Genomic DNA, 60948 nt, shown 5'->3' with positions numbered 1-60948 from the left:
CTCCTTTCTATCTCATCCCTATCCCTCCTTTCTCTCATACACCCCCTCCCTCCTTTCTCTCACACATCCCCTCTCCCTCATTTCTCTCACCCCCCCATCCTTTCTCTCCCTCCTTTCTCTCACATCCCTCTCCCTCCTTTCTCTCTCCCCCTCCTTTCTCTCAACCCCCACATCCCTCTCTCAAACCCCCTTCTCCCCCCCCCACCTTCACAAACAGCACACAATCAGAGCAAAGAACACACTCTAAATAATAACATGGCTTCAAAGTACGTGAAATTCTGTTTATTTTTCATTTTTTCCAATCGTCCCTAATAACGTGTTCAAGGAAAATTCAACGATCCAAATGAACGAACTGCACACAAAAAATATAGTACGGATAAACCTGTGTCCTAGGCAGTCAGCCACACGTCTGCGCGCGGGCGTCTACCGCGGAACATACAAATTAGGTTCACGTCACATCAATAAACAGAGAGATGTGAGGTTTGTGTCACACATAGGAACAACGTGGACTAATGACAGTGATACGTTTAACAGCTTATACCGTGGAGGAAAAAGAAAGCCATGTATTTTCTATCATTCCTGGAAATGCTGATAACATACGTTTTAACATTATTTATTAATAGCCATCCCAACTAGTGCAAAAACTGGGAACTTCAGAGAAATGTTAACTTAGCTACTAATTGTATCATTCTTCCCCGAGTTTGATACTTTCACTGGGAACGTGATTTGTTGCTGTGATTCTAGCTGACCCTGTAACTATTACTGTTTTCCCTCCAGGGTTTAATATACACACGTGTTGTTACCTATTGATGGGTATTTATATATACGCTTGGTTTTGAGGTTATGTACATTTTTCCCTCTATCCAGCTGGCTGTGCAGATATCCCATTTTTCAGGAGAGGTCGTTCATTAACCTCTCCTGAACCCTAGGAATCACAGTGAGGTTTTAGTACATTCACTATTATCTGAGGTGCTCTTCTGTCACTTGGCACCCTACTATCATGACATTTTTTCGGGTGCTTTACAGCTTTTCATTTATATTACTGTTGTGACTTTTTCTTTGGGGACGGTCCACTTACATGTTTTTTTATTGATTTTATTATAGTTTGTTTTACCATCAATTGCATATTTAATACATTTGATATATCTTTTTTTACCCACCCCAGTGCCCCGTTATGGAGTTTCTGTGAACCTTGTCTTATAGCATTTGCCTCTTTTTCTCTCTTTTTTGTTACATTTTAACTTAGGGCAGATTCTCTTTTTTTTTCTTTTTTTTTACATACAGCAGATGAGAATTAGGGGGTTACTGGAGATGTTAATTTCAAAATACCTCGCCTTGTCCTTTCCAACGCTGTTTTTATTTTGAAAATCTGATGCTTCCTTCCGGAGATATAGGTGTTTGAAATATTAAGGGTCTGGGAGGTTAAAATGGAGTTTCTCCAGTCTAAACAACACTCACATAGGCTTCTGGGGAGGGGTGGTGGTGTTGCTTTAAATCCCCCGCGTCACGTGTGTTAATAGGAAGCCGCGGAGCATGATGTTGACGCTTCCTACTGGCATGCATGACGCAGGGGATTTAAACTACCTTTATTAGTGAGAATCTCAGACACAAGGGGGTGAAAATAGCACATGTCAGCTTCAGGGACCTCTGCTTCCCCTCCATGTAAAAATAAGGGGCAGGGAAATAGAATCGAGTAGTTTAAATAAACTTCATTTTTTTACCTGCTATGTAGGATTGCTCCTTTTAGAATGCAGTAAAACACCCACAATTCTATCCCCAAGACATAACCACTGAAACGTCACTGTTATTAGAACATTTTGATCTTCTGTGAGACAGTCGTCTTTACAAATGTACAATTTTTAAAGATTTTAAAAAAGGCCCCAAAATTCCAGTGTTTTTTTTTTTTTTTTTTTTTTTTTTTGAGAGAGCGCAAATCATTTATTTTTCTCGCAGGCGTTTCTTGCCGTTTAGATGCAAACGTTTAAGAACGATAAAAAAAAAAAAAAAAAAAGCGGAAAAATATTTAAACAGAACAACTACTGACACCCTTCAAAAACGTTTTATATTATAAATATAAATATATATGTATATACTTATCCCCCCCACAACTAACCCATTTGCACTGTCCTGTAATGCACTTTTTTTTTGCCACCATATATCTTCATAAACTCGTTGATGAAAAATTGAACTTTGGAAATACCAGTTCCACGTTATTGGTCAATAACTTTTTTTTTTACAATTTACCTTTAACTTATTGCACACTTAATTGGGAAGCTGCCCCCCTTAGTAACCTGTTATGGGTACACATATTTGAAGAAACTATTAAAACGTAACTCCAATTATGAATTCCCCCATAGTGTAATTCTAGATCTCTGTCTTCACCCACTGGAATTGCTTCACCGGAGCTACAAACCCTTCTAAAAAAAAGCAAAAAATAAATAAAGTTTTGATTGCATAGTCTAAATTATCTGCCACGTTTTTTGACTTTTAAGGTATAATTCTGTTCCTGCAAAGGATTCGTAACATACAGTATTTTGATAATGAAAAGATTTAGGTTTTTATTTTATTTTTTTAAATCAAGCCTTATTTTTTTAAGTAAAGACAATTTTTCACAACAAAATGAAAACCACGGCCACTGATCAATTTCCTGCGTAACGACATATAATTTCTCTTGAAAATATTCTGTGTGGTCCAAAAGTAATAGTTGGACATCTTTTTCTATCCCTGGCTGCAGGGAGCCGTACCCTAAAAAGTAATGCACTATATATAATATTCTGTACAGTTTCTATTATATATAGTATATTATATAGTATTTAACAAACTGTATATACTAAAACCACATGGTGTTATCTGGGTAACTGCTTTCTCTCTATCACATCTTCAAGCTGATTTTTTGCTATGTGGGATTGGTGTGTGGCTGTACATTTTCTACCCAATTAGGGGACATAAACATTTATTAACAAAGCCTTCTTATTAATGTGTGTTTAACTCCTTCTCTGCCAGAGGAGCCAGCAACTGGCCCTCTGGCAGCAAAGAGGTTAACTGAGAAGGTATTACTGCACACTCTATATTTTGAATAGCTTGTGACGTTTGGTTTGAAATGTTTGCACATGGTCCATTTTCAAAAAAACACCTTTTACGCGTTTTAAGGAACGAAAGGGTTTTCGAAGCTTGTCATCGTCTTTAATTCCGTGAAAGTCTTAGTGCATTCTCTAACGGGGGAATTATCAGCGTTCAAACTGTCCTCGAAAACGTATTGCCTTGATTTCCAGTGCTTCCAACTTTTCGGGACCTCCTTCAAGACGCTCCCATGTAAAGCCTCCAATGGTGAATCCACAAACCCGTTTTCGGCGAGTGGCACGGCGTCTACATTCTGCACAACGCCCGCCGTCTCTACATTCCGAGTGGCTGTTTCTCTGACACCGCTGTGAAGAGACACTACTGGAGTTTCGTTCTCGTCGAAGGGCGGAGGGAATATTTCAGGCACATTCTCCGTGCTTCTCGCTTTACTTAAATCGGCCGCTTTGGACGTTTTGTTCTTGAATGCCCGCCAGCTTTCCGTAGCTGGAAATTCTTTCCGCTCCCTTTGCCTCAGGCTCCTGAGATAATGTTTCTTTTGGTGCATTCCAAGCGCTGCCGCCGTCTTGCAGATTTTCGAACACTGGACGCAAATAAACCCTTTTACGCTCCGTTCCGCTAAATGCCGTTGCTCGTGATTCTTTTTTGTGCAAGGATAGAGGAATCGCTGTGGGCAGAACTGGCAGTCGTATATCTTCTCCCCGGTGTGGATTCTTTCGTGCTTTTTCAGCGTTTCGTTTAACATAAACGCCTTGCTGCAGTACTGGCACATGTAATTTTTCACCCCCAGATGTATGCGTTCGTGTTTGTGTAAATTGCCGGGGAATGAGAAACACTTACCACATGTATTGCATGGGTAAGGCTTTTCGCCGGTGTGACAACGCATGTGGACCTTTAAGGTCGATGGATTCCGAAATGATTTTTTACACAGTTCGCAAAAACAAGGTTTAGCAGATAGCTGCCAGTCTTCAGCATTTGTTTCTTCTCCCATGGGTGTTTCAGTGCATTCAAAGTCAGTGGTCTCTAGATTTTCCTCCATGCAGTCTTCAGTATCACGTGTTACATCTCCAGGTGCGCCCTCGGGGTCCACCTCTCTTACATTCTCCTTGACTGGTTTCTGGCTGCCGCGTTTTTTCCTTCTCTTCAGCTTTCTGAACTTCTTGAAGTGCTTAGACTTCTTCTTGGGTTTGTAGTTGTAGTATGGGCGCCAAGGCTTGTCTGACACGTCCTGATCACTGGTGTCATCGCACATCTCTTCCATCTTGACGCCCTCCGACTTCTGAAGGCGGACAGAGCTCCTCTCCCTCTTCTCCTTTTCGGGATCCGATGCCACATTCTTCCCTTTGGACTTCGAGTGTCTTGGTCTTCCAGTTTTTCTGAAAAACAGCGACGATCCAGAGATCTGTCTTTTCACTATAGCCTCACTTCCAATCTTTACTGTGATCTGACAAAGTGGAGCGATTCCGCTGTTCACGAGGGTTCCAGGCAAAGCTGGTTTAGCTATGTAAGTCTCTGTTTTATTCCCTCCCTTAATAATACTCTTGTTTTTCTTTGTTGAAGTAACGGGACTAGAGATTTCCTTTACCTCCTGCGGTACTTCTACAGCTTTGTAAATGTCAGATCGGTCCTCCTCTCTTACGGACTTTGTTTCAACAGCTTCTTGGTTTGTGTTTTGATTACTACTATCTTTTTCGGGAGAGATGATGGCCCCACCTTGATACCATCCTATCCCATTTTTCGCTGCTGCGACAGCGTTCCCGTGCGTTATTACAGATGATACCCTACTGCTGTGCATGATCACAGAGGGTCCGGAGCTGTTACAGTTAATAACGGAGGGTATATTCTGTTTTTCATTGCCAAAAGAACTAACTACAGGATCATAAACTTTGTGAGTTGAGTTCAGATCTTTTTGCAAAGGGGAATTAGGTTTTCCAGCAGGCAGAATGTCCATATTCCTGTCAGACGGTAATACCTCAAACTCCCAGGAGTCCCAGTTTACGGTGGAGGTTGGAATACTGTGTGAAGATGCATCCAAAGGACACGATAGGTTTTCCTGGCCCTCTAATGCAAAGGGCTGGGGCTGGGAGCTGAGTGGATTCGGTACAATTGCGGCTGTGGAAATAGCACTATGACTTTGGTAAGGTATTCCTGCGTCTTCTGTTGAATCGTTTCCAGAGCTTTTCAAGGGTGTCCTCTTGCACTTCATTGGCAGAAGTCTATAGAGCTTGTACGGATAGATGCTAGACTTGAGGCCTCGGTTGGCAGTTTTGGCGCCCACTCCCAGTCTCGGGTCAATTCCATGGGACGATTTCTGATGGTTTTTCAGTATGTAGTAAGTCATGAAAGTTTCTAGGCAGAATATGCACTGGTACCTCCTGTCCCCTGTGTGCCAGATTTCATGTTTAGTACGATATTCGGCCAAGGCAAACACTTTGTTACAGTAATGGCATGGGTACGTTTTCCTCCACGAGTGGACATTTGCATGTCTCCGAAGGCTTGATAGGGTTACATAGTTACGCTTGCAAACAATGCAGATGTAGAATATCTTCCCATCCACTATCTTTACAAAGTGGTCTGTTCCAGGTGAGGCGACACCTAAAATAGTATTGTGGTCAGACATCCGGTCGGAAGGAGCATAACATTTCTCAGCAGTGGCATCCCCAGACCGACTCTCTGGTAACACCACCTCTTTCTCAGTGTGCACCACCCTGAAACAGATTTGCTCGTGCCTCTGCAGACGCTTCACATGTGCAAACTCTTTGCCACAGTTTTTGCAATTTAACGTCTCTTGATGCTCTTTAGGATGCGGATACAACCCTGGGTCAGGAAAGGGTTTAGTAGCAAGTGTGTTACTTGGAGGAAGCTCTGTTAAGTGGCTTTCATCTTCCCTACAGCTGTAGAAATCTGTAGGGTTGGTTATTTGTTCACTGGACGATGGGCAGTTCACACTACTTGTGGTACTACAGTTTTGGATTATGGTCTGTTGAACCAAACATTGAGGTTCTAGAACAGGCATGTTGCTAGCGGGCTTTGCTTCATGTATTGTAGGAACAGAACGAGGTGTTGTGTTTTCCTCAATCCTCACATGATTAAGTCTACCACCGTTATCAAACACAGAGTCCCCTGAAGACACCGCATAGGAGTGTTCAGCTAGCATATTCATGGGCTCACCATTGCTGCAGGTTCCATTCCTGCAAATGCTTCCACCATGCGCCTCTTCTGCAGAGCCTGTCGCCTTTTTAAAACTCGCTCTCAAATCGAGCGGAGAAAAGACGCTAACTTCAGTTTCCAAGATTGAAAACGCGTTGGTGATCCTCGGCCCATTGGCCACAGCCAGCTCTTCCCCCTTCTTCTCCACGGCTTCCGATTTCAGACCATTCTCGCCCCGATAGTACGTACACGCAAGGCTCGCCTCCCCCGATTCAGAGTAGCAGTCGAATGTTGACGATGACGACCTCTTGCAAATTTGGTTTGCGTTTTTTATGTTTTCTAAGAAGGTTATTCCCAACTTCTTCCCAGCATCTGCAATATCAGTCAGGGCATCTTTTCTTTTCACTGCAATCTTGGAGCTGTAAATATAATTTAGTATTTCTGTGAACGTATCTGCTTTGAAATCTGTAAGCTCCAGAACATGGCCCTGGCTCAGGAATTGGTTTCTGAAATACAGACTGGAAGCTGCCAGGATATTCCTGTGGGCCTTGAATTTAGTGTCTTCCACCACTATGGTGACGTCACATAGGAATCCCTGCATGCGTTGCTCATTGAGGCTGCAGAGCAGAGCCTCTCCATGAAGACAATCCGCTAGGTCTCCTGAGCTGCACATCCTGATCTACGAGCAGAAACCTAAAGAGAAAAAATAAGGGAAGTGGTCATTCAACATCTTAAAGAGTGAGAGTGCACATGCATGTCAACATGTGATACATTCTATCATGTAGTCAGAAGTTATAACAACTGTGTTAGTCCCGAATAAGAAACCTATGAGGTTTGGAAAGTTCTGTACATGTGAAGAAGAGACCTGTGAGGGTTGTAAGCTCTGTACCCATGAAGAAGAGACCTGTCAGGTTTGGAAAGCTCTGTACATGTGAAAAAGAGACCTGTGAGGGTTGGAAAGCTGTATACACGCGAAGAAGAAACCTGTGATGTTTGGAAAGCTCTGTACATGTGAAGATGGGACCTGTGAGGTTTGGGACGCTCTGTACACATGAAGAAGAGACTTGTGAAGTTTGAAAAGTTCAGGGCACATGAAGAGCCCTGTGAGGTTTGGAAAGCTCTGTACATGCGAAGAAGAGACATTTGAGGGTTTTGGAAGCTCTGTGCACGTAAAGAAGAGACCTGTGAGGTTTGGAAAGCTCTGTATATGTGAATAAGAGACCTGTTAGATTTGATACGCTCTGTACACAATGTTACATTTATGAAGAACTCTATTGTTGTCTTATTAAAAGGTATCGCAACCAGTTACAAATCAATAAGTCTTGCTCAATTTTCTATGAATATGTATTGGGATGAGGTTGCTTGTATTGGGGAGAAATTAGATATGATATAAGGTATGATCATACCCCCAAACCTTAATCGGACCAGTTGGGCATACTCCATCCCACAATGAGCCGCCACTTTACCTGTTGTTCCAATATTGTTCCTCTAGTTTGTAAACTCACAGGAGCAGGGTCCTCATTACCTTCTGTATCTGTTTGCACTTGTTTGTCCTTATTTGTATTATGTTCTGTTTATGTAATTTATGTCACTCTGTACCCCATTGTACCGAACTGCGGAATATGTTAGCATTTTACAAATCAACTATAATAATAATAGGGTAGTTGACCCCAGAATGTTATCCCTGTTAAGAATCTTGCCTCTAATCCAGCAGTGTGCTGGTTAATTGCACACCTGCAATCAACCACCCTACCTGCCTAATCAGAACTCTAGCAGAAAAAGCCTGTTCTGAGAGACAGGAAGTGAGGATTCCTGAGCTCACAATTGGAGCTGACCCAGGAAGGACAAACCAAGGTTTCCTGAGCTCACAATTGGAGCTAACCTAGGAAAGACAGACCAGAGGATTTCCTTAGTGGACACTGGACTGTCCAGAGGACAGAAGTCTTAAGCTGCAAAGAGACTGCAGGCTGACAGCAAGACAAAAGGAAAGAAGATTTCTAAACCTAGATCCTGATATTGCTATAGCACACAAGGAGAGCAGAGAGGACTTCCCCTACAGCTAAAAGATACAGATAAGACTTTCTTATGGGACTGTTACTGTATATATCTGTATATATGTTTATATATTTGGGGGCTGGTAAATAGCTTAGCTAACCACCCAGTTAGAGAGGGCTGGACTACATGTGTAGATAGTCTCCAAAACGGAGCAGGTTTTTCTTTGGCTTACTTTGAATACTTTTGCTATGTTAAAGGGACAGGCGCAATAAAGCCTAATTTAAAGCTGCAGTTCAGTTTTTTTGTTTGTTTTTTTTTACATTTATTTTTTTACTTCAATAGTTTTATGTGTGCAATCTCTAATTAGCTAAAGAACTGTATAGCTGCAGGTCAATTCGTTTTCCATGTATTGATAGGTCGAAATTTGGTGACATATTAAAAGCTGGGATTTGTTTATAATCTGCTTGACTGGCAGTGGAAGCTCATGAATATTCATGAGCACTCCTGCACTGACATGTGCTAGAGGGAGGGCAGGGCTGACAAAGGGGTGTGCCAGGGCTTGTGACAGGACATGAAGGGGCAGTGCCTTATCAAATGCTTGTTAAAATAGAATACAAGAAAATTGGTCTTTCAAAGTTGTTTTTTTAAAAACAGAAAATGCTAAAAGTATTTTTTCTTACTACAGAACTGATTTATTAAAAAACCCACACATGCAGGATATTGCCTGAACTGCAGCTTTAAGTTTCACTTTAAACGGTCTCCATTGCGTACCTCTGAACACGTCTCTTACACATGACAACAGTGCCGGGTTAAGTGGCAGCAACCGAAAAGTGGCGCTGTGTACTCCGACCCCGGTTCCATCTTTAAATGTCCAAGTCCTGCACAGACTTGTCAATGTTGAAGGACATTTAAAGATGGCGCTGGAGTGGGGGATGTGTGCGGGACTGCGGCAGGAGTAACAGGAACGCGGGACATAGACAGAGTGGCGGCCCGGGACAGGGCGCGCAGGACCTGTCCCACGCACCCGCCGCTCCATCAATTTCCCTTGCTTCTGCTGTTGCCGCCGCTCCAGGTACCGCAACTGCCGCTCCGACGCCCCACCTTCTAAATGTGCCTCGACATTGACGCGGCTGCGCAGGATTCAGAAGTTTAAAGATGGCGTCGGGGTCGGAGTGAAAGCACGCGCACTTACCTTTTGCCGTCTCCTCTTTCAGCGTCCTGACGTCACGTGGCGATGCGTTGCCATGACAACGGGACGTCATGACGCTGCAGGGGGTGGGGGCGAGCTGCTCGGGGCGTGCTACTCCCTCGATCCGGCACAGCATGACAGTCCCAGTGCAGAGGGGGGAGAGGGTGATGTGAGGTGAAGGGGGGTGGGATGCGTGTGGCGTGGAGGGGGAGTATTATGTGTGTGGGTGAGGGGGAGAGATTTATTTATTTATAAAAATGTTTTACCAGGAAGTAATACATTGAGTTACCTCTCGTTTTCAAGTATGTCCTGGGCATAGTTAAAATGACAAATAATACATGGTTACAAATACAGTTACATAAATGAACAGGGTATACATTATATACAAGACATTGCATGCACAGTTAGAGAAGATGTATATTATGGGCGTATGTAACAGTTACAGACCAGATTAAAATGTGAGACAGCCTTAGTTTTGAAAGAACTTAAACTGGTGGTGGCTGTGAGAGTCTCCGGTAGGTTGTTCCAGTTTTGGGGTGCACGGTAAGAGAAGGAGGAGCGGCCGGAGATAGGGGTGTGAGAGATAGAGGGGGAGTCTCGCAAAGGCCGCCGACACTGAGGGGGGGGGGGGGGGGGAGAGAGGGGGCAATGGAAACTGTTGTCCTGAGCCCCAGGAAAGCAGTCTACGGCCCTGTCTGGTATGACCATCCTCATATCTCCCCCAGCACCCCTCATCATCATCATCATCCTCATATATCTGGTGTGGAGGGGGTGGGGGGAGATGATATGATGATATGGGGGGGAGAAGATATGATGATGATGATGATGAGGGGTGGTGGGGGTGATATATGAGGATGACAATGATGAGGGGTGCTGGGGGAGATATATGAGGGTGACGATGATGAAGGGTGCCTAGGGGAGATATATGAGGATGATGAGGGGTGCTGGGGGAGATAAATGAGGATGATGAGGATGATGATGATAAGGGGTGCTGGGGGAGATATGATGATGATGATGATGATGATGATGATGATGATGATGATGATGATGATGATGATGATGATGATGATGATGATGATTTTACCCGTGCGGCCCGAATCTGTTTTCCTTGGAACAGTTCAGCCCTTCTCACTTTACAAATTGTGCAGGCCTGGCATAGAGAGCAAAGTCATATGTAGAAGCACATGCACACCGCTGGTAGGTGCTGGAGGGGGGTACTTATCTGCCGGTGCGCTGTATCCAGGGAGGTCCAGACATCCCAGAAGTACTCGAGCAAAGGAATGGAAGCAGGCACACGGTCTTTCTAAAGGTGTAGTTTATTGTGCCACCAAAGGTGCCTGCTTCCATTCCTTTGATAGAGAGCAAAGTCTCCATCTTTGCTGATGACACTAAATTGTGGACGGTAGTAAAATCAGAGCAGAATGTAATTTCTCTCCAGAAGGACTTTGAGAGACTGAAAACTTGGGCAGGTGGCAAATGATGTTTAACACAGATAAATGTAAGGGTTTGCATTTGGGAAACAAAAATAAACAGGCGACTTCCAAATTAAATGGGGCAAAATTAGGTCAATCCCTGATGGAGAAGGATTTAGGAGTGCTTGCAGACAACAGGTTTAGCAATAGTGCTCAATGTCAGGCAATAGTGGCAAAGGGAAATAAGATCTTATCTTGCATTAAATGGGGGATGGATGGAAGGGAAGTAAACATAATTATGCCACTGTATAAAACATTAGTAAGACCACACCTTAAATATGGAGTACAGTTTTGGGCACCACTCTATAGAAAATACATTATGGAACTAGACAAAGTGCAGCTAAGAGCCATCAAATTAATAAACGGCTGGATAGTCTGATGTATGAGGAGAGTCTAGCTAAATTAGATTTGTTTACATAGGAAAAGAGGCAGGTCATACCTTAAGATTGGAGGAAAGGAGACTTCCCCAGCAACAAAGGAAAGGGTTCTTTACAGTAAGGGCAGTTACAATGTGGAATTCATTATCCATGGCGACTGTGATGGCAGATACAATAGATATGTTCAAAAAAGGTTGGACTTTTTATTTTTTTTAGAAAGGAAAGGCATACAGGGATATACAAAATGAGTTGGGAAGGATGTTTGCCTTCCTCTGGATCAATACTGTAAGTACGCTTATAGGATAAAGTATCTAAATTTAGCACAGGTTGAGCATCACGGACATATGTCTTTTTTCAATCTCATCTACTATGTAACTACGGTATGTAACACCAAGCTCCTGCGTCAACTTTAACAGATGTTAGTCGATATGCGCTGTTAGGCGGCGCTGATAGTGCCCGGCGATGCGACGTCGCGCCAAAACAAATACATTGGATCCGTCGCACGCGCTTATAGTAAGCGCGACGGAGACGGAGCTGCAAAAAAAATTGAAGCCATTGAAATTAGATTTTGGGAGAGACAGTCGCCCCACATGTGACTGTCTCTACACCAATCACAGAGCGCCTACTGCACTCTGCCCGCCCCCTTTGTGACCTCACTGGCATTGACATCACGTCGATCCAAACCTAAGTGCAACTTTCGCCAGTGACGGCGGGTGACGTCATCGGTCGCGGCGCCGGCACTATAAGCGCGGCCTTAGGGTAAATGCCTCTTGTGCATCTCATTATCACCAAGGTCCATAAAAACGGCGCGATTTAAATGAGTAAAACTGGGTTAACATTACTTTAGTCACTTTAATGGAAAAGGAGTTACTATTAAGATGACGTTAATTTAGGTTAAATAGCCTAATGGAGCATAGAGGATCTGGGGATCTGTGTGCAACTTACAGTATTACCCATGCGGTGGCAGGGAATATAATACTAGATAAGATTTCAGAATTGAATGATATTCTCTTTGTTTTGTATTGCCAGAAACACACAGCACAAATCTGGTGCACACAGGATGCTGATTAAAAATGTTGCAATGAGGAAATTGTAGTGGTCATGTTTCCAAGAACACATTTCAAAAGCAGTGATATGTCTGGGGCTGTTTTTGTAAGATCACTGGACTAGTTATGGACCAGAGCAAGATTAATAATAACAATATTAATATCAATAATAATATTAGTCATTTAGCAATAGGCTTCAGTTTCTCTAGCATTACTTTGAGATCAATCTTCCTTGCTGAATTTAATAAGGCTTTTGTAGTTAGTCTAAAGATCCATGAAATGTTGTCCCTGCAAAACACTTACCTCTGCAAACTCTTTGTCCTATGAAACTGCTGACCCCAAGTAACAGGATGTAAATAGAATTATTTTAGGCGTAAGCATTACTATTAATGACCACACGGTGGAGCTCAAGTGCTTATGGAGTGAGGGAGTCTGACAGCTCTTCCTAATATCAAAACAACCTAATTGTAGTGACATATATCAGGGTTATTTGTGGGTAACTCAGTCTTTATCAGACACAGATGCAAACTGTTAAATAATGAATATATATCCAAAAACATGAACCAAAGACACAAAATACGTGAATGTGCTATGTTTAGGTTTGCCAGGAGGCTTCTCCAAAAATACTGGACACAATGGTGAAAGGTGCGACGTGTTTGAGACACACACACACACACCCTTCTCACCTCTCTCTGCTCCATGCTGTTTCCTCCTCTCCTTGGCCCCACCCCCAGACATTCCCCAGCCAATCAGCATGGAGGAAGCTGCCCAGCCCCCTAGCAGCTGCCTTGCTGTCTCTCTGCTCAGGGAAATCCCGCGGCCCCCTAAGCCGTTTAGTTCACTATGTCCAGAGAGGTAATACCGGACACATGTCCAGTATTACCTCTAATTTATTACTGGACAGAGTGTCCAAATACAGGTTCAATACTTGAAACCTGGCAACCCTAGGTGCCTTTAAAAATAATATATGTTTAAGTCTGGACGCAGAAAAAGCGTTTGATAGAATAAAATGGGCATTTCTAGATAAAACAATGTTAAAATTTGGATATTCGGGCCCATACCTGGAGAGCGTTAGAGCCCTCTACAGGTCGCCCACAGCCTATGTTAAACTTCCAGGAGGAGACTCAGACCCCATCGTAATCAAAAAGGGCACCAGACAGTGATGTCCCCTGTCTCCGTTCCTCTTCGCATTGTCAATTGAGCCCCTAGCGTCTACAATTAGAGATGACATAAACATCCAGGGAATTCAGATAGGGGAGACAAATGACAAAATATCTCTTTTTGTGGATGATATAATATTGACATTAGCCAACCCTGTGATTACCCTTCCCAATCTTCAAAACCAGCTAGGCCAATTCGGCAAAATTTCAGGGTATAAAATTAATAGTGACAAATCAGAAGCCTTAAATTTAACACTACCAATCCATGAAATGAAGCTACTTCTAACTAATTTTAAGTATAAATGGAGCTCTGAACACATTAAGCATCTGGGAATTAAGTTGGCAAACTCATACCAGGCCCTCTATCAAAGCAACTACCACCCCTATTTGAAAAAATTAAAGCAGATCTACAGATATGGAATACATTTCAGATATCCTGGATAGGCAGAATTGCCTCAGTAAAGATGAATATTTTACCAAGACTCCTATACTTCTTCCAGACAATTCCGATAAAGATTCCGTTAGCAGAACTTAAAAATATACCGAATAGAATATTCCAGTTTATCTGGAAGGATAAGCGACCGAGAGTAGCAAGGTCGATAATGATGGACCCAAGAGCAAGCGGAGGCATGGGAGTCCAAGATATTGTCAAATACTACCATCCGGCCCAATTGAAACAGGTAGTAATGTGGAACAAAGACCAAGCATTTCGTGCTGGCTGGGGATAGAGTCTTTCTACGTGGGCCCTCACTCCCTAGCATCGGTCCTGTGGTCCGGGCTGGAGGGAGAGAAGTTTGTGGGAAGGTTTAAGTTGGGATCGATGAGGTATACATGGTAAATCTGGTCTAAAAACAAAATGAAATATTCACTGAATTCGTGTCCATCCTTGCCGACCCCCCTATTCGGCAATCCCGAGTTTCCCCCTGAATGCTCCAAAAATTATTCCAAGCAATTCAGGGAATTCCATATTGAAACTGTGGCCGACCTGGTGGAGAGAGGGAGACCTCTGACCTACCAGGAAGTGCAACAGAAATTAAAGGACATCCAAATCTTTAACTACCTACAGATTAGGCATTTCATGCTGACACTATCGCAAAAAGCGAGCTTCCCAGATCTAACAAAATTCGAGAGACTATGTAGAAAGGGTTTGTACCAGAAAGGATTGATCTCGGAGATATACACGGGAATAGCATCGACAACAGCCACCCAAAATCACAACTATATGTTGAAATGGGCTGAAGACCTCAATATAGAAATTGATAGGGAAATCTGGGAATCGGCAGCTAAAACCTCAATCTGTACGACGACAAAAGAAAATATATACAAAATCCTACTTCAATGGTACCTAACCCCAAGTAGGCTGAGCCAGATCTTCCAAGGCGCATCCGACCTCTGTTGGAGGGGGTGTGGCCTGAGAGGAGATATGGTACATATATGGTGGACATGTCCGCAGATTCAAAAGTTCTGGGAACGGGTTCAGAATATGTTGCAAGAAATCACTGAGCTGAGGGTTCCTCTGGACCCTCTGACCTTTTTGTTGGCCAAGCCTACTGAAGAGTTACCGACACAGATGAGAAAATTAGTTTCTATTGTTCTTACAGCAGCCCGCTGTTCCATAGCGGCAGCATGGAAGAAATTAAACGTGCCGTCCAGACATACAGTAATCAAGAGAGTGAATGAGATCAAACTCCTGGAAAAACTTACGGCCCAATTGAACCAAAAACTGGAACAACACTACAAAATCTGGGAATTATGGACCCTGACCTAGAGCCTCCCCAATCGTAGACTTAAAAAGAAAAAAGAAGAAGAACAACCATACAGAATTGCAATATCATCTGGTCCAGGTCTTGGCTCTGGTCGGAAGCAGTCCTCCCTTCCCCCAGCCGCCCCCTCCCCCACTCTCGCACCAATCCCTCCCCTCTTCCTGCTCCTCTCCCCAGCTGTAATCCTCCGCTCTCCCATTCTCCCCCCCTCTAAATCCCCCCTTTTCCATCCCTAATCTCTATCTATTCTTTGATACAAGGGAAAACCTAGTACGGGTCCAAGAAAAGCTAAACTGTAAAATGTAAATGAATCTGACTGTAAAACATAAGGCTATAAGTAAAGAGAGTCTGATGTAATGTAATTCACCAAAAGAGCAAGGCAAGGAACATACGGATGTATAAGGACGGTACCTACGATAAATATGTATATGCAACTTGTTATGTTATACAAAAAAACAATAAAAAAGATTGAAACAAAAAAAAAATGAATAAAAGTTTGTTTGAAATAAAAACGTACTTGGTGAAAATATTGAATAATAATGCAAAATGGTAAACACAATAAATATAACACATAAATATATACTCTCCCCTCCCCCACCGGCATTCTCTCTCTCCCCCCGGCATCCTCTCACCCCCCCTGCATCCTCTCACCACTCCCCCTGCCCCCCGGCATCCTCTCTCCCCTCCTCCTCCTCGGCATCCTCTCTCCCCACGCATCCTCTCTCCCCCGGCATCCTCTCTCCCCCCCCCCCCACCGACATCCTTTCTCCCCCGACATCCTCTCAAAAGGCATCCTCTCTCCCCCCTCCTCGGCATCCTCTCTCCCCATGTATCCTCTCCCCCCCGGCATACTCTCTCCCCCGGTATCCTCTCTTCCCCCCACCCCCCTGGCATCCTTTCTCCCCTGTCATCCTCTCTTCCCCCCACCCCCCTGGCATCCTTTCTCCCCTGTCATCCTCTCTTCCCCCCACCCCCCTGGCATCCTTTCTCCCCTGGCATCCTCTCTCCCCCGACTTCCTCTCTCTCTCTCTTTCCCCCCCCAGGCATCCTCTCTCTCCCCGGCACCATCTTCCCCCTGCAGTCAGCATGGCTCCGCAACTTCAAATAGCACACATTGCCATGACAACGTGATGTCACAGCATCACGCAGCGTCAAGTTGGCATCACGTGATGTTGCAGGATGCCCCGTAGCGTCCCATTGCCATGGCAACTGGGCATCACGTGATGCCACGACATCACGTAGCGTCATGTTGTCATGGCAACGCGATGCCATTTGATGTCGCGCAGCCATGTTGACGGGATTTGCAGGGGGAGATGCCGCCACCGCCGCAGAGATTACTCTGCTCAAACATCTTCTCTATGTTAATATATGTTCCTCTAAACTGACCTCCCCTGTCCTCTCCTAATCGAAAGCACTTGATTGACAGAACAGCCAAATATTTACTTAAAATCTGATTCTATTTGTTGTTAGAAACTATATATTTTTTCTTGGCTAAGTGGTATTATCCTTGTAAGACATACACATCATATTATAGTGTGTACAGAGATTTCCAAACCTCACAGGTCTCTTCTTCACATGTACAGAGCTTTCCAAATCTTAAATGTCCCCGATTGTTGCTTCTTGACTTGAAGTAAAAGGTGGAAGAAAATGATGGACAGAGATACAGAATCAGATGCATCCTGGTAGAATATGCTGTTTCATTTTTCCTTAACACCCCCCAATTTACACACAGGGCAAAATAGAAGCAAATTACCCTGACACTTTGACACTTAGAGATACAGGATGGAAATGCAACTATTTCAACTTGGTTTGATGCTTCAGTTAAAGGAAGAGCTACTAAAAAGGTGTCAATTATTAATTACCCCTTAGAAACACAGATTAGTCATAATTTCATCCCCGGAAACTGTGTGTGTATATGTATGTATATGTGTACGTATGTATGTTAGCCGAGCTTAATAATCAAAATCGAATAGACGATACCATGTAACCGCCAGAAGTAGAGATCAGTGTATCTGGAAAGCTCGCACAAATAAAAGCATTTCGTCAACCACAGAACGGTATCGTCTATTCGTTTTTCATTTTATTTCTATATACAGCTCAACCCCGTTATAACGCGATCCTTTACAACGCGAATCCGCTAATAATGCGATGCAAGCGTGGCTCCCAATTTTCGTATGTATGAATACTTTACAACACGATTATTGGTATCTTAAATACTTTATTGTACAATGCATACAATTGTACATTATTTCTACCGCGATCCGCTTATAACGTGATGTGATTCTTTGGACCCCAAGCACAGCGTTATAAGGGGGTTGAGCTGTATATATATATATATATATATATATACTATAATTCCGAAAGTTTGTTTGTTTGTCTTTCCAATACAAGTCCACAAGCTTAATCCTAGAGCCACCAAACTTGGCAAAAGGAAGGGCGTAGAGGGGGTTTGATATGTTTTGCCCATAGCTTCGTATATCAAATATATATATATATATATGGCTTAGGTATGTTTCAGTACAAAGGTTCAGCTGTGCAACATCTCTGCCACTCATTATGATGTCACCAGTATGATGTCATGTGCCGGATATATAGCGTATTCCGTACAACACACAGTGGCTGACTTGCTTAGACAAATTGTGGATTGTGGATAGGAGGTGGCGGAGGAGACAGGCGTCCCAGGACAGCGAGGAAGGAGTGGGTGTTGTTGTTATAGGGAGGGTGAGAGTGAGGGAGGCCAAGGGCGGCTCACACAGTTGTTGTGTTGCCAGAACTTCAAGAGTTACCTTGAACTTTCCTTACTTTGGACATTGATGCAGAAATCACAATTCACAGGCCCACTTCCTAAGCAGCATTTCTCAGAACACAAGGTTTAAGTTTTGCTGCAGTCGGTTCCCCAGCCCAAAGGTTCATAACCTTTTTTACACTGTCATCCAAAGTCACGCCCCACAATGCATTGCTGCTGTGGGTGCAACGCACTGTGGGAGCGAGTTTGGAAGGTCCTGGCTGTAATTGACAGTTATACCACCTACGCCAAGCCGGTGCAGTTTGGGGCTTCACTAAGTGCGCAGACCACCCCCCACTCCCCAGGCTCAGGAACCCGCTATACTGCCTGCGATCGGTCACACCGTTTTGTTAGCAATAATCTGAAGAGTCAGCAATAAGATTGATTACTTAGGAGTTTAGGATACCCCCTTACAGATTTTTTTGGGGGGGACCTCTTAGAGACATCTCACAGATCCCTGATTGAATCACTGCTCTATTTGTTTTAGTGATATTTCTGTTGCACCAAAGTAAAAGAAACGGGGCAAATAAATAGCACTAAATATATATTTTTAAAAACTGCAGTGATTTTCATGCTGTGGATTTATAAAATGTTATTTTTATCTCTGGGGACGCCCTGGCTCCCGCGAAACTTACTGGGAAAGGTACCGCCGGTACTTCCTGGTATTTAAATCCCCTGCATGACGGATGACGTGATTTCTGTTCGCTCGCATGACGCGGGAGATTTAAACCACCATTTTGCTTCCCATGGAGGGGACATGCTTTTACCGGAAAGTACCTGGGGAACAAGGGGGTCCCCGGCGCTGATAATAGCACGGTGTAGCTACGGGGACCTCCTCCTTTCCATACATGTAAAAAAATGGGGGGTGTTAAAAAAAAAAAAAAAAATACCCCAGGGGAGGGGGAGCTGCTTTAACCGCTTCAGTGCCAGACCCGAAATGGGGCTCCACCCGATGCGGATGGGCCCCAGGTGACGGTCCCCCTTAAAAGATCGTGCGGGCTGGAGGCGCCGATGCAGGCGGTTGGACGCTGTACCCCTGGCACCAATCTTAGGTAGCTGGGCTCTATCCTATGCGGGTAGGCTCAGGCGGCCATGATAGGGGGACCTAGGGTGAGCAGATGACGTGGCGGTTGAGAATATTCTCCCGGTGGCGGTCGAGTGTCTCTCCCGGTAGACGGTAGATTAGGGCGGTTGGAGAAGGGCCCCACGTCGGAAGATACCGAGACTAGGGATGACAAATGACTAAGATTATGGCCGACAGTTATTTTCAAGTATTGTTAAAACAATAAAGCTGTGAACAAATTTAATTCCACAAAACTGTGTCGTCACAGTTTGTTAGGTGGGGTGTAAGTAAACAAGTGGTAGGCACACTAATCCTTTAAACAGTTTACAAACAGTCTTATCATAAAAGCGATTAGGGGAACATTGTATAAATACCACAAAGCATTCGGTTACTACTGTATGTAGACACTGAAGCAGCAATACCACCAAAAATGTAAAACATTTTTTGTTTGTTTACACAGAACTGGGGGGTGGAGGGGGTCCTCCAGAGATGAACTCCACTACAGAGAACCCCCGGGTTGTTAAAATAGTTAACTTTTCAAGCACCGGTGCTCCGTCATGGAGAAAACAACATGGCTAATGCCATCATCCCTTAGGAAGTTGCCACCATTGCTGACATTGCAGCTTCCAGATGGACCGCAGGCCCGTGAGCTTTGTCTGCCATTTTTTTTTCACCAGGCGGAAATATTAACCCAGCACTTTCACTGGTAAGTATCTTAGGAACCAGAGGGTCTCGAGAGCTGAAAATGTTTCGGTTCACCTCCGTGGACCTCCCTCCCCCACTCCCGTGGACCTCCCTCCGTTCCATCCCCCACTCCCGGATCTAACTGTGAAAAATACAAACGGGGAAGGAGATCTATGGAGCTTCCATTTTGCATCCGACTGTCATTTTGTCCCAGGACAAACCCAGACCCACAATGCTCCGTTTTGTCACTTAACGTGGCGTTTCCTAACTTACCGTCACGGTAACAGTTTATCTTCAAAAAGGACAAAAACGTAACGGGAAGCCATGTTTTCTCCCGTAAAGAGCATAGAGTTAATTATAACAGACGTTAGTGATAATGACATGCAAATGATATGTAAATGAGGGGTTATCACAACATCGCAGCATATCCACTAAAGTCTAGGGCTTAGGGCTAACGCAGAGACAACGTTATGTTAATTAGGTTATTCGTAAACTTGCTGTTACTTACATCTAGACACTGAAATAGAGATTGATGGGGTCTGGATCAGGACCATCCCTTGGCAGGTCTCAGGGGGCGGAAAGAGGGAAAATGTAGTAGCACTGCTGCTTTCCTTTTTTTTAAACTTAATTTATTTTTGAATATATGTAGGATTCAATAAGGGGGTCTCCGGAGCTGAACTGCATTAATTTCGGCTCCAGGGACCCCCTGCTTCCTGAGATACTTATCTCCTTAGGGGGTGCTGGTATCTCCTGCTCAGGTTTAAAGCCTTTAATGACGTCACTACTTCCTATTGCCCATGTGATGGGGCAGCTAAACCTGAGCAGGAGATACCGGGGAGGGGGGGGAAGCATTTTTTTTGGGGGGTGGGGCTTTTTTTTTGGGGGGGGGGGGGTTGGGAGGGGGTTACATAACCTAGGGAGTGGCCTGGTCTGGATGGGTGTAACACCACAATTAAGTAGGATTTATATAACATAGCGTTATTTTCATATATTTTCTTTCTCAACTTAAGCTAAAGCCCTATATCAAGGTCTGAATCGGAGAACCACTAAGGCTGCGCTTATAGTGCCCGCGACGGCGACACGACGTCGCTCCGAATCAAATACATTGACTCCGTCGCAAGCGCTTATAGCAAGCGCGACAGCGACGGAGCAGCAACAAAATTTTAAGCCGGGTCTATTTGATTTTTTAGAGCCATTCTCTACATGTGACTGTCTCTAAACCAATCAGAGACCGCGGCCCGCCCCCTTTCATGACGTCACTGGCGACAGTCGCTGAAAATCTAATTATAACTTTTGCTGGTGGCGAAACGGAGACAGGTGACGTCATCGGTCGCGTCACCAGCACTCTAAGCGCGGCCTAATACATACTTAACATGCAACTACTATGTAACATGACGTTATTGGAAGATAACACAGCATTACGCTACAATAACGTGACAATAACCCTATGCTAATGAGATGCAGTTGGGAAGTTGTTTTTGCATTTAATTAGTTTTGAGGATACATGTTAACCTCAGGGAAAATAATATCCAGTCCTAATTTAGGTAACGTCCCGTTATGAGCCCTAATTTTCTGGAGCTTTGTGGATGTAGTGCAATGTGTATTAATTTGAGGTGACATTCCTGTTCTTCCCAACGTCGCCTTTCAATTAAAGGTAAAACTCAGAATTCTTCTGCGATGGCCGATAATTATTATGTTATTACCGGTATTGTTCTTTTTCACGTATAACTCCTCTATAACAGGGGCTATATATATATATATTGCGAAATCCCTGGGAATTATTTTAGGGATCCTCAAAATGGGTAATGTGAATGTTGTTTCTAAAGAAATGTGCTTACATTGATATTATTTATAACAGCCATTCTGTGAAAATAATACATTTTGGCAACTTATATAATAAAAGCTCCAGAGGCAAATAGCCGAAGGGCAACATGTGACTGGGGATGACCCCTGATTGACCTTGTTAACATGTTCTGAATGGTGATTGGTTAGTGGGTAGCTAGGGAATTTGGGCGGGAAAAGTTGCAGGAAGTCACAGAGACAGGGTTTAGGGATTGGTTGAGGTTCTGTTGCTGGGCAAAGGGGCAGGGTCAAATCATTGGCTAAGCCAAGGAGTGGGTATGCAGTGAGGAGTCAAGTTTGGGAGGGAATTTGGGGATATAAATAAAAGGGAGAGGCAAGGGTATCTCACTCACCTGAGAAGAATACTGGATCAAGATTCCCACCCTTCCCCCCTACCTACTGTTAATGTTGTTTATGTTTTATATCTAATATATTTAACATACCCAGACCCCCCAGCATTGGGCTATGAAAATCAGTACAATTTAGTTACACTTACTACAAGCCTCTCATTAAGGTTCCGTAACCCATGAGGTTTACTATATACAGTAAAAAGATCTTCTGTTTTTTAAATGAATAAAACTCTTATATTTTTGGTACTTTTTGTATATAGTGATATATACGTAAAATAGTAGTTGTGGTGACCTCCCTATAACACGCTGATCATTTATCCAATCAGTCATCGATCGTTCGGCTACTGTAATGAACTGAAGGTTTGAGCTTCGACCAATGGGAAGCAGGCAGGGGAACGCTCCACAGCACCCAGACACGGGCAGTTATAGTTGCAATACATACACTTGATTTTTATAGAAACGGGACAAAAATAGGTACAGTTACAGGGCTTGAAAATCCTAAATACAACCTTAGCAGCTTGGCAATGCGTTACTGGCCCCTCTGGCAGAAGAAGGGTTAATATGAAAAGCAAGTGACAGTGAACGGAAGCAAAAGCAGGAAGGCTTTCTACAAACCAGATTCACACGCAACATGTATTAATATTCATTTGTTTTTCTCTTCTGTATCACATAGGATTTTTGTCTCTGCACCACTGAGCTTACAATTTTATATACTGTATATATATATATATATATATATATATATATATATTATATATATATATATATATATATATATATATATATATATATATATTATATATATATATATATATATATATATACATACATATTTTTTTTTAAGCAAAGCTTGATAAAGTGACTTGCCCTAAAGTGTCTGAGCTTCCAATAATTTTCTCCAGCTCTTATACGCTACTGCGGGCATCTTTACTATATGCTTGTGTTTGCTGACAGCCATTTTAAAGCAGGTGCTAAAGAGACAAAATGGCCGCCTCAGCAGAGTACCCCATCCTCGTCCCCTTTGCATCTCACACGACACACGTACAAAGAGACTATACTGCCTCTCCAACACCGAAACCTGTTATCCTTCTCCTGCGGGTTATAAACAATTTCGCTGGCTCGCAGATAAATGGGAATATTTATTAATGGAGATTTTTTTTTTTTTAAATCTGTTTTAGCACCGACGTCATCACACTAACCAGCTTGCCCGAATACTCACATCTACCTTTCAGTATTTGTATGCATTTGTGATATATAAAGATATATGATATCCAATCACGCTCTGAATCAGGAGAATATTTTTGGAGTTTTGCCAAACTATATAACCCTTTAGTTTTGCGTTGCAGGCCGCCACGACAGTGAAAGGGTTAACACAATATCCCTTATGTGCGACATCCAGTCACGACAAAAGACAAATATATATATATATATATATATATATATATATATATATATATATATATATATATATATATATATATATATATATATACATACACATATACACAGCAAATAGCTTTATCTGCTGTAAAATAAATATTCAATCGTCCCGAACCCACTAGAGAAAATTAATTACTGTTTTTCGAACACGTTAGCTACGTGGAAAATGTTTGTGAAATACTATTTCCTTCCTGGCGTTAAAACCCATTTAGCGAAATCTTGTTGCCACAGAAACAGTGCTAGGCCCGGAGATCAGGAACGCAGAATTCAGAAGGGAGCTTTGCTACACAGACTGCAGAAATACGGGGGAGGTTAAAACACGTTCTTATAACCTTACTGCTTTAAATGGCATCAAAACCATTCTGCATCTTGCTGAATATTAACCCCTGTGGATGCTGGAGCGGCCCAGTAATCTCTCACTTGTAGGCAGTCTCACTAATATTTAGTTTTAGACATGCACTAACTAGGTCCCACTCTTACAGGTCATGAGCTTTCTTAAAAAAACTAGTATATATATATCTATATATATATATATTAAATACATTTTAGTTCAGCCCAATTCTGACGTTTTAGGGAGTAAATTGTACATACGCCAAAGCGGGCATGTGGATCATTTTCGAACGGAAATCCCCCATTGAAGTCTATGGGAGTTGTCGTCCAAAAAAGGCTGTTTCATTGCATGTAGAATAAAGCCTGTAGACCTCCGCAGCTATTGCAATCCGGCAGCGTAAGGGTTACGGTCGAAAAAGGCCTTAGAGCATATTTTTCGGCTTGAACACATTGGGGGTTAAACCGCGATTGGGGCACTATCGCACGGAAAATCCCGCTGACTTCCATGATGGTTTCTGTGCGGCGATGCCCCGATTGGCACTACAGCAATTTTGACCACAGAAATAATAAGGTTTGTGGCGGTACCACGGACGGAGGAAAAGGAAATAGGTTTTCCTTTATTAATGTTTTAAAGCACGAAAGTAGATTAAAAAACGGAAAAAAAAGTGTGACTGTATTTAATATGCCTTTTTTTTACAAAGCAATCCCAAATCCAGATTTGAGAGCAGTGAACAGTTAATGCATATTGTTATCCCGCTATCCACCCTGGTCCTGTGCATTAAAACACGTTTAACACAATGAATCCTTGCACGCAAGAAACATCGGCGTCAAAACAGATGTGCGACGCTGAGGTCGTTTAAAAAAATAAAATAAAAAAATATGTCTATTTGTATAAATATAATATTTGTTCCACTATGTAGAAAAGGCAGGGCGTTCTTCGTTAAAATCGAAACCCCATATAAGGGGGATTATGCATGCAATACAATCGCTTGTATATAGCAATATCCCACTGTTTATGTTATTGCATCGTATCAGATATCTCCTGCGTGTTCTACTAGCTGTCGTGTTTTCAGTGTAAACCGCTCCGTGCGTAGTTGGCGTTCCGTATTTATATATAAAATAAGGATATAATAACATGCACGTTCAACCTACCTGTACGAACCATTACATCGTGTGTTTACGTAGCATGTACAATCAATCTTCCTGCGTTTGGCGCAGTCTGAGGAAACATAAAAACCCTCCGACTCTTGTTCTTGCTCCGTGATGCTGGGGAGCTGTCGTTGGTCGAAACCAGCTGAAAAAAGCAGCTCAAAATGGATCGTATTAATGAGAAATGGATTTGTCATCTGGGACTGGATCGTGGTAACAAGAACAATCCATGTCCGGGATTTCTTCCTCCTGCATCTCAAAGATCGGCTGCATTGCGTGACGGATTGCAGGACTGAACTGACCCACTGCAAAGGCCAGTTCTCACCTCCCAGTTCTCACCTCCCCTGGACGTCAAACCGGTTCATTACGGCTGCTGCACACACAAGGCAGGCTACGCAAGAGTTAAAAATAGATATATCTGTCCCTCCTACCTGCACGGCAAACATATTAGTTTTCAAGCGCTTTAATTTGATATTCACATTAATTAAACAATACAGCATACATTATTTAGCCGGGTAAATCGAAAGAATTAAAAAACAAAAGATGGTTACGGTTTGCCTTCTAGATATTTTTTCAGTGCTGTGTTTTTTTTTTAGCCTACGATGACGAGCAAAATTTAGTTTATAAATGTGATGAGCGAAGAAGCATTGAACGGCCGTCACTGAAGCATCATATGGCAGGCAGAGTATTAGCAAACAGTACTCCCGGTTGAAATACTAGGCAGCGTTTAATGGATTCAAAGCACAGCAGGCAGAAGACAAGAAACCGAGAAGGCATTGATCCTCCCTGCCATGTCGGGCTTGCAGAAACCAGATGAATCCTGCAGCATTGCTCTTATAGGGAAAGGGGTATCTCACCTTTAACGCAGAATCGAATTAATGCTTTGAGTAACGCTGCAAGATACCCACTGCCTGGGAACGCCCGGGGGAAATGAAGGAACAAAGATGTAATGGAAAATAAACCCAGCATAAAAAAAAAAGAAGACACAGTCCAGCTAAAACACTCTCAGCTGCCTGTCCCCAAATATTCTAACACTGGATTCTCGAAGACACTGGTGACACTTAACGCAGGCAGGCGTAAAATCGCTCCGGCTCTGCCGCGGGAAACGCAGCGAGGTTTACGTTGGTCGAAGCAGGATGTCATTCCACGAGTTAAACGGTGTGTCTTCGGAAAGGGAATATGTCCTCTTCAATCACGGCTCCGACTTGAAGATGGCATTTTTTCTCTCTCCCCCCCCTTTCCTCCCTTTCCTCCCTTTTTGTTTTTAATTCGCTAACGGTTTATTAAATGCCATCAGGACTAGTGTTCGCGAGCCACCAGAGCAGAGATGCAGTCATATGATCGGCTAATTGTGTTTAGGAAACACCCTGCTTACCACAGGCTCTGCAAGGGCTAAATATATCAGCATTACAGCTGCTGAGGCGCACAGGAAAATACGTACTGAAGAATTGTTATTTCCTCATGAGACCTAATGTGAATTAAACTGGATTCCGTTCTGTTATTTAATAATCCAATACAGTTGTAGGTTGCACAACTTCATACTGACCTAGATAACACTAATAAAATATATCCGCACACTGCATTTAACTACTTTCGTTTTAACTGTGTGACTGCCTGTAGAAAATTCAGTTCAGTGATCTAGATTTTGTTGTACAGTATGTTGAATATATCTAACCCTATAACAGTATAAATAAGCAAAGAAATTTGCATTGCTATTACAATACATGGGAAGCAGTTATTTCCAAATAGTTAAGCAATAAAAATAGCAACTTAAAGTCTATGTTTTGCTTCGGTTTAGAACAAGGGGTCATTGATGGTCTGATCCCAAGCTGTTAGATTCTAAACTATTGTCACTGGCATTTATTTATTTAGTTATAGGGAGCGGTTATATGGAATAATAGGGGGAGTTACAGGGGGGGGGGGGTTTATATGAAGTAATAGGAGGAGTTATAAGGAGAGGTTATATGGAATAATAGGGGGAGTTACAGGGACAAGTTTTATGGGGCAATTGGAGTAGGTATAGGGAGAAGTTATATAGAGAGGTTATATGGGGCAAGAGGAGGAAAAATAGGGAGCCATTATATGGGGCAGTAGGAGGCGTTATAGGGAGCGGTTATATGGAGCAATACTGTAAAAGGGGTTATAGGGAGAGGTAATATGGAGTGGTAAGAGGAGTTTTAGGGAGTGGTTATATGGAGCAATAGAAGCAGTTATATGGAGTAATAGGAGGAGTTATAGGGAGTGGTTATATGGGGCAATAGGAGGAGAAATAGGATAAGTTATAGGGAGTAGTTTTTTATGGAGCAATAGGAAGAGTTATAAGGTGCAGTTACATGAAGCAATACGAGCAGTTATAGGTTGTAATTATATGGGGCAATAGCAGTTATATGGAGCAATATGAAGAGTTATAGGGAACGGTTATTTGAAGTAATAGAAGAAGTTATAGGGAGGGGTTATATGGAGCAATAGGAGGAGTTATAGGGAGCGGTTATATGGAGCAATAGGAGGAGTTATAGGGAGCGGTTATATGGGGCAATAGGAGGAGTTATAGGGAGCGGTTATATGGGGCAATAGGAGGAGTTATACGGAGCGGTTATATGGAGCAATAGGAGGAGTTATAGGCAGGCTGCCGACGGGGGTAGAGCAAGGACAAGTGGCCCCCCGGGGCCCAGCTGCCCGGCCTTTCGTTGCCGCCAGGCCCTGGCTCTCCCCCAGCTGCAGGCCTCCCTCACTAACACTGTCCCACGCCGAGCTTCTGATGTCGGTGCGCACCGGAAGTAAGCTGGGCTCAGCTTTCGGCGCACACCGGTATGAGAGTGAACCCCGGCGCGGGCCGACGTCAGAGGCTTGGTGTGCGACAGTGTTAGTGAGGGAGGCCCGCAGCTGGGGGGGAGAAGGGGCCCATTGGCAACAAGAAGACCGACCGACCGGGCTAGAAGCCTGAGACCACCACCAAGGTTGGTCAATTTATATGTATTTGGGGGGGGGGGGGTGTATGTATTTGGAGGGTTAGTATGTATTTGGGGGTGGGGTTGTATGTGTTTGGGGGGTTTATATGTATTTGGGGGTGGGGGGGGGGTTGTATGTATTTGGGGGGGGGAATTATGTGTGGGGCCAGGTTGGGGGGGGGGGAGAGGGAATGTGTGGGAAGGGGTAATTGAGTGAGAGTGGGGTAATTAATGTAGGCAGGGAGGTGAGAGGAGAGAGGGGGTGCAAGAGAGGAGTTGAGGGGGTACGAGCTAGACGGATGAGAGAGAAATACATGGGAAGAGGGGGGAAATAGAGGGGACGCTTGCAAGGTGTGAAATGGGGGTCTCGCAAGACCGCCGACACGGGGGGTCGTATCTCTAGTCCTGGGCCCCGGGAAATCTGTCTGTCGCCCTGGTTATAGGGAGCGGTTATATGGAGCAATAGGAGGTGTTATAGGGAGCGGTTATATGGAGTAATAGGATTGGTTATAGGGAGCGGTTATATGGAGCAATAGGAGGTGTTATAGGGAGCGGTTATATGGAGTAATAGGATTGGTTATAGGGAGCGTTATATGGAGCAATAGGAGGTGTTATAGGGAGCAGTTATATGGAGCAATAGGAGGAGTTATAGGGAGCGGTTACATGGAGTAATAGTAATAATGATTGAGCCACCTGTGCTGAATCAGGGATATCCTGAAAACCTGACCTTTTAGATGCCCTTGAGGACTGGAGTTGCCCACCCCTGCCCTATTCTATAGGGCATTTAGGGGCCTATGCAGAGAGCAGCGGTAGAAATAATTGGAGAGTTTTAGAAAAACTAGATTTAATGGAGAGTTTTATTCTCCATATGCAGAAATGGGCGAAATCCGCTATTTTTAGCATTACTGCATGTGGAGAATTGTAAATGAGGAGATGCGCGCAGCTGAAAGGGAGAAAAAAAAAAATCGCGCATTTTTTTTTTCCCTATAGCCAGCGAGCTCCTGCTTCTTGCCAACTTTAGTTGTCGGAGAAAATTGAAGAAAATCGCGCCAAAAACAGCCGCTAGATGGCGAGCGCGCCTTTCTGAATTCGGATATTTTTCAGACTGGCGAGATGTAGTTTCTCGCCAGCCGCGCGGCGAGATTTTCAAATAGAAAAAAAAAATGGCGCGTTTTTCCTACCTCGCCATTTTCAGCTGTTTTTTGCGCAATTTTCTCCGGAAAATGGCGAGATTGTAAATAGCGCTGCTCTCTGCATGAGGCCCTTAGTCTGTAGCAGGGGAACCCAGTACAAATCCCACGGCTGCTTCCTGTGATCTTGAGCAAGTCACCTTGTTCCTTAAGCATCAGTATAAGCTCATTATACTCATTATAGGGACTGTCTGTGATGTCCAGTTGGGAGAAAAGCACTGTACATTATGAAATCAAGTTTAGATTATTATTCTACTATGCTGCAAAGCCATCTTTTCTTTGCTAGAGAAGATGTAAGCTCCCTTCCCTTTTCAATAGAAAGTCGATGGGACAAGTATAGTATAGTGCAAATTCTACCTTTTGGTAATAATGGATATCAATATTTATTATATGCACTTATATTAATCCTCCTGGTGCCAGGCGAGGGCTGCGATGTCTCGCTGATTGCTGCTCATGCAGAATTTTCCGGGAACTGCCCTGATCACTGGACGTTTGTAATTACTGCAGTGTTCCATCTCCAATTAGGCCCGTAATATAGAGGGCGCGCGGCTGTGCCTGTGCGAACGCTCGTGCACGTGACGCACACTTTTCGTGTGTACGGTCCGTGCTGCTGTGAGCGACAGGCTTGGAAGGTACTGTGTGTTTGTGTGTCACTGGGGAAGCTGCGTGTGTGTATGTATATATGTGTGTGTGTGTATATTAAAAATTAAAAAAAAGACATCCTGTGAGAAGAAATTATTTATTAACTAGCTGAGACCCGGCGTTGCCCGTGAGTTAAATTTCCTGCTCCCTCCTGTCCAGTGGGAGGTGAGGTGAGTGAGCGCTGGGGAGTGAGGTGAGGCCTTTTTTATAAGGGGGCTGGTAGCCATGAGTGTTTATTATAGACAGAGGGTGGCCCTCACCCCACACAAAGCATGTCCGCCCACTCTGTCTGACATTGACACACCGACTGGCTATGTCTGGATTCTGACTGACCCCGCAGCGCGGGTAAATCCTGTAGCCTCTCTGATAGAAGGAGCAACCGTCACGCGCCGAGGGGCGGGAGGGGGGCAGGGGGTGAGCGCGCGGACAGTGACGGGTCTTTGGGCGGGAAAACACGCACCTGACAGGAGCTGGGCGGGAACAGTCCGCCTCACTATTGCCAACGACGCCATCTTGTGTGACCTTACGCGAGTGCTCAGCAGAGGGGGTGAGCGCGTGGACAGTGGCGGGTCTTTGGGCGGGAAAACACGCACCTGACAGGAGCCGGGCGGGAACAGACCGCCTCAGTATTGCCAACGACGCCATAGCCTGAGGAAAGAGAGAGCGACATCTGGTGGGAGCAGCTGCAGGAGGAAGGGGGTCCTTCCGGGGGCTGCCTGGCCACTGCCTGTCCCCCCGCCGGGAGGGAGGGAAGTGAGCGCCGGGGACGGAGGTGTGTGTGTAGAGTGGCAGTTGGGTGACGTCAGAGCCAACAATCTGATTGGTCCTCAGCCTCTGGCCAATCAGATTCACCGCAGCTAGTACATACCTTTCGATTTTATATATTAAGATATTGTACAACTTTATACACACATACACACACATACATACATATATACACACACATACACACACACACACACACACACACTGCAGAGACTGAGCGCTAGCGGTGCGAATACATACTTTTTGGCGTCTTCCCCCCGATCGCCTGGCTCCATGCTCACTACCGTGCGCACCACCTAGTATACAATGGCTGGCTAACCACAGCCAACTATAAGTGCCGCGTGCACCCACTATATTACGGGCCTTAGACATGAACATTTAATGACCCCCTAATCACAAGCGACGTGTTTGGTTTATAATTACATGATGTTTACTGTATATGGTATATACTCCGTGAACGACATTGCTTCATCTTTTATAAGGTAAGGAGCGATGCGCTGTGGAGGCCAGCGGCAGGGTGCTCAATACGTCTCTGGTGATTCCGCGCCATTGATCTCGATTTAGGGCGGCTTTTTGGGCTTCGGCTACTGTGAAGTGGAGCGGTTTGAGATCTTGCACCACCTGGTCCGACCACTGTTTACTGAGCCTGGCAAGAGATTTGGGGGGCAACGTCTAAGAAGGTTATTTAACTACTCTATGGCCACAAATGTGCAGAAACTTTAACCTCCTTCTCAAAACATTAAGAATCCGGAAAGCATAGCGGCAGCGTAGAATAGTTTTTTTTATACATGACACTGTTTAAATTAAAAGAGAGTAAAAACACAAACCAGGAATTAAAATATGCGGCCCCACTTTCGCAGAAACGTAGCCTGGTCGGGTTTTATTTTATATTGATTTAATTTTTTTACAGCATTGGAACTGGGAGGAGCTCTAATTCTTAACCGTGTTATTTTCAGCTCTCGGTACCGGAGATACTTATCAGTGTTTCCGCTCCCTGAAGCAAGCTCAAGATGGCCGCCAAATCTTGCATGAGGACCATCAGGATGTACCTATTGGTTATATAATAACATGTTGAGTATCAGTATAAATATGTCTGCATGTGATACCCTAGAGGCCAAGGGGACTGTGATATGGGGCTCTCTAATGAGTGAGACTGATCTCTAATGAGATTACTGTCTAATGAGTGAGACTGCTCTCTAATGAGCGTGGCTTCCCTCTAATGTGACTGCTCTCTAGTGAGTGAGACTGCTCTGCAATGAGTGAGGCTGAACTCTAATGAGTTAAACTGTTCTTTAATGAGACTGCCCTCTAATCATGGCCCCTATATCTTGGGGTTTTCTGTTTTTTTTTTTTGTTTTTGAGTGAGATACCCCCATTACAATATTATTAACAAGGACTGATACATAAAAAAACTATTATTTAAATGTGTCTATAGAGAGTACAGCATTATTTATGTAACACCTACCTAGTAGTATTTCTGGTATATGATATAAGTAGATGGTGGTCACGATTCATAATGCTCCTTTCCAAGGAGTTGTCTACTTCTAAGCTTAAAGATGTCAGATGTTCCCTTCTGGGGCTGTTATAGGAAGGGAACACCAAATGACGTTGAGAGCCAGGAACTTGTCTTAACTAGTTACAGTCTTTATTGGAAAATACAATCAGCAATACCAATGATCTTGCAGGAAAACCCCTGGGCATCTTGCCTCGCGAAGGTACAGATCGTCCTCAATAAATCAAAAGAATAATCTTCAACCACCATGGAGATCCTCGGCCCTTCTCAGTGAGGGCAACTTCATGAATAGTTAGAGCAGCTGTCCATGAGAATGTCTACCAAGGGCTGGATTCAGTGATTCATTAATGGTCACAAAGTTCTAGTTTGTTTCATTTTACATCCTCTTTATTTATAGGCCTGGTGGTCTTCAGTATTCTAAACACTATCCCTGAGTGGACACATGACTTAATTGCGCTAACTCCCAAGTGCCTCCTAATGATATACACAATTACATGACATTATACAGACTCTCCTTAGTCCACTCCATCTCTCCTGGGGCCTTATGTTTTTAGTGTCGAAAACATTTCTTCTTTTCACGCACTTCAATCTCATTTTATATTGTGCTTGCGTGAGCGCCTATGTACTAACCTGTAATGTCTAAATCTGCAGCATCAATGTCAAAATTGAGGTTTTTCATTTTTTGGGTGCTACGCTGAAAAAACTGATGTTAATGGGATGTACAAAAAAAATATATGTTTCTGTGCACCAAAAAAAGGAGGACTGTTATTTGTGTAAGCGCAGAATTAAGTTGCTATGTATGAACCTAAAATGTATTTGATGCAGCACGGATGTTTCATTACCGGTATATAAGTTAACAAAACACAAAACCCCAGCAAGCTCTTTTTGGGAACACCTGAGCCCCTACAAAATATATATATGTATATAAGTGTCAAAAAGGAGTGCTATTGAGCGTGGCATATGTATACACCAGACGACAGAGAAGCCCAATGCTGCATCCAACATAACAAAAATACACAGTAAAATACTCATATATTCTCTTGAAAAAGGGTCATTTAGTTTAACCCTTTGGCCAAAGCGTTGTAAGCTTGCGAGCCACGACAAGGCAGACCCTGTTCGCAAGTCCTAACACAACCAGATAAAATACTGCCACGCTCAATAGCACTCCTTTTTGACACTTATATACATATATATATTTTGTGGGGGCTCAGGGGTTCCCAAAAAGAGCTTGCTGGGGTTTTGTGTTTTGTTAACCTATTCTCAGCTGTTGGAAGTTAGTGGCTCCTCCTTCCCAGGTTTTAAGCCCGCCCCTCCCCACTTCCCTAGTTAGTAGGTCCTTTCATTCTGCTGGATATAGATGCAATGTGGTCTTTCTCCCTCCTAAGACTGCGTCCATAGACGGACAAGCAGCGCTGAGGCGTGCGGACGCTCAACGCTGAGCCCCTGCATCCTCAATGAGGATGCCTTGAGAGGGGGCTCACGTGAGCGTCCGCAGGCGTGCGGAGGCTTTGGAGTTTTCAGCCGAGCGCCAAGCTGTTTTTCAGCGCGCTGTCGGCTGAAAACATCCAATCAGCTTTAAGCAGCGTCAACGTCACGGCGCCGTGACGTCGGCGCCGTGACATTGACGTCAGTGCGTCGCGGGCGATTGGCCCAGCGACGTCACTGCACCGCCTCCAACCACCTCCCCCCGGCTCCCTTCGCGCACGCTGGCTCGCCTGCAAGTCCGTGCGATCGCGCTGACTGAAGCAGGCAAGCCTCAGCGTTAGCGCGCCTCCGCTCTCTCCACCCCTCTATGGCCCGGCCCTAATAGAGGTAAATGAGAATTTTAATCCTAATAGAGGTATATTAGTATTTTATCTGGTAGTGTTAGGACTTGCGAACAGGTGTCTGCCTTGTCGTGGCTCGCAAGCTTACAACGCTTTGGCCAAAGGGTTAAACTAAATTACCCTTTTTCAAGAGAATATATGAGTATTTTACTGTGTATTTTTGTCATGTTGGATGTAGCATTGGGCTTCTCTGTCGTCTGCAGTATATAAGTTACCAAAATGTATAATTTTCACAGTATACCTATTATAAATAATATTACACAAATAATTTATATTTACTAACACTAGTTATAAATAAATTACAAACAAAATGATGTTTTCATTTAAATTATATCAATCAAAGATATTCAACATTCGATGCGTCCAATTGAATTGCAAACAACAAATTATGCGTCATTTGTATGAACTCATAAGGACTTTCCTACATATGATGCACATTTTATAAATGCACTTCTTTTTAGTACACAAATGTTGTTTTTAAATATAATCTTAGTTCATAGGCCGCTGTAGAAACCAAATAGGAAAAATACACTACACAGAATATTTCCATCATACAATTTTGAAGGGTAGTACATGTAATAGGAAAATAATATGACTGTAATTTGGTCCCAGTCTCACTCATTTTTACTACCAGTATACAGGCCTACCGACAGCCTCTACAGGCCCCAGAGCAGAGTGCTGAAGCTTTATGCACCAGAACCCTTATTAAAATGTCAGTAGATGTATCACAATTGAGTTTACGTAAAGTAATTCGGTAGAAGGACAATGATTGTTGGTGATCTGTGGCTATGCTTCTAGATCGTTAACTGATGCTGGAACCCAGTATGTTCAGTTTGAGTGAACTTTTAGGAATAATGGCCTGTAAAGGATTTAATCAAAATATTCACAGCCAGATGGTTTATATAGAAACAGTTTACAAGCCCCTGACAGTATACTGCAGATGTACTGTCCAGAGCAGTGACTCCATTAATGCACAAAGAGAATAGTTGAGGAACAGAGATGCAAGAGCATGTTAATCTGATTGTAAAATCAATGCCACAAAAAAACAACAGGACTGGCGCTTATAACAATGTGGTTTAACCCTTATCACTGTAAGATGTATAAAGGATACTGCCCTGGAACAGAATCCATATTTCTGTTTACCCCCCCCCCCCCCCCTCTTGCAGCTTCTGCCTGTCAGCCCCTTATTTCAGCTGCATGTATATTTGCTCTGAAAACACACAGTGCCTGTGGTACTGAGACATTGTTGCATTTGGGTTCTCCAGATATCTCATAACCAGGTTGTCTTGGCAACCCCCTTAATCCCCATGGTTTAGTGGAGTTTCCCTTACTCCCCTGTCTGTTTTCACAGATAGTCTCACCCTCAGACTATTCCTGTTCCCAGAAAGCCATATATTTCCTTTTCACACTGGACTACACTGAGATTCATGCTATTAGCCCCAGCAAGGCCTTTCTGTTTTTACACACGCCTAACCCGGATATACACAGCACTTCTAGAGAGGCACTCTCTACCACACTACTCCATCTACAAGAACCCTTTGTTTCCTTGACTTTGCAATAAAACTAAGAAAGACAAAAGGACTTGTTGTGCTTTGGAAGAGGGAAGGCGTGAGTTAAGCTAACTGGAGCTATTCACACATCACACGTGACCTTGGTTCCAGGATAGATACACAATGATATGTTACTAGTGCCCCCCAGGGGTAGATGGTGAAATTACACTCATCACAACACAAGTGAATATACCTTCACAGTGAAAACTATGGGTGGCGGTGAAGAAGTATAAAATAAAAGTTAAATAACGCAAAAACGTCCCACTCAACCTTCTATAGAAAAGAGTCTTCTTTTTTTCTTAGAGATAGTTGTCGAACGGGATGAGGGAGCGGGAAACGTAATATATGCAAAAATCTGAGAGAAAAATATATAGTATAGTGCTGTTGATAAAGTTGCAGATACAGTGGTGTTAATCTCCACTCATTATAGTCACAAAAGTATGAGTAAATAAAGCGTGTGACACTCAGTACAGGCATACCCCGGTTTAAGGACACTCACTTTAAGTACACTCGCGAATAAGGACATATCGCCCAATAGGCAAACGTCAGCTCACGCATGCGCCTGTCAGCACGTCCTGAACAGCAATACTGACTCCCTACCTGTACCGAAGCTGTGCGCAAGCGGGGAGACTATAGAGCCTGTTACAAATGTGTTATTTACATCAGTTATGCACGTATATGACAATTGCAGTACAGTACATGCATCGACAAATGGAAAAAAGGTAGTGCTTCACTTTAAGTACATCTTCACTTTACATACATGCTGCACTACCTTTTTCCACTTATTGATGCATGTACTGTACTGCAATCGTCATATACGTGCATAACTGATGTAAATAACGCATTTGTAACAGGCTCTATAGTCTCCCCGCTTGCGCACAGCTTCGGTACAGGTAGGGAGCCGGTATTGCTGTTCAGGTCATGCTGACAGGCGCATGCGTGAGCTGCCGTTTGCCTATTGGGCGATATGTACTTACTCGCGAGTGTACTTAAAGTGAGTGTACTTAAAGCGGGGTATGCCTGTACTGTATTGTTGCTCTTTTTTTTAAAGAAGAATTTATAAGAAGATAAACAGTACACACATTATATACATATATATTTTTAAACAAAACACACAAATAGAAAAGGACGGGAGGGTGAATCCTCACAAGAACAGGCGGCGAAAAGAGGGCGAATACTTCCAATTCTTTTCCCTATGTACCCTCCCCTTATGCCCAGTCCCCTAGCTATAATCTAATCTTCCTATATCATTTTTAACCCCCTCAGCGCTGCCTCAGGCCTCAACCCCCTCCATCATGCCCCCCTTCCTGAGGGGTACTGGGGGCTTCTTTGTGGTCAGCATGTGCTTGTACAGCCAGAGACCCCCCTTATCTTTATTGGGTCTCTGATAAGGGCAAAAAAACACTTGATTGACAAACACGTCCCATTCAGAGACCCCCATGGAATTAAACTCTCCGAATATGTGTGATTGCTTCTTTAAACCCCAAAAATCAATATCCGGCGGGATTGCTTCTTTGCATGTCGCAGGAAACTTGGAATAAAGGTGGGTAAACACTGCCCCTCTGTGGTATAGTTGTGAATATTCATCTGATCTCAATAAGAGATATCTGGGCTGTGGGTTCAAAACACAAACGAGCATTTTTCAAAACATGTCAAGGTTTGTAAGGTGAGTTTGAGGTGCTGTGCCATGTACTATGTCCCCATGGTCTATAATTGGCATTAGCATCTGCTGTGCGATGCGCTTTCTGACCAGCAGGCTTAGGGAGGATTTGTTCCTATAAAGTACCCCTAGTTTGGCATAGGTTTTGGATAGCAGGATACCAATGTGCATCCCTAATGTTAAATGGGAGTCAAACCATATGCCCAGATATTTAAAACTAGTAACAGGGGCTAGGATAGTATTAGCGCTGGTTCTGATCTGTAGCTGCTTCATTGGAAGCTTTAGAAATGTAGCCTTGGTCCCAAATACCATTGTTACAGTCTTGTCAGTGTTTAAAAATAGTTTGTTTTGGGAAATCCAATTTTTAAGTCTCAAAAAGAAATACGTGTTCAAGGTCGGAGAGGCTAGGGCTGTGTGCGTGTTATATATGTTATAGGTAGCAGTTATATGAGTAGTTAGGGGAGGAGTTATAGGGAGCGGTCCCGGGAGTAGGTTGGGAGGAATTATAGGGAGGGGTTATATGAGCAGTTTGGGGAGGGGTTATATGAGCAGTTAGGGGAGGAGTTATAAGATCAGTTAGGGGAGGAGTTATAAGAGCAGTTAGGGGAGGAGTTATAAGAGCAGTTAGGGGAGGCGTTATAAGAGCAGTTAGGGGAGGAGTTATAAGATCAGTTAGGGGAGGGGTTATAAGAACAGTTAGGGGAGGTGTTAAAGAGCAGTTAGGGGAGGAGTTATAAGAGCAGTTAGGGGAGGAGTTATAAGAGCAGATAGGGGAGGTGTTTAAGAGCTGTACCATATTTGTGCATCAAAAACTGAAAGGGAGACATTTCGTAAATGAAATTCCATTCCGTGAATAAAAAACTGCAATAGTACTCGGAATTTGTAAATAAAAAAAGCAGCAGTACTCTGTATTTACCCCCTAAAGCCACACTTTGACTTCTGGTTAAAGCTATACTAAATAAATGGTCCTATCATTGTACAGTAATATAACAGAAAATACACAGTAGTAGTATTAATAAGCAGGGCCCTTTGTCGACTGGTTAAAGTGCCTTAGAGGGGTTTTACAATCTTTATCTGCAATCTGACTTTTGACTGTTTGTTAATCCTGAACTTTGTTGTAAAGGTAATCGTGAAGCCATCATTATTCAAATAGATAAACAGGAGTACTATAGCTGACAAGCAAACATTCAGCAGATGTGCAGAAAAAGATACAGCTTTTATATATTTCACAATGTTTGTCTGCGTGTCTCATTATATGCGCCCAAACTATAAGACATAGAACAACCAAACCTGGAAGGATTACTCAAAATAAGAACTGTCAAGGTTGGGATCCTGTCGAACACTCCAAAGGGGCCGCAGTCTAAGAGCTATTACAATTTCTCTAAGCAAGTCAGCCACTGGGGGCTGTACCTGGTAAACTATATATCTGGCATGTGACATCATACTGGTGACATCATGAAGAGAGTCAGGTAGCTATAAAGGTTACACAGAAAGCAGACGAAGAAAGAGAGAGGTTGGCAGGTGAGGAGAAAGTAAGAATGCTGGAGAAGGAGAGAGAGGCAGAAAGAATTAGGGACATCATAAGGTATTAAAGGAAAGTAATGGGAGGGAGGGGAGAGAGAAAGGGGGAAGAGAGAAAGGGGGTTGAAAGGAGGAGCGGAGGGATGAGGTTGGTTACTGTCAGCCAGTCTATTCATAATTTGACAGGTTAGAAATAAGTACATTTTTACTTTAACCCTTTGAGTGCCCCATGATGTAGTGGCTACGTCAGGAGTGGCCACCAATAGGTCAGGTGTTAAGGATATCCCTGCTTCAGCACAGGTGGCTCAAGAAGTGGCTCAGTCAATGACTGAGCCACCTGTGCTGAAACAGAAATATCCTTAAAACCTAACATATTGGTGGCCCTTGAGGACTGGGGTTGGCCAACCCTGGGCTATACCATGGGCTTTTTCAGCTTGAATACTAGGGGAGATCGCGTTCTGCGCTCCTGTGGAGGTCTCCTTCCTCTTCCGTTCCCGCCATCACGTGATCGGTCACATGATCGCGATGTGGCACTCAAAGGGTTAAAGGCTGGGACTGAATCTTTCTAATAAAGCAAACTACAACTCAGCAGTTATTTACAGTTTGTGACTTTGGGAATCAAAGAAATAAGATAATATTCACACAAATATGTTAAAAAAACATACAGTGCAAAAATAATAACATCTTTATTTGCATCATATAATACATGTCACTATTCCATGGACCTTTATCTGGGCAGTAACAGCCATGACCTTGGTTATTATTAAATATACCTTCCACAGACAGGTAAAATATTTAGTAATACAATTTTTTGCTATACACTGCAGCATGTTATTGTCATTCACCGCTTGCGTGTATGGAATGCTACCTTGGTATACTGATCTTACGGGCTTCTCCACACATGTATTTAAAGGTAATTAGCTTTACAATCATTTGATTCACATTCTTAAGAGAAGAGATCTTTGGTGGCACAAGAAACTCCATCTTTCCAGATAGGACAAGAGAAGAACGTCGGAACTCATAGACGGTTCTGGATCAGTCAACGGAGTAACCATTTCTAAGCTGCTCCTCACCATTGCTGTCTGATGTACGAACTGTGAAGCACCTGTTTCTTTGCACTATGAATTTGTGTCTGAGCTCAGTGCATCGCAAACCGTACACAACAGGGCTGCAGCACTGCGCAAAGGAGAAAATAATAAAATTAGCCAGGTTCATGACAATGTATTTCGCCTTCCCACCTATCCAAATGGTCACTAATGTCGGGAGTACGTGCAGGGCAATCTGCAGCCCGTGGATGGCGATGGTTCTTCTGGCCTGCTTGTTGGAACTGTTAAAGTGTCCGGTGCGCCTCCCTTCCCTGAATATAAGAATGTAGCTAGCTAATATAAGGAGCGCCAGCAGCATTATGAAAGCCATCCCGGCTATTCTGAAAATGATACTCGTTAAGGAGCTGGGGCAAGTAGGATCCAAGTGCAAAATAAACTGTGGAGACGTTTTTATGCTTTCGTATACCACTGACACTGCCGGGTTCAGTACTGCGATAATCCACATGCATGCTGTGACTTTGAGTTTCACAGAGTGCACAAACGCCAGGTACCTTAGCGGCCAGCAAACAGCGATGCATGTGTTCAACGCCATCAAGGTGAGGGTCAGCATGAGTCCCCTCCCAATGGCTATTTGCACCGCAAAAACAATCCAGCACACAAGGACAGGCGCGTTGACCTGGAAAGCCCTCATCCCGCTGAATATGGTTCCCAAGCCAAAGAATAAAGTCAGACACATGAGGTGGTGGCACAGGAGGAAGTAACGCACCTCTTTCTTCAGGACGGAATCTCTCCACACAGTCTGTATGATCAGTACAGTGAATACAGAGCAGACGATGAAGTCTACCAGATAAACACAAGCCTTGATGGACTCTATGAATTGTTGTGAGTTGGACTCATTGGTGGAAGAGTTCATGGTCTTCAGAGATGGTCTTCTCTAAGAAATAAAATGGAACAATGAGACATGTAGTGTGTGTCTTGAACGTGCCACGAGGCTTAGCATTATTTAGATTATCTGGGTGCTGGATCCAGTCTGCATTTAAGGCCCACTCAGCTCTGTTTAACAATTGTTGGTTAATGTTACTTTACATTGTGTGATCCGCCAACAGAACATAACTCCATCATTAAACACTCTGGGTTTGATTTAAGCTTGTCAAAGTCAGCTCTGGCCAGTACTGTTTAACATTGGGATGGGAGAAGAAGCACATGAACAGGCACGTGCAAGCTCCAATAAAAAGGAACCTCCTGATATAATACAAGCCTACAGTCATGAGAACAGCACATGTTCCATCTCTAGATAGCAGCTTAATGTTAACAAGTGAGGTTAATGTTGGAATGAGTTCTGCTCCCTTATTAAAGAAAGACCATCTGTATCTCATCCGGAAAGGTATCCCAGCAGCCTGATTTATCACTCATCAAGATCCTGGCGCACACCTGATTTAACTGTTGAGTAAAGTGACTCAGCATTCAATCTCTTCGCGAGAGAAAGGAGAGCTAGTGGAAATGAATCATAGAGATCATTCCATTTCATGTATTGGTGAAGCCAAGCGGAATAAAAGCTCTGTCTTCTGCTGCATGATGGAAAACCTACAAAAAAATAAAACAGAACAGGGTCGGGATTAGACAACAGAGGGATTCCAAGTGCATACATTTCTAAAAGTCTGAGTTTCTATGGACAGTACAAAGGCAATTTTAGTATTAAATTGAGAGTAAAAGATGCATTTTTATCCTGTCTGTTATTGTTCCTGCAGAGACCTGCGCTCTATTAACCTACCAGCTTTTGATTCCACTTTACGCTCCTCCCTCTCCTCTCTCAACTCTACTCCAGACCCTGACAAGGTGGTCAGGAACTACAACTTTGCCCTGTCCTCCTCTCTTGATCTACATGCCCCGCTTTGTCTCTGCCGTTCTCGCCCTTCTAACCCCAGATCCCAACTAAATTCCCACATGCATATGCTGCGTTCCTGCACTCGTTCCTCTGAACGCCTCTGGAGGAAACGTCACACTATCGCAGACTTCCTTCACTACAAATTTATGCTATCCTGTTTCAACTCTGCCAACTCTCAAGCTAAACAAACCTACTTTTCTTCACTAATCAACACGCACAAGTCTAATCCACGCTGACTCTTCTCTGTCTTTGACTCCCTACTCAGACCACCCTTGGCTGCCTGTTCTTCTTCCTCCATCTCACCTCAGGACTTTGCCAACTATTTCAAGGAAAAGGTGGAATCCATACGTCAGGACCTCCCCTCTGTATCCCCATTCCATCCTACACCTCTTTCTAACTCTCCTCCTGCCTTCCTTGACTCTTTCCGGTACCACAGAGTAGGATGTGTCGTTGCTGATCTCCTCTTCTCCTATCACCTGCCCTTTTGACCGCATTCCCTCATGTCTCCTAAAACCTCTTGCTCCTACTGTAATCCCTATGCTCACAAACATTTTTAACTCATCCCTCTACTCTGGTACCTTTCCCTCTTCCTTCAAACATGCAACTGTTATACCATTACTCAAAAACAGCAAGCTTGACCGTACCTGTCTTTCTAACTATTGGCCTGTCTCCCTCCTGCCTTTTGCCTCTAAACTCCTTGAACGTCTTGTGTTCTCTCGCTTGCTCTATTTTCTCAACACCTATTCTCTCCTAGACCCTCTACAATCTGGCTTCTGCACTGCTCACTCCACTGAAACAGCCCTCAGTAAAATAACTAATGACCTCCATGCTGCCGAAGACAAAGGTCATTACACCCTGTTCATATTACTTGACCTTTCTGCAGCATTTGATACTGTGGACCACCCTCTTCTCCTTCACATTCTCCATACTCTTGGCATTTGTAACAAAGCTCTATCCTGGATTTCCTCTTACCTCTCCCATTGTACATTCAGTGTCCCTTTTGCTAACACCTCCTCCTCTATCGATCTCTCTATGGGTGTTCCCCAGGGCTCTGTCCTGGGACCTCTTCTCGTATCTCTTTACACACTCTCTCTAGGTGACCTAATCACTTCTCTTGGGTTCAAATATCACCTCCATGCTGATGACACAAATTTACTTTTCTAGCCCTGACCTTACACTTGCTATACAGACCAAAGTTTCTGAATGTCTCTCTGCGATATCATCCTGGATGGCCCTCCGCCGACATAAACTTAACATGGCAAAAACAGAGCTCCTCATACTTTCTCCCAAACCTGGCCCTACTACCTTCTTCCACATTACTTTTGGAAGTACTATCATTCACCCAGTAGCCCAAGCGCGCTGCCTAGGGGTCACACTCGACTCCTCTCACACATTCTCCTCTCACATTCAAAAAGTAGACTTTTTTTCCTCTGCAATATTATCAAGATACGTCCTTTCCTCTGTTGCTCGACTGCAAAAACTCTGACTCAGGCCCTCATTCTCTCACGTCTCGACTACTGTAACCTCCTGCTGTCCGGCCTTCCTGCCTCTCACCTTTCTCCCCTACAAACTATCCTAAATGCTGCTGCCAGAATCACTGTACTATTTCCGAAATCTGTCTCAGCGTCTCCCCTGCTGAAATCCCTCTGAACAAGAGAACAAACAAAATATAGGTGGTTGAGCGCTCAGAAACTATACCCTTAAGTGGTAAGTGTAAAAGCACAGTGATTGGACAAAACTGTACCCAAAGGAGGATTTAGGATCAAAGCGCGTGTATCCCCTAAATATTTGTGAGGGTCTATTTGCACGTTCCAGTCATTCACAAACTTTGCACCGCAGCAGCGTCTGTGTTCTTGTTACTGTCAGCTAGTCGCCGCGTATAGCCCAGGTGATTTCCCAAAAACGTCAAACTGGATACGAGTGGAGGTTACGTCACATCCGGTTTCCAGTGAAGGGAGAGAGGAGTACGCCAGCCGTAATACCAGTTTTTCTCCTGGCAACGAGCGCGACCCCCTCGGTGTCCGGTGCACGGAGTGGCGCTTTAGCAGGGAGACGGCGTAGCAGTATGCTTCAACACCAGCTTCCCCTTGAGTTTCCCAGGAGACGGACGAGGGACTGCACAACCCCCTGAATTGGGCTTCTACTTTATAACAGGCAATTTGTCCTGTTCTTTGTTCTATATATTTATGTGATATTTGATTTTATCTTTTTTTTCTCTTCATAAAGTATTCATTTGCATCACTTGCGTTCTTTTTTGTTTTGTTTGAAATCCCTCTCCTGGCTTCCTATCAAATCCTGTATCACACAGTCAATTCTCCACTTCCCTTTTAAAACTTTACACTCTTCTGCCCCTCCATACATCTCAGCCCTAATGTCTCGTTATACACCATCCCGACTCTGTCCGTACATGTCTGGTATTACCTTTAATACTATAACGGACGCAGGGCCACAATACCGGGCTTTCCGGTTCAAAACCCGACACGTGGCAACCCTATCCGGGCCCGGTGAGTAAAGGGATCCGGGCCCCTGCCGGCAAACCTGGCACGTGGCCTGATCTGCAGAGAGGGCCTTCTGAAAGGGGGTGCAGAGAGGGCCTGCTGGAAGGTGTTTGTGGAGGTGCCTGCCCAAGCAGCATGCTGTAGGGTGGTGGAAGGGTGGCTCCCCTGACAGGCACCTCCGTCGGCACCTTCCAGCTCTGCACCTTCCAGCTCTGCTGCCCCCTCTATAGGATTCATATCAGGCCACCTCAATCCTCCAAGGCAGCAGGTAGGCAGTGGGCGCACTCAGATCCTCTCTGATCCTGTTTACCCTTCTCTTTCCCCTTTCCCCTCTCTCCCTGTTCCTCCCTCTCATCTATCTCTCATTCCCCCTCTTTCTCTCCCCCTCCCCCCTCTTTCTCTCTCCCCCTCACCGTCCTCCTCTCTCTCCCGTCCCCTCCTCCTTCCCCCTCCTCTCTCCCTTCATCTTCTCCCCCTCCCCCTCTCTTCCCTTATATACACAGCTTTTCAGAACAGCCTGGATTAAAGTGCATAGCCAGTAAAACCTACTCACAGATAGCATTTTCAACCTTATAAACAATATTAAAAAAACTCTGCTGTTAAGCCATCTGGCCCTGTGGTTGTATTATTTTTTAACTCATGTATTACTTCCCTGACCTCACTTCTAATACTTGAAGATAGGATGATGTCAAATTCTGAACAGGAGAGACGTCATATTGTCTCTATATACATATATATCTGCTTGGTATACATGAAGTTAACAAAAATTGGTAGATGTAGGAAAAACTCTCAGATGTGCAGTATTACAGTTCAAGGCTAAATAGATAAGAACGGAGTCTAAGTTAGACATACATCCCAGGTTGGAAGATAGGCAGGAATTTAGGGAGGTAGAAAGATAGACAAGGCCAAGAACGGATCATACTCGTTAAAATACAATGAGGATATGGTGAATAGTAGATAGTAGATAGTGCCTGGAGCGGTGCCCTTTCCAGACCCTCCCTCACCCTACCTTTCCTCCCCCCACCCTTTTTTTTTAAATTATTATTTTATTATTCTTATTATTACTATTATTATTGTTGCTCCCGGCTGAGTAGGGCCCGAAAAGCTGGGAATTTTCTCAAATGAGATAATTCACCGTTGAGATTACTCTTCAGATAACATGTATGGTGTATTGTAAATTGTATCTAATGTCTGAAATCTGCAATAAAATCTAAGTTACAAAAAAAATACAATGAGGATGGATAACAGAATCAGATAATATGCTACCAGTGAAAAATATTATGTTGAAATTGGGAAAAACAAGTACATATATGAACTTGTCCGGATGTCCGGAAACTGGGTATAAATGTGTGATCCTGTGTGTATTGAACTTAGAATTACTTGGAACTTACACTGACTAGTTCTCCATTCATAACTTGTTGCAATACCTGCTATGATGCCTGTAAACAATGATGCCGTAATGCTATGATACTGTACTCTATATTTGTCTCTGAATAAATAATGGAATAAAGAATTCGCTCCGTGCAGGAACGTAGCTATATCCCGGGCAGCCCGGGGGCCCGTCCTCTTGGGGGGCCCGCTCAGGGTCGCCGACGGGGGAGAGCCGAGACATTTGGCCTAGCCATCTAGCTGACGACCACAGAAGTCAGGGCTCCCTTCCGGGCCCCTTAACAGCAACTTGCCGGCTGGATCGGGAGCTGTGAGTGGTGAGAGGAGGGGTGTTGGGGGTTGCAGAGAGCAGGCAGCAGAGGCTGGGAGCGGAGCTAATGCACAGAGCTGCAGAGGCCTGACCGCCCCTGTGCTCCGTGAGGTCAGGGGGAGGAGTTACTATGTGCAGCTGTGAGAAGGTATGCTGTGTATTTGTGTGTTAGTTTGCTGTGTGTGTTTGTGTGTCAGTTGGTTGTTTGTGTGTCAGTTTGTTGTGCATGTGTGTGTGTCAATTTGCTGTGTGTGTCAATTTGCTGTGTGTGTTTCAGTGTCAATGTGCTTCAGTGTGTCAGTATGCTGTGTGTGTTTGTGTGTAACATTTTCAGTTACCGTTTGCTCTGTCAGTGTGCTATTTGTGCCTCAGTTTCTGTCAGTGTGCTGTGTGTGATTCAGTGTCTGTCAGTGTGCTGTGTGTACCTCAGTGCAAGCTATTGAGGTAACACGTGATACAGTGAGTCCTCGCTTTTCTGACACAATGCGTCCCGCAAACCCACGTCAGATGCGGGACAGTCGGAAAGCGGCACCCATGGTAACCGGCGACGGTTTCCGTCGGATGCGCGAAAACCGCTGCGGATAATGAGTTTTTGGACTGCATCCGACGGAAAGCGAAACGTCGGAAAACGAGGACTACCTGTAATCTTTATATTAGAGCATTTTAAAAATAGTTTGACATTCTTTACACAGTTGTTTATAGTTAACTGTATTAAAAGAAGAAGTTACTGTGCAGTACTGTACACCAGAGTTTTTAAACCACTTGTGTGTGTGTGTGTGTGTGGGGGGGGGGGGGTTATTGTAGTGTGCGTTTACGTGGTTATTCTAATTTGTGTATTGTGAGGGGGGGATACTTTCTTGTAGAGGGGGAATTGTATGTGTGGTGTGGGGAAATTGTATGTGTGTGGCCAGGGGGTGGAGTGAAGGTTGGAGGGAGCTGGATTAAGTGTGGAAGGGGGGTGGAGGGCAGAGAGTGTGAGAGGAAAAACGGGGTAGCGAGGGAGGGGGTGTGACGGGGGAGAGAAATACATGAGGCGAGAGGGGTGAATAGAGCAGAATGAGGACGTGTAAAAGTAGGTGGGGGGGGGGCTCACAGGGTCGCCAACCCGCTGGGGGCGGGGGGCGATGGAAACACCTTGTATCTACGGAATATGTTCACTCATAATGGGGCCCTGAGAAAAATTTGCCCGGGGGCCCACGCATGTCTAGCTACACCACTGGCTCCGTGGACTTATTGACTAAAGTAACACACCTTATCTTCAAGATACAGAAGGACCTATCTTCAATACTTCCATAGTGTTTTTGTTTCTTCCACCTTTGTTAATACCTTTGGAAATAATCAATTGATTAACATTACTATTTGTTTCCTTTCTATCTCCCCAAGGCCAACACCACTGCTGCAGCCTGCAGCCTCTCCTACTTCCATCTCCACCATCACCAACCCTTCGGTCTAAGGCCATCTTAGCTCCCCTGCAGGAGCTTACCTGCAGCCCATCTTGGAGGAGTTATATGGAGCAATAGGAGGAGTTATTGGGCAGGGTTATAAGGGGTTATATGGAGCAATAGGTGAAGTTATAGGGAGAGGTTATATGGGGCAATAGTAGGAGTTATAGCGAGCGCTTATATGTAGCAATAAGAGTTATGGGGAGCCGTTATATGGAGCAGTAGAAGTGGTTACTGTAAGCAAAGCATTAATATAACTATGAAATGTTAATAGTTACACGTTTATATGCTTTTAACATGTGATATCTGCAAATAGAATGTTTCAGTGTATGAAAGCCATGTTATCACCATCTTATTATTACAAAAAATGGGATGTCTTACATGGTGCAAAGGTTAACAAAAACTCTGGGATAAAAGGTATACTCATGCCCCCTTCCATCTGTACGATGGAGCAAACTGTTTGTTCAGGTGAACGGAGCATATTGTGGACGTATTGTAGATAACAGGATTGGCAAACATACTGTACAAATCAAACTTGCAGGTATGCCCGTGGTGCAGCTAGTATTACTCAGCCGTATAGATTCCAATCAATTCCAAATACAAGATCAAAAGGCGAAAAGCAGAAGGTTATTTATGACTCGCGGACACTACGAAGCCTACATTAAAAAATAATGTCGTCCTTCAGAATTTATTATAGGCTTTGTAGGTTGTGTGTTCACTGTTTTGCACCCAGCAGGATTAGTAAGGCCATGTGTACAGGGTTTATTTGGCAGCAACATATTTCATCATGCAATTGACAGTTTAGGCTCTGCGTATCAAGGCAAATTTGGAGCAAAACCGGAGCATTTTTACCCTGCCGCTACTGTACTGTATGTATCATAGTTTTTAGCTCCAATTTGGTCTCGTCTGCATCAGCTTGCACCTTGGGGAGAGTCAGTAGGAGGAGTTGTGGGAGGAGTTACATGGTGCGCAGATTATAATGAGATGTATCATGTTTGCGTCTCTGCACCAGCTTGCACCTTGGGGAGAGTCAGTAGGAGGAGTTGTGGGAGGAGTTACGTGGTGCGCAGATTATAATGAGATGTATCATGTTCTGCGTCTCTGCACCAGCTTGCACCTTGGGGAGAGGCAGTAGGAGGAGTTGTGGGAGGAGTTACGTGGTGCGCAGATTATAATGAGATGTATCATGTTCTGTGTCTCTGCACCAGCTTGCACCTTGGGGAGAGTCAATAGGAGGAGTTGTGGGAGGAGTTACGTGGTGCGCAGATTATAATGAGATGTATCCCATTCTGCGTCTCTGCACCAGCTTGCACCTTGGGGAGAGTCAGTGGGAGGAGTTGTGGGAGGATTTACATGGTGAGCAGATTATAATGAGATGTATCACGCTCTGCGTCTCTGCACCAGCTTGCACCTTGGGGAGAGTCAGTGGGAGGAGTTACATGGGGCACAGATTATGAGATGTGTCACATTCTGCGTCTCCGCGCCGTTCTTACAGTATATATGCTGTAGCTCTGCTGCAAAAACCAGAGCAGTACGTCTAAACATACCTTTCTCTACATTAATACATAGACTCCTTAGAGAGATAGTTTTATTTTGCGTCTCTAGGGGCCAAAATATCTATTATTTTCAAAAAAAAATTGCCCTGTGTGTGTTAGTTTAATATCCTGAATCCATTCCAAATTGTTAAAGATAATCACCCAATGCACATTTTATATTGGGTATTATTTAATAATATTTCTGTATGGGTCATTTTTTACACTGTCAAAAATCATCACCAAGCCCGAGTTGGAATTAACACTTGTGAGTACCGATCAGAAGTAAAGCAATTAATTAATACGTTTCTTATAGAAAATAATTAACTTTTTAGGATCTTCAAACTCCCTTCATTTTGCTTTTCCAAGATATTCTACATGTCTGAAGGAAACGATGTGAGGGGGTGCCGAGGGCTCAAGTATAACCTGTGCTTCTCATGTCTGCATCGGGTCAAAGTGCTTTTAACAGGCTAGTGTTACTGTGGGTATATTCAAGAGAGAACATTTCAGTTAAAGGGACAGAGCTCTTTGGTCACATGGATTGAAAGGTGGATGTTCTATTTATGCTTCAAGAGCAGAAAGGGAGAGAGTATTTTATGCGTGTGAGTGTAAAGTTATAGATCTAGATATGGTGGTATTCTGCTCTACTTTGTACTATTTAAGTAATAATCCCCTCAGAACAGGGCATTACTGGCCAATAATGCTCTGGCTGGAAGGGTTGAAGGACTGAGGCGAAGCCGAGGGACTTTAACCCAGCCAGGGCATTATTGGCCAGTAATGCCCTTTTCTGAGGGGATTATTACCATTATAGGCTAAATGTCGTTTTTTTTTTTTGCTAAATGTAGGCTTTTTCATAAATAATAGACACTTTTGTATAGTTATATAGATTTTTTTAATTAAAATAAAATGGTAAATACATTAAAGCACCTCTATATACGCTTACACTGCAGCTATCTATATCCACACACTGCCGCCCCCTATGTGTATATACACACACACACACACACTGCAGCTACACACACAAACTGCAGCTACATACATATATATATGCAAATATAGCTGTATGCTCATCTGCATGTCTTAGGCAGGTCTGCAACCCCGCCTTTCCCCATTATCACCCAGCATACAGCACTTCCACTGCAGCAAGGGATTCTGGGAAATGACATGCAAATGAGCACACAGTGTCACTTTTTGCCTCAATAACCATTTTTAACATGGTTCCCTATAGGCTTAAGCTTGCTGCATGGTCACAGCTTTGAGCACAGCCAGGGTTAAGGTGCATACCCAGAAAACCACCCACAGACAGCTGTTTCGACCTTGATGGGTCTCATCAGTGTGGGGTTGATTTTACTGGGAATGCAAGAGAGGCTATGGGATAGGCTAAACCATAATACTGAGTTAAGTTATGGTGAGTAAAAAAAGTGACAAAAACCCTCCACAGGAAAGCAAATATGCAAATATAGCTGTATGCTCATCTGCATGTCTTAGGCAGGTCTGCAACCCCGCCTTTCCCCATTATCACCCAGCATACAGCACTTCCACTGCAGCAAGGGATTCTGGGAAATGACATGCAAATGAGCACACAGTGTCACTTTTATATATATATATATACAGTGTTCGACAAACCTATACATTTGCACGCCCCGGGCGAGTGGACTTAACATCGTGGCGAGCTCCTATTGGCCCAAGTAGCACACGTGTGGTACTAGGTGGCGAGTAGATTTTTTTGTTCGGCGAGTAGATTTTTTGGTGATTTGTCGACCACTGTGTATATATATATATATATTTATACACACACACACTAGACAGAAACAAACTGCAGACAACCACTTACTTACTTTGCAGCTACACAAACACACACTCTCTCTCTCCCTCCCCAATTTAACTAAATCTATCTGCTCTGTTTATGGAGGGAGGGGGAGGAGTCACTGCATGCTACTGCTATCTGGCCAATCCCCTGCCCGAGCTGTTCGTGCCTCCTCACCAATCCCCTGCCCTACCTCAGAGCTGTTCTGAAAGCTGATTGGCTGGAAATAAACACATTGGAAATAAACACATTGCAAGCTGCAAAAAAATCCGGGCATTACTGAATGAATAATGCCTGGAATTTTAACCAATCAGAGAGCAGGGATTTCAATAATGCCCGTAATTTTACAGCTTTAGTCTATAATAATCTGTAATCATTGCAAAGTACTGCAAAGTACCACTATATAAACATATAGCCAGACAGTTACCACTATATATGGGTTCCAGATATCAGTATTCTCATAGAGAAGAGAGTATCATCCACTGGATAGAAGTCTCATTCATTGGAAAGCCAGTCTCATTTATTGGTAAGACAGTCAGTCATTGAGAAGAGAGTTTCATTCATAACTAAAGCTGTCTCCTTCATTGAGAAAGCAGTCTTACTCAATGGATTGGGAGGAAAGGCTCACTATTTGGAGAGGCAGTCTCACTCATTGAGAAGAGTCCCACTCATTGGGAAGATGCTCACTCACCTGAATGGCAGTATTACTCATTGGAAAGGCAGTATCACATATTGGAAGGCTGTCTGATTAATTGGAAAGGCAGTCTCACTGATTGGAAGGCTGCCTGATTCATTGGAAAAGTGGTCTCACTCATTGGAAGGCTGTCTGATTAATTGGAAAGACAGTCTCACTTATTGGAAGGCAGTCTCATTAATTGGAAAGGCAGTCTCGCTCATTTGAAGGCAGCTTCAATATATGGAAAGGCAATCACACTTATTGGAAGCCAGTCTAAGCAAGGCTCACTTATTCAGAATAGTGTCACTTATTAGGAAGCAGTCTAATTAATTGCCTCGACCATCTTGTGTATGACATTAAATAACACCCACAAGAAAACAGTCTCAATTGAGTCTCACAGTTAAAAGTATTAATTATTTTGGCAATAGTAGGACATGCACAATTACATACAGGCCACCACAGGTATTGTAGGTGCATTAGCTGCAGTTGAAGCTGCGGTTTAAAAAACAAAAAAACAAAACAAAACAAAAAGTTTTTTATTTTTTCCATTCAATATGTGCATCAATACAATCTGCACACTGACAAGTGATTAGCTAAGTTGCAGATCGATCCATTCTCCTGTAATCGATCGCTTTGCTCTGGGCTATTTAATTCAGTTATTGCTGGACTACATTACCCACAATGCAAAGTTCTGTGAGGATGACCATGTGACTAGGCAGTTACTAGATACAATTGGTGCACTGCTAGAGAGAGTGCAGGGCTAAAGAACCAGAGCCTATCAGAAGGGGAAGGGGGTGTGACTTTGTAAATAATTTCTATAGAAACAAAAATGCTTCCTACATTAGAAACATTAAAAATGTCTTACATTTTTTTTTTGTTCACATAGTACAGCTCAACCCCCTTATTACGCTGTGCTTGGGGTCCAAAGAATCACATCGCGCTATAAGCGGATCGCGTTAGAAATAATATACAATTGTATGTATTGTACAATAAAGTATTTAAGATACCAATAATCGTGTTGTAAAGTATTCATACATACGGAAATTGGGAGCCATGCTTGCATCTCGTTATAAGCAGATTCACGTTGTAACGGATCGCGTTATAACGGGGTTGAGCTGTACAAATCTGATTTATTTAAAAAAAACACATGTAGGATATTGCTTGAACTGCAGCTTTAATCTCTTCATATTCTGCTTGTCCTTCATTGAGATTATAAGGGAGTTTTACTGGGAGTTTTCAGCATGATGCAAGACCTGGTTGTGTTTGTTATAAAGTAGCCTGTGAATCATACTATGATAATCTGCGTACTAGGCATATCTCCAATAACAATAACTTTTCTATTACTGCAGAGAACATGCACTCATCACGCCCATTTTAAAGAAACCCTTTCTTGACCCAACCTCCCTGTAACGTTGCTGACTGCAAAACAGGATACGGACCCGCAGGGCAGAGGTAGGGAGTAATACACCGACGTTGGCCTGGGATTAGAGGCCTGGGATGCAGGGGTAATCAGGTACATTCTGGGGTCGAGGCAGGCAAGGGTAGTCAGGTCCGGTTCCAAGGTCGAGGCAGGCGGCAGGCTAGTGGTGGTCAGATTAAGTTCCAAGGTCAAGACAGGCAGCAGGCAAAACAAAGGCAGGGGAGCGATCAAACAGGACAAGGTATCCAGTACTTTGCACAGGCAAAGACTAGTAGCGACTGCCTGCTATTTAAGGCCAGAGGCAGCTGCTGGCAATGAGAGCCAAAGAGAGGCTGATTTCTGGTCAGGGGAGTAAGGGCAGAATTTGCCAGGAAGCAGAATGGCTGTGGTAGCTTCGGACCAGATGATGTTACTTCCTGGATGTTCAGACAGATCCCTCTCTAACTACCGCCCTATCTCTCTTCTCCCCTTTGCCTCCAAGCTACTTGAGCGGCTTGTATACAATAGCTTGACTAACTTTCTCTCTTCCAACTCCCTACTTGATTCTTTGCAATCTGGTTTCAGTCCTCTATACTCCACAGAGCAGCACTAACAAAAGTGGCCAACTACCTACTCACAGCTAAGTCTAAGAGTCCCTTCTCCGTACTAATTCTCCTGGATCTCTCTGCTGCCTTCGACACTCTTGATCACCCCCTTCTTCTGCACACTCTCCACTCGATTGGCCTACATGATGCAGCCCTCTTCTGGTTCACGTCCTACCTTTTCAACCGCCCTTTCAGTGTTTCCTTCTCTGGTGTCTCCTCCTCTTCACTCTCTCTTTCTGTTGGGGTCCCACAAGGCTCTATCCTTGGCCCTCTGATATTTTTACTCTATACCTCTTCTCTTGGTGAACTAATACAATCTTTTGGCTTTTAGTATCATCTCTATGCCGATGATCCCCACATTTACAACTACTCCCCTGACCTCTCCCCCTCTCTCTTCTCCCATGTCACCAACTTTCTCTCCGCAATCTCCTTCTAGACGTCCCACCATTATCTGAAGTTTAACACGTCCAAAACAGAACTAATACTGTTTTCCCCTACCACTGCTACCCCTACACCCAAACTCTCCCTCGCTGTCAATATTACCACAATCTCATCAACACCCCAAGGTCGTTGCCTGGTGGTCATCTTTGACTCTGCCCTCTCCATCATTCCTCATATTCACTCCCTCACTAACTCCTGCCATCTCCACCTCTGAAATCTCACGAGCACATGCCCTTTTCTCAGTGATGATGCAACTAAAATCCTAATTTGATCACTCATCTTGTCCCACCTTGACTACTGCAACCTTCTCCTTTGCATTCCCCTCGTCCATCTGTCCCAACTCCAATCCATCCAAAATGCTGCTGCCAAACGCATCTACCTCACTGCCTCTGCCCTGTGTCTTCTGTCACTGTCCCTCTCTTCCCTGTATCTTCTGTCACTGCCTGTCTCTGTGCTGCCTTCTCTGACTGTGTCTGTCCTGTGTTTTCTGTCACTGACTGTCTCTGTCCTGCGTCTTCTTTCACTGTCTCTCTCTGCCTGTGTCTTCTTTCACTGAGTGTCTCTGTCATGTGTCTTCTTTCACTGACTGTCTCTGTCCTGTGTCTTCTGTCACTGTCTGTCTCTGCCCTGTGCCTTCTGTCACTGACTGTCTCTGTCCTGCGTCTTCTGACACTGTCTCTCTCTGCCTGTGTCTTCTTTCACTGACTGTCTCTGTCCTGTGTCTTCTGTCACTGTCTGTCTCTCTCCTGTGTCTTCTGTTGCTGAATGTGTCTGTCATGTCTTCTGTCACTGTCTGTCCTATGTCTTCTGTCACTGTCTGTCTCTGTCCTGTGTCTTCTGTCACTGTCTGTCTCTCTTGTCTGTCTCTGTCCTGCGTCTTCTTTTACTGTCTCTCTCTGCCTGTGTCTTCTGTCACTGACTGTCTCCATCCTGTCTTCTGTTTCTGAATGTCTCTGCCCTGTGTCTTCTGTCACTGACTGTCTCTACCCTGTGTCTTCTGTCACTCACTTTCTCTGTATTGTGTCTTCTGTCACTGAGTGTATCTGTCCTGTGTCTTCTGTCACTGTCTCTGTCCTGTGTCTTCTATCACTGTCTGTCTCTGTCCTTTGTCTTCTGTCACTGTCTGTCTCTGTCCTGGGTCTTCTGTCACTGTCTGTCTCTGTCCTGTGTCTTCTGTCTCTGTCTGTCTCTGTCCTGTGTCTTCTGTCACTGTCCTGTTATAGGGGTGCCTCAGCAACTGAGCACTGCTATTAGGGGTGACTCAAGAGTAATGAGGTTGGGAATCACTGCTGCTCAAGACTGTAAGCTCTCATGAGCAGCGCCCCCATTACCGTCTGCATCTGTTTGCATCTGTTTGCGCCTGTTTGTCATTATTTGGTATGTAATTCTATTTATGTAATATACATAACTCTGTACCCCATTGTACCGCGCTGCTGAATATGTTTTGCGCTTTACAAATAAATGATAATAATAGAACTAAACCAAGTCTGAAAAGGGCTGACCTTGCTCATCTGCAGCCAAACAATCATGTTAAATGTACTTTCAAATATGTCTCCCTTTATGAATTTAGGTACAGACCAGTAAACCTCACTATTGCACCCCCATAAATAGTAAAACCATGATTTATCAGATAAACACCTGAAGTGGACACTGAATTTGTACTTATTTCACAGTTTCCAGAAGGACATAGCCCGCTGTCTTGTAATATTAATCCTTAAACCAGAACTATATGGATGCAGCTAATTTTTATGTTGCTTTATAGAGACATCAAATTCAAGGCTCTGTGGCCCTTACCTATAGTATTTTCAATTTCCGTCTTTCAATTGCTCTTTTGTGGAGGGCAGCTTTGTACACACACAAGGTACACAACGCTACAATTCATAGATTGGACCCTCTATGAACACACCCAACTCCACCGTGTTTATTGCAAATACAAATACAACGCAAACTTTGCGACCAACACTCTCCTGCTTTTAAAAACATCTTCCACAAGTGTTAATAAGAATGTGTATGTTATAGAAGCAAGTTATTCCTACCAGAAAAAAAAGGGCTTGGCTATCTTACATGTTCAGAATGTTTCAGTTGTTGGCAATTATTTAATAAGCGTCCTACTATTTAACAAAAATAAAACAACTGGACATAAAATCCACGGTTTGAGTTTGACAGCCCCCCCTCCCCACACTAATTCTGTATTAAGTGATCTTATAAAGTGATAGAGGAGTAACAATGGTTAAGTAGGATACCATCTTGCATCTAAAACACTGCGGTTCCAGGGACAGTAACAGGCGCAGCTGCCTGCAGGGGGTTCGTTAGCTCGAATGGGACCCCCCCTCTGAGATATTTCCCAATGCCGCCATCAAGGTTCCGCTGCTGCGCACCATTAGCGCGGCTACACGCGCGCTCCGAAGCGGCAGGTCGGCACGTTTTCGAACGCAAAACACTATCGACGACGATGGGGGTTTTGCGCCACAAACGTCCCAAATTGCCACTTCGGAGTATATAGAAATATATACATTGCGTGGCAATGTTAGCTTCAGAAACCCCTTTTTTGTATTAATTAAACGTATTTTTGCTGCTGCAAGATACGGAGGTGCACATCTTTGCAGCATTGTATGTTAATTTGTAGGCAGTTATGTCACTTTAACAAAAATTGCAGGTATTCTAAATCTTACCTTTTCCCCCCGTTTTGCTACCAGCGAAAAATTGTGACCATTTCAGTTCCTCTTCCTGCCAACCCAGCGATACAAACACAGACTACTTAATGAATACATATCTGTGTTTGATTTGCACTTGTTTTCCCATAGATAGTGTTTAATTTGACTGGTCTGTGGGTTCTTGCTTTTTTTTCATCACTAAACCCTTAGCCAATAGCAGCCTGGGGATATTATACGGTATAGGCTAAACAGAACAGGATCCTGTGGTAATTGCAACCTGGGAAACGGAAAACCCTTTCTAAACATGCCCCATGTGATGAGAAATCCACTTCTGCAATAAGCAAACTCAGTTTTTTTTTTTAATTTTTATCAGAGTCCACCATTAGTAAAACTAGTGCGAGCAAAACCAGCAATTATTAATTGCACTTCTGGTTTCAGCATAAATGTATTTTTTGATAAATGTAATGACATTTGTTTGCCCCAACTTTGCAGCCGGGAGACATTGATGAAGTGGGGTTGGTGGGTGGGGCATATTTTTCCAAGTCTCGTGGCTACAAAATAGGGTTGCCAGGTGTCCGGCGTTGAACTGGACTGTCCTGTATTTGGATACTCTGTCCAGTAAAAAATGAGAGGTACTGTAATACTGGACTTGTGAACTGACGCACCTTTCACAATTGAGTCCAGTATTTTTGGAGAAGCCACCTGGCAAACCCTACTACAAAACTGGAACATAACACGGCCTATGTATTAAGTGCCGCAAATGTTTTTTTGGCACAAAATTGTCACATCACGCACCTTTTCTATTGCTCTTATTCGCGTCTGTGTACTAAGCTCATATTTTTTAATGGCCGGTGCTGGGTGCACAGATGTTAATGGGATGCAGTAAAAAATATTTCTGTGCGCCAGAAAAATGGAGAAACTGCGTCAAAATCGTCCACCAAGTTCAACTCAGCGTAAACCCTAAAAAGTCTGTTAATAGTGTTAGCGCGGAATTAAGTTGCTATGTACCACCCCAAAAAATGATTTGACGTAATTCGGATGTTTCAATATGTAGGTTAAAAAATATATTATTTTCACCGTATGACCATCATAATTAATATTACACTAATCATTTATATTTACCCACACTAGTTATAAATAAAAATAAAACACATCATTCTGTTTTACTTGAAATTGTATCTATCGGGTATTTTTAACGTTATCAAAAATTATTTCAAACAGCTAATTTTTTTAAGGTTTGTGTTCCTTTTTAGCACAGATGTCAAATTAATTGTTAATTCACAGTTCCCTTTAAGCTCTCAGAATCCACTGTGGCCTCATTTCCTCTTACTCGGAACTGTATATTGTGCAAGTTTCAAACTTCAGGGTTACATACATAAAAGAACCATAGTAGGCCCTGTTCTTGCAGCAATGTGGGACCTCTCAAGTTAAAAAGGTGAGGAGGAGTGAGCTCTGGGGGGAGCTGCCACCTACCTCCACACAACTGTTACCAGTCAGAAATTGATTAACACACATTCCCAGCTAGCTCAAACTCCTACTCCCACCACATCATGAATATATATTTATGTCAAAAAAGAGTGCTCTGAGCGTGGCAAATGTATACAACAAAAGACGGGTGCCCAATGCTACATCCAATTGACAAAACATATACGTATGGTCAGTGGTTGACAAATCACCAAAAAATCTACTCGCCACACAAAAAAATCTACTCGCCACCTAGTACCAAACGTGTGCTGCTTGGGCCAATATTTACTCGCCCGGGGGTTAAATCCACTCGCCCGGGGCGAGCAAATGTATAGGTTTGTCGAACACTGCGTATGGTAATACGTATAAAGTTTAAATACTTCAATAATAATAATCATTACTCGGTTATTTCGTTAAACCCTTTGGCCAAAGCGACGTAAGCCTGCATACCAAACGTCAAGGTATAACCAAAAATGCAGCTCCTAGCACTATACTGTAAACCTTTCCCTTTACCTCTATATGAGGGGAAAGAACCATAGAAGGTCCTGTTCTTGCAGCAAACAGGAGGGGAAGGGCATTCCAGTGGTGTCTGCAAAACTGCACAAAAATGATCAAGTTGTAATGAATCTGCTGCCTGCAGAAAATTGGAAAGATTTCTAACCTGTGTAGCCAGGTCACCCTTTGCCCCCTGCGACCTCCGTCGGAGCCTCCGTGGCCAGGACCGATGGCGGGTACTGCCGGTGGCCAGCGGCAGACCCGACGGCCATTCCGGAGGGTGGGGGCAGAGGAGGGAGAGCACCGGAGTGCAGGAGATCTCCGGCGGCTCTTGCGCAGGGCGCCGCCATGTCGCGCCGGTTCGCGCATGCGCATTAAGCCCCCGGCGGCCAGACAGAGTCGCGCTGGTTCGCGCATGCGCATTAAGCCCCCGACGGCCATTAGAACTTCGCGCGAGAGTAGGGACAGTGAGGGAGATGTTGCGGCGGCCATTAGGGGTTAGTGCAGGCGCAGGGAAGGCGCGCACGCGGCCCCAATGTAATTACAGGCGCCCCAGGACTACAATTCCCATAGGGCCTAGCGAGGGAGGCACCAGGTGCCTCATAGGAGCCAATAGGGCTGCAAGACTGCCAGGAGAAGAAAAGGATACATTTCGCGGGCTTGCAGCTACGTGTTCAGTCAGAGTCAGGAGCAGCCCAGGGAAGGAGGTAGGGTGCAGGAGTCAGGGACTCCCTGCACTAGGCCAGCGGCCCTAAGATCCAAGTTAGCCCTGATTCCCCACCAGGTTAGTGAGTGTTGACAGGGACAGCCCTCAGGTTAGGGACCCTGTCACTTCTGTAGTTAGAGCTGGGGAACAGAAAGGGACAAGTGGGCTGAGTGTTAGTCTGCAGAGCGTTGCTGCAGGAATTAGAGGAGGTAAGCGACGTAAGACTACTGGGGGGGTTCATAGCGTTAACCAGTCCGGGGAGCCATAGCCCAGGGTCCGTGTTGCAAGTGGCGTGAGGCAACTGGGGGGGTTCATAGCGGTAACCAGTCCGGGGAGCCATAGCCCAGGGCCGCGTTGCGCGTAGTAGGAGGCAACTGGGGGGTTCATAGCGGTAACCAATCCGGGGAGCCATGGCCAGGGCCCGTGTTATGAGTAGGGTGGGTGCAGGGACCTACCTGCATAGGATAGGCAACCTCGCAGGCCCTAGGAGCTTTCCTTAAGCCACCTAAGGATGCTGTGCTGTAGGGACGGCCTATAGTACAGTGTGTGTCACGTTGTTATAGTGTTAGGTAGGGACTCAGCGGACGCTGCGGTTCCAGTGAAGGAGTTCGGGCTCAAGTCAAGGCCACAGAGAATATCTCCATGTTGGGATCAGACGGAATCATCACGCGTCTGACCCTTTGTGAAGTGTTGCTGATCCGAGCACCGGAGTGCTCGGCAGGTACTAGACAGTGATAAGTGCACCAACGGGCCCTTAGTGTAATTGTGACTGCGCAGTCACCCATTGCTTCTCTCTGCAAGAGTGCGGGACATTGGGTGGGATTCTATGGACACTGGGTGGGATCACCTGGGGTTGGGAAAGCGTCCTGCGCGACGCAGTGGTAAGTGTCTCCTCTAGAAAGGGACATCGGTTATGTTGGTATTGTCATGATATGTGTTATCTTATGTTCCTAAGTAAATAGTATTAGTTATTATACCTCACCGTGTATGTGATTATTGTGATTGTCCTGCGAGGAACCACTCCCCCTCTGGTGGCAGCCATCGCAGGTGGAGGCGCTGAATTCAGTAAGTGGTTACCCCTAGTATATATTGCCCCAGGTTCCCCGTGGCGGAAGCTCAGCCCTCCTGTGAGCCAACAGGTAATGAGCCACACCTATGGTAACATTGTATGTTCCCTTTCACCCACACTATATCTGCGATTGGGGGGGGGGGAATACCTGTTACACCTGTATATAGGTTCGTTTTTTCATGCCGTAGCACTAATTGAGGTGATTGAAGTTAATGGGGTCTAAGTACGGAAAAAAAAGTGTGTGTCCGCCGAGCACGCGCATTTTAAGTGAAACTTCTTTGTCTTTTGTCACTGTTTTGTCACAGAAATTGTATGGTGTGTGTCTGTGTGTCCACTCCTCCTCTCCGGTGACTGGTGAGAGCTGGCAACACAGACGTCTCTGATGGCCTCTACTGCCAGCAGTGACGTCACTTCCGGGACTGTACTTCCATCACCGTCGAGGCAATTTACTGCCAGGGACATTTTTCGCGTGGTAGGTGCCGGTAAAGAGGTTTCACTTCAAAAGTAGTCCATAGTAAAAAAATAATAGCTTTTTTTTGTCTGAAAACACAACATATTTATTAATTGTATTTCTAATGTTGTAGCATTTGGTGCACGCCGCGCTAGTATTCTGCACCACAGGAAAAAAAAGTCTTACGCAATCTTTAATGTGACGGAGAAAACCAACGTAGAAACGGTCAAGAAAAGTAACGCAAGCCGCACATTATTAAATACACAGACCTGCGACGGCAGATGTAACTCCGCCCTAACTCCCCCCAGTAGCTCCATAAATCCCTCATCTCGCTGCAGACAGACGCAGACGTATCCGAAAAGGGCGCCACTAAGATTACTACATAGACTCAGCCTGGCGCAGGTATTTTTCAATGCGAGTTGTGTTTAAATGAACACTTTGCACTTGTATTTGTGCTTTGATACATAGAGCCCTCTACATACAAATATGCACCGGGAGTGATGAGTATACTGGGATTTTCCATTACAAAGCAGAAGTGGGAGGTTAGTGAGGGGACGAGTCATCTTCTTCCGGTCACTATTCAGATAATAG

The 60948-nt window shown here is 44.1% G+C and overlaps 2 protein-coding genes across 4 annotated transcripts in view; both read right to left on the bottom strand.

Moving 5' to 3' along the window:
• Positions 1 to 276: 276 nt before the first annotated feature.
• Positions 277 to 26290, bottom strand: ZBTB38 (zinc finger and BTB domain containing 38). Of its 2 annotated transcripts, none has more exons than XM_075570218.1 (2): positions 24877 to 26290; positions 277 to 6921 (listed from the first exon to the last, which is right to left on the bottom strand). In XM_075570218.1, the coding sequence occupies exon 2, from the start codon at positions 6899 to 6901 to the stop codon at positions 3146 to 3148; it is 3756 nt and encodes a 1251-aa protein (XP_075426333.1). In that variant the 5' UTR covers positions 6902 to 6921; positions 24877 to 26290; the 3' UTR covers positions 277 to 3145. The 2 variants fall into 2 exon arrangements, with proteins under 2 accessions (XP_075426333.1, XP_075426334.1); XM_075570219.1 differs by having other exon boundaries at positions 25731 to 26290.
• A 12860-nt stretch (positions 26291 to 39150) lies between these two features.
• The window catches only part of LOC142465848 (putative G-protein coupled receptor 148), a 22006-nt gene continuing 208 nt past the window's right edge, over positions 39151 to 60948 (bottom strand). Inside the window, exons 1-3 of one of the 2 annotated variants that reach the window (XM_075570215.1) lie at positions 56191 to 56374; positions 40966 to 41118; positions 39151 to 40468 (exon numbers count right to left, since the gene is read on the bottom strand). In XM_075570215.1, the coding sequence (XP_075426330.1) occupies positions 39524 to 40468; positions 40966 to 40998 (978 nt within the window). In that variant the 5' untranslated portion in view covers positions 40999 to 41118; positions 56191 to 56374 and the 3' untranslated portion in view covers positions 39151 to 39523. Of the gene's footprint in view, positions 40469 to 40965; positions 41119 to 56190; positions 56375 to 60948 lie in introns of those variants that run through there. The other variant, XM_075570217.1, reaches the window with a different exon arrangement.

The sequence above is a fragment of the Ascaphus truei genome, chromosome 14 (genome assembly GCF_040206685.1).
Source record: "Ascaphus truei isolate aAscTru1 chromosome 14, aAscTru1.hap1, whole genome shotgun sequence".
Lineage (NCBI taxonomy): Eukaryota > Metazoa > Chordata > Amphibia > Anura > Ascaphidae > Ascaphus > Ascaphus truei.
Note: the sequence above shows the minus strand (reverse complement) of the source record. Positions and strands in the feature narration are given on the sequence as shown.

Bases quoted from the DNA above. Each gene is read 5' to 3' on its own strand.
- ZBTB38 (XM_075570218.1), bottom strand. From the start codon at position 6,901: ATGTGCAGCTCAGGAGACCTAGCGGATTGTCTTCATGGAGAGGCTCTG.